This window comes from Carcharodon carcharias, unplaced genomic scaffold (assembly GCF_017639515.1).
Source record: "Carcharodon carcharias isolate sCarCar2 unplaced genomic scaffold, sCarCar2.pri U03, whole genome shotgun sequence".
NCBI lineage: Eukaryota > Metazoa > Chordata > Chondrichthyes > Lamniformes > Lamnidae > Carcharodon > Carcharodon carcharias.
In genome coordinates, this window is record NW_024470890.1 from 829,829 (window position 1) to 898,099 (window position 68,271).

Sequence of the window (68,271 nt, forward strand, 5' to 3'; positions counted from 1 at the left end):
GGGGGGGCCGGATGGCGGGTTTGGGGACAGTCTCGGGCCTGGGGGGGGTGGGGGGTGGCGGGGTGGCGGGTTTGTGCACATAGTCTCGGAGGGGGTCGGGTGGCGGGTTTGACGACATAGTCTCGGGGGGGTCGGGGGGGTTGGGGGGTGGGTTTGGGGACATAGTCTCGGGGGTTGGGGGGGTGGGGAGGCTGGTTTGGGGACATAGTCTCGGGGGTTGGGGGGGTGGGGAGGCTGGTTTGGGGACATAGTCTCGGGGGTTGGGGGGGTCGGGAGGCTGGTTTGGGGACATAGTGTCGGGCGTGGTGTGGGGGGCTCTGGTGGCAGGTTTGGGGACATAGTATCAGCGGGGTGGGGGGTGGGTTGTCGGGTGGCGGGTTTGGGGACATAGTCTCGGGGGTTGGGGGGGTCTGGAGGCGGGTTTGGGGACATAGTCTCGGGGGTTGGGGGGGTCGGGAGGCTGGTTTGGGGACATAGTGTCGGGGGTGGTGTGGGGGGGTCTGGTGGCAGGTTTGGGGACATAGTATCAGCGGGGTGGGGGGTGGGTTGTCGGGTGGCGGGTTTGGGGACATAGTCTCGGGGGGGTGGGGGGGGTGGAGGGGTCGGGTGGCGGGTTTGTGCACACAGTTTCGGGGGGTGGGGGCGGGTCAGGTGGTGGGTTTGGGGACATCGTCTCGGGGGGTTGGGGGGGTCGGGTGGCGGGTTTGGGGACATAGTCTCGGGGGGTTGGGGGGGTCGGGTGGCGGGTTTGGAGACATAGTCTCGGGGGTTGGGGGGGGTCAGGAGGCGGGTTTGTGCACATAGTCTCGGAGGGGGTCGGGTGGCGGGTTTGACGACATAGTCTCGGGTGGGTCGAGGGGGTTGGGGGGCGGGTTTGGGGACATAGTCTCGGGGGTTGGGGGGGGTCAGGAGGCGGGTTTGGGGACATAGTCTCGGGGGTTGGGGGGGTCGGGAGGCTGGTTTGGGGTCATAGTGTCGGGGGTGGTGTGGGGGGGTCTGGTGGCAGGTTTGGGGACATAGTATCAGCGGGGTGGGGGGTGGGTTGTCGGGTGGCGGGTTTGGGGACATAGTCTCGGGGGGGTGGGGGGTGTGGAGGGGTCGGGTGGCGGGTTTGTGCACACAGTTTCGGGGGGGTGGGGGCGGGTCGGGTGGTGGGTTTGGGGACATCGTCTCGGGGGGTTGGGGGGGGTCGGGTGGCGGGTTTGGGGACATAGTCTCGGGGGGGGGTGGGGGGGACGGGTCGGGTGACGGGATTGGGGACATAGTCTCGGGGGGGGCTGGGGGGTCGGGTGGCGGGTTTCGGGACATATTCTCGGGTGGGTGGTGGGGTCGGATGGCGGGTTTGGGGACATAGTCTCGGGGGGGGTGGGGGGGTGGGTCGGGTGACGGGTTTGGGGACATAGTCTCGGGGGGGGTGGGGGGGTCGGATGGCGGGTTTGGGGACATAGTCTCGGGGGGTGGGGGGGGTGGAGGGGTGGGATGGTGGGTTTGTGCACACAGTTTCAGGGGGGTGGGGGTGCGGGTCGGGTGGCGGGTGTGGGGACATAGTCTCGGGGTGGTGGGGGCGGGTGGGGTCAGGGGGCCGGTTTGGTGATATAGTCTCAGGGTGGTTGGGGGGGTCGGGGTGGCGGGTTTGGGGACATAGTCTCGGGGGGGAGGGGGGGACGGGTGGCGGGTTTGGGGACAGAGTCTCGGGGGGGTCGGGGGTCGGATGGCGGGTTTGGGGACATAGTCTCGGGTGTTGGTGGGGGTCGGGAGGCGGGTTTGGGGACATAGTCTCGGGGGTTGGGGGGGGTCGGGAGGCGGGTTTGGGGACATAGTCTCGGGGGTCGGGGGGGTCGGGAGGCGGGTTTGGGGACATAGTCTCGGGGGGTTGGGGGGGTCGGGTGGCGGGTTTGGGGACATAGTTTCGGGCATTGGTGTTTGGGGGGGTCCGGTGACGGGTTTGGGGACATAGTCTCGGGGGGGTGGGGGGGGGTCGGGTGGCAGGTTTGTGGACATAGTCTCGGGGAGGGGTCGGGTGGCGGGTTTGGGGACATTGTCTCGGGGGGGGTCGGGTGGCGGGTTTGGGGACATAGTCTCGGGGGGGGTCGGGTGGCGGGTTTAGGGACATAGTTTCAAGGGGTGAGGGGTGTCGGGGGGCCGGTTTGTGGACATAGTCTCGGGGAGGGGTCGGGTGGCGGGTTTGGGGACATTGTCTCGGGGGGGGGTCGGGTGGCAGGTTTGGGGACATAGTCTCGGGGGGGGTCTGGAGGTGGGTTTGGGGACATAGTCTCGGGGGTTGGGGGGGTTCGGGTGGCTGGTTTGGGGACATAGTCTCGGGGGGGGTTGGTTGGCGGGTTTGGGAACGTAGTCTCGGGGTGGGGTGTGTGGGGTCGGGTGGCGGGATTGGGGACATAGTCTCAGGAGGGTGGGGGGGTGGGTTCGGGTGGCGGTTTTGGGGACATAGTCTCAGGAGGGTGAGGGGGTGGGTTCGGGTGGCGGTTTTGGGGACATAGTCTCAGGAGGGAGGGGGGGTTGGGTGGCGGGTTTGGGGACATAGTCTCGGGGGGTGTGGGGGGGGTCAGGTGGCGCGTTTCGGGACATATTCTCGGGGGGGTGGGGGGGTCGGGTGGCGGGTTTCGGGACATAGTCTCGGGGGGTGTGGGGGGGGGTCGGGTGGCGGGTTTGGGGACATAGTCTCTAGGGGGTGGAGGGGGTGTCGGGTGGCGGGTTTCGGGACATAGTCTCGGGGGGGTGGGGGGGTCGGGTGGCGGGTTTGGGGATATAGTCTCGGTGGGGTGGGGGGTCGGGTTTGGGACATAGTCTCTGGGGGGTGGGGGGTCGGGTGACGGGTTTGGGGACATAGTCTCGGGGGGTGGGGGGGGGGGGTCGGGAGGCGGGTTTGGCGACATAGTCTCGGGGGGTTGGGGGGGGGTCGGGTGGCGGGTTTGGGGACATAGTCTCTGGGGGGTGGGGGGTCGGGTGGCAGGTTTGGGGACATAGTCTCTGGGGGGTGGGGGGGGTCGGGTGGCAGGTTTGGGGACATAGTCTCGGGGGGTGGGGGGGGTCGGGTGGCGGGTTTGGGGACATAATCTCGGGGGTTGGGGGGGTCGGGTGGCAGGTTTGGGGACATAGTCTCGGGGGGGGTGGGGGGGGTCGGGGTGGCGGGTTTGGGGACATAGTCTCGGGGGGTGGGGGGGGTCGGGTGGCGGGTTTGTGGACATGGTCTCGGGTTTTTGGGGGGTGTCGGGTGGCAGGTTTGGGGACATAGTCTCGGGGTTTCTGGGGGGGGTCGGGTGGCGGGTTTGTGGACATGGTCTCGGGGTTTCTGGGGGGGGTCGGGTGGCGGGTTTGGGGACCTAGTCTCGGAGGGGTGGGGGTGGGTGGGGTCGGGTGGCGGGTTTGGGGACATAGTCTCAGGGGGGATTGGGGGGGTTCGGGTGGCGGGGTTGGGGACATAGTCTCGGGGGCGTGGGGGGGATGGGTCGGGTGACGGGATTGGGGACATAGTCTCGGGGGGGGGTGGGGGGGACGGGTCGGGTGACGGGATTGGGGACATAGTCTCGGGGGGGGGTGGGGGGGACGGGTCGGGTGACGGGTTTGGGGACATAGTCTCGGGGGGGGGGTGGGGGGTCGGGTGGCGGGTTTCGGGACATATTCTCGGGTGGGTGGTGGGGTCGGATGGCGGGTTTGGGGACATAGTCTCGGGGGGGGTGGGGGGGGCGGGTCGGGTGACGGGTTTGGGGACATAGTCTCGGGGGGGTGGTGGGGTGTCGGGTGGCGGGTTTGGGGACATAGTCTCGGGGGTTGGAGGGGTGGGATGGTGGGTTTGTGCACACAGTTTCGGGGGGGTGAGGGGGGCGGGTCGGGTGGCGGGTGTGGGGACATAGTCTCGGGGTGGTGGGGGCGGGTGGGGTCAGGGGGCCGGTTTGGTGATATAGTCTCAGGGTGGTTGGGGGGGTCGGGTGGCGGGTTTGGGGACATAGTCTCGGGGGGTTGGGGGGGACGGGTGGCGGGTTTGGGGACAGAGTCTCGGGGGGGTCGGGGGTCGGATGCCGGGTTTGGGGACATAGTCTCGGGTGTTGGTGGGGGTCGGGAGGCGGGCTTGGGGACATAGTCTCGGGGGTTGGGGGGGTCGGGAGGCGGGTTTGGGGACATAGTCTCGGGGGTTGGGGGGGTCGGGAGGCGGGTTTGGGGACATAGTCTCGGGGGTTGGGGGGGTCGGGAGGCGGATTTGGGGACATAGTGTCGGGGGTGGTGTGGGGGGTCGGGGTGGCGGGTTTGGGGACATAGTCGCGGGGGTTGGGGGGGTCGGGTGACGGGTTTGGGGACATAGTTTCGGGCATTGGGGTTTGGGGGGGTCCGGTGACGGGTTTGGGGACATAGTCTCGGGGGGGGGGGGGGGGGGTCGGGTGGCAGGTTTGTGGACATAGTCTCGGGGGGGTCGGGTGGCGGGTTTGGGGACATTGTCTCGGGGGGGGGTCGGGTGGCGGGTTTGGGGACATAGTCTCGAGGGGGGTCGGGTGGCGGGTTTAGGGACATATTTTCAAGGGGTGAGGGGTGTCGGGGGGCCGGTTTGGGGACATAGTCTCGGGGAGGGTCGGGAGTCGGGTGGCGGGTTTGGTGACATAGTCTCGGGCGGGTCGGGTGGCGGGTTTGGGGACATAGTCTCGGGGGGGGGTCTGGAGGCGGGTTTGGGGACATAGTCTCGGGGGTTGGGGGGGTTCGGGTGGCTGGTTTGGGGACATAGTCTCGGGGGGGGTTGGTTGGCGGGTTTGGGGACATAGTCTCGGGGTGGGGTGTGTGGGGTCGGGTGGCGGGATTGGGGACATAGTCTCAGGAGGGTGGGGGGGGGTGGGTTCGGGTGGCGGTTTTGGGGACATAGTCTCAGGAGGGTGGGGGGGGTGGGTTCGGGTGGCGGTTTTGGGGACATAGTCTCAGGAGGGAGGGGGGGTTGGGTGGCGGGTTTGGGGACATAGTCTCGGGGGGTGTGGGGGGGGTCGGGTGGCGGGTTTCGGGACATATTCTCGGGGGGGTGGGGGGGTCGGGTGGCGGGTTTGGGACATAGTCTCTGGGGGGTGGGGGGGCTGGGTGGCGGGTTTGGGGACATAGTCTCAGGGGGTGCTCGGGTGGGTCGGGTGGCGGGCTTGGGGACATATTCTCGGGGGGGTGGGGGGTCGGGTGGCGGGTTTGGGGATATAGTCTCGGGGGGGTGGGGGGTCGGGTTTGGGACATAGTCTCTGGGGGGTGGGGGGTCGGGTGACGGGTTTGGGGACATAGTCTCGGGGGGTGGGGGGGGGTCGGGAGGCGGGTTTGGCGACATAGTCTCTGGGGGGTGGGGGGGTGGGGTGACGGGTTTGGGGACATAGTCTCGGGGGGTGGGGGGGCGGGGTGGCGGGTTTGGGGACATAGTCTCGGGGGGGGTGGCGGGGGGGGTGGGGTCGGGTGGCGGGTTTGGGGACATAGTCTTGGGGGCTGGGGGGGTGGGGGGGGTCGGCTGGCGGGTTTGTGCACATAGTCTCGGGGTGGTGGGGGTCGGGTCGTGGGTTTGGGGACATAGTCTCGGGGGGGTGGGGTGCGGGGGGTCAGGTGGCAGGTTTGGGGACATAGTCTCGGGGGGTGGGGGGGGTCGGGTGGCGGATTTCGGGAAATAGTCTTGGGGGGGTGGGGGGGCGGTCGGGTGGTGGGTTTGGGGACATAGTCTCGGGGGCTGGGGGTTTCGGGAGGTCGGGGTGGCGGGTTTCGGGACATAGTCTTGGGGGGGTAGGGGGGGTCGGGTGGCGGGTTTGGGGACTTAGACTCGGGGGTTGGGGGGGGTCGGGAGGCGTGTTTGGGGACATAGTCTCGGGGGGGTGGGAGGGGTCGGGTGGCGGGTTTGGGGACATAGTTGCGGGGGGGTGGGGGTGTTAGGGTGGTGGGTTTGGGGACGTAGTCTCGGGGGGGGTGGGGGGTGTCATGTGGCGGGTTTGGGGACATAGTCTCGGGGGGTGGGGGGGTGGGTTCTGGCGGCGGTTTTGGGGACATAGTCTCTGGCGGGTGGGGGGGGCGGGGTGACGGGTTTGGGGACATAGTCTCGGGGGGGGTGGGGGGGTCGGGTGACGGGTTTGGGGACATAGTCTCGGCGGGGTTCGGGGGGGTCGGGTGGCGGGTTTGGGGACATAGTCTCGGGGGTTGGGGGGGGTCGGGTGGCGGGTTTGGGGACATAGTCTCGGGGGTTGGGGTTGGGTCGGGTGGCGGTTTTGGGGACATAGTGTCGGGGGGGAGAGGGAGGGCGGGATAGGGAGGGAGGGAGCGAGAGAGAGATTTTGGGGAGGGAGGGGTTGGTAGGGAGAGGGTGAGAGAGAGGGAGAGAGGGAGGTGGTGGGAGCAAGAGAGGGAGGGATGGAGAGGGAAAGGGACGGAGTGGGAGAGGGAGGGATGGAGTGGGATAGGGAGGGAAGGAGAGGGAGGGAGAGGGCGAGGGAGGAAGAGGTAGAGGGAGAGGGACCGGGAGGGGGTGGGAGTGAGTGGGAGAGAGTGAGGGAGTGTGCGGTAGGGAGGGAGAGGGACAGGAAGGGAGAGGGAGAGGGAGTGTGAGGGAGGGTGAGGGAAAGGGAGGGAGAGGGAGGGACGGAGAGTGAGAGCTGGAGAGGGATAGGGAGGGGCAGGGAGGGAGAGGGAGCGAGGGAGAGGAAGAGTGAGTGAGAGAGGGAGGGAGGGGATAGTGAGGGAAGGGGAGGGTGGGAGATGGAGAGGGAGGGAGAGAGAGGGAGAGAGAGACGGAGCGAGGGGGAGAGGGAGGGAGATGAAAAGGGAGGGAGAGGAAGAGTGACAGAGTGGGAGAGGGAGGGAGTGGGAGAGGGAGGGAGAGGTAGAGGGAGGGAGAGGTAGAGGGAGGGGGAGAGGGAGAGGGAAGGAGGGAGGGAATGGGAAAGGGAGGGAGTGGAAGGGGTGAGTTTGAGAGAGAGGGGGAGGGAGAGGGTGTGAGGGGGAGTTATGGAGGGAGAGGGAGTGGGAGGAGGGAGGGTGAGATAGGGAGGGAGAGGGAGAGGAAGGAGAGTGAGCGGAAGGGAGAGAAAGGGAGAGGAAGGGCGGTAGACAGGGATAGAGGAAGAGGGAGGGAGAGGGATTGAGAGAGAGGGACGGAGGGAGAAAGAGGGAGAGTGGGGAAGGGAGAGGGAGGGAGGGATGGAGAGGGAAGAAGTGAGAGGGAGAGGGAGAGTGGGTGGGAATGAGGGAAAGAGGGAGGGAGAGGTAGAGGGAGGGGGAGGGAGGGAGAAGTAGAGGCAAGGAGGGAGAGGGAAAGGGAGAGGGAGGGAGGTAGAGGGACAAGGAGGGAGAGGTAGGGAGAGGGAGGGATGGGGAGGGATGGAGGGAGTGTGAGGGAGGGCAGGAAAGGTCGAGGGTGGGTGGGAGAGGGTGTGAGGGAGAGGGAGAGAGAGGGAGGTAGATTGACCGGGGAGGAGAGGGAGAGAGACGGAGAGGGAGGGAGGGAGTGGGAGGGAGGGAGAGTGAGAGGGAGGTAGACGGAGAGAGGGAGTGAGGGAGCGAGAGATAGGGGGATGGAGCAACAGGGAAAGGGAGGGAGGGAGAGGGAAAGGGAGGGAAAGGGAGGGAGGGAGAGGGAAAGGGAGGGAAAGGGAGGGAGGGAGAGGGAGAGAGAGGGAGCGAGAGAGAGGGAGTGGGAGGGAGGGGGAGGGATTGAGAGAGGGAGGGAGGGAGAGGGAGGGTGAGTGTGGAAGTGAGAAGGAGGGATGGAAAGGGAGGGAGAGGGAGGGCGAGGGAGAGGAACTGGGAGAGTGTGGGAGAGCGAGGGAGTGAGAGGGAGGGAAGGAGAGGGAGGGAGGGTGGGAGGGAGAGTGAGAGGGAGGGATGGAGTGAGGGAGCGAGAGAGAGAGGGAGGGGGAGAGAGGGGGAGGGAGGGACAGGGTAAGGGAGGGAGAGGGAAAGGGAGGGAGGGAGAGTGAGGGAGTGGGAGGGAGGGAGAGGGAAAGGGAGGGAAGGAGAGGGAGAGAGAGGGAGGGAGGAGGAGGGAGTGAGAGAGGGAGGGTGATGGAGAGGGAGGGAGTGAGTGGGAGAGGTAGTGAAGGAAGGAGAGGGAGAGGGTGGGAGGGAGAGGAAGTGAGAGGTAGAAGTACAGAGGGGGAGGGGGAGGGATGGAGGGTGGGAGAGGGAGCGAAGGAGAGGGAGTGAGAGGGAGGGAGAGTGAGAGGAAGGGAGGTAGAGGGAGAGAGGGAGTGAGGGAGTGAGAGAGAAAGGGAGGGGGAGATAGGGGGACGGAGGTACAGGGAAAGGGAGGGTGGGAGTGGGAAAGGGAGGGAAGGAGAGGGATAGGGAGGGAAAGAGAGGGAGAGAGAGGGAGTGTGAGGGAGGGGGAGTGAGTGAAAGAGGGAGGGAGGGAGAGGGAAAGGGAGGGAGGGAGAGGGAGGGAGATGGAGAGGAAGGGAGGGAGAGGGGGTGTGAGGGTGGGAGTGAGAAGAAGGGATGGAAAGAGAGGGAGAGGGAAGGTGGGAGAGGGAGAGGAACAGGGAGGGTGTGGGAGAGGGAGGGAGTGAGAGGGACTGAGAGGAGGAGGGAGGGAGAGGTAGAGGGAGGGTGAGGGAGGGAGCAAGAGTGACAGGGTGGGAGAGGGATGTAGAAGTAGAGGGAGGGAGGGAGAGGGAGAGGGTGGGAGTGACTGGGAGAGATGGGGAAGGAGAGGGAGGGAGAGGTAGAGGGAGGGAGAGGGTGGGAGTGGGAGGGAGGAAGAGGGAAAGGGAGGGAGGGAGTGGGAAAGGGAGGGAGGGAAAGGTACAGTGAGGGAGAGAGAGGTAGAGGGAGGGAGAGGGGGAGGGAGTGAGATAGAGAAACGGAGGGAGAGGTAGAGGGCGGGAAGGAGAGGGAGGGAGAGAGACAGGGAGGGAAGGAGAGGGAGGTAGAGTTAGAGGGAGGGAGAAGGAGGGAGGGAGTGGGAGAGGGAGGGAAGGAGATTGAGGGAGAGGGAGAGGGTGGGAGGGAGAGGTATAGGGAGGGAGAGGGGAACAAGGAGAGAGATGGAGGGTGAGGGAGAGGGAGGGAGGGAGAGCGATGCAGAGGTAGAGATGGGAGAAGAGGGGGTGGGAGTGAGAGGTAGAGGGAGGGAGAGAGTGGGATGGAGAGGGTGAGGGTGGGAGGGAGAGGGAGGGAGGGAAGGAGAGGGACGGAGGATGGAGGGGAGGGAGAAGGAGGGAGGAAGTGGGAGGGAGGGAGAGGGATGAGCGAAGGAAGCGGGAGAGGGACGGGGTGGGAGGGAGAGAGAGAGGGAGAGCTGGAGGGAGAGGGAGAGGGTGGGAGGCAGAGGGACGGAGAGGGGAACAGGGGAGACATGGAGGGTGAGGGAGAGGGAGGGAGAGGTAGAAGGAGGGACAGGGGGTGGGAGGGAGAGGTAGATGGAGGGGGGAGAGGGAGGGAGGGAGTGGGAGAGGGAGGGAGGGAGAGGGAGAGGGAGATGGAGAGTGAGGGAGGGAGAGGGAGGGAGGAAGCAGGAGAGGGAGAGGGAGAGAGAGAGCGTGAGGCAGAGGGAGGGGGAGGGAGAGAGAGAGGGGGAGTGAGGGATGGTGAGGGAGAGAGGGTTAGGGAGGGAGAGTGTTAGGGAGAGATTGAGGGAGAGAGAGTCAGAGGGAGGGAGGGTGAAGGGTGAGGGAGAGGCAGGGAGGGAGGGAGTGGCAGAGGGAGAAGGAGGGAGTGGGAGGGAGGGCGTGGGAGAGGGAGGGAGAGTTAGAGGTTTTGAGGAAGCGGGAGGGAGAGGGAGGGAGGGAGGAGGAGGGGGAGGGAGGGAGGGAGAGGGACAGGGACAGGGACAGGGGCAGGGAGGGAGGGAGAGGGAGAGGGAGAGGAAGGTTGAGGGAGACAGGCAGAGGGAGGGAGGGTGAAGGAGTGAGAGGGAGGGTGAATTAGAGGGAGAGGGAGGGAGAGGGAGGGAGGGAGAGGGAGGGAGAGGGATGGAGCAAGAGGGTTAGTGAGGGAGAGTGAGAGGGAGGGATAGAGATTGGGAGGGGGTGAGGGAGAGGGAGGGAGGGGGATGGAGTGTGGGAGAGAGTGAGGGAGGGAGAGTGATGGGGAGGGAGAGGGAGGGATGGAAAGGGAGGGAGGGAGTGGGAGAGGGAGGGAGGTACAGGGAGGGAGGGAAAAGGAGGGAGGGAGAAGGAGGGAGGGTGTGGGAGAGGGAATGAGGGAGAGGGTGGTAGGGAGAGGTACATGGAGGGAGTGGGAGAGGGAGGGAGGAATGGGGAGGTAGGGAGGGAGAGGAAGGGAGGGATAGGGAGGGTATGGGAGACGGTGGGAGGGAGAGGGAGTGTAAGAGTGGGAAAGAGGTTGGGAGGTAGAGAGGGAAGGAGAGGGAGGGTGAAAGAGAGGGACAGGGTGGGAGAGGTAGAGGGAGGAAGGGAGAGGGAGGGAGAGGGAGAGGTTGGGAGGGAGAGGGAGAGGTTGGGAGGGGGAGGGATGGTGAAGGAGTGAGAGGGAGGGTGAATTAGAGGGAGAGGGAGGGAGGGAGAGGGAGGGAGAGGGAGGAGAGGAAGTAGGAGATAGGGCAAGGGAGGGAGGGAGAGGTAGGCAGAGGAGAGGGAGGGAGGGTGCAGGAGAGGGAAGGGGGAGAGAGAGGGGGAGGGAGAGGGAAAGGGCGGGATGGAGGGAATGGGAGAGGGAGTGGAAGGGAGGGAGAGAAAGGGGAGGGGGAGGGGGAGAGAGGGAGGGAGGGCGAGGGAGGGAGGGAGATGGACGGAGCAAGAGGTTAGTGAGGGAGAGTGAGAGGGAGGGATAGAGATTGGGAGGGGGTGAGGGAGAGGGAGGGAGGGGGATGGAGTGTGGGAGAGAGTGAGGGAGGGAAAGGGATGGGGAGGGAGAGGGAGGGAGAGGGAAAGAGAGGGAGGGTGATAGTGAGGGAGAGGGAGAGGGAGAGGGAGTGAGAGGGTGGGAGAGTTAGAGGGAGGGAGGGAAAAGGAGGGAGAGATAGAGGGAGGGAGGGAGAAGGAGGGAGGGTGTAGGAGAGGGTGGGAGGGAGAGGGTGGGAGGGAGAGAGGGAGAGGTACATGGAGGGAGTGGGAGAGGGAGGGAGGAATGGGGAGGTAGAGGAAGGGAGGGATAGGGAGGGTATGGGAGAGGGTGGGAGGGAGAGGGAGTGGGAGAGTGGGAAAGAGGTTGGGAGGTAGAGAGGGAAGGAGAGGGAGGGTGAGGGAGAGGGACAGGGAGGGAGAGGTAGAGGGAGGAAGGGGGAGGGAGAGGTTGGGAGGGAGAGGGAGGGATATAGAGGGAGGGAGAGGTAGAGGGAGGGAGGGAGAGGTAGAGGGAGGGAGGGAGAGGGACAGAGAGGGAGAGGGAGGGAGGGGGAGGGAGTGAGAGGTAGAGGGTGGGAGGGAGAGTGCGAAGGAGGGGGGGAAGGGGTGAGGGAGAGGGTCACGGGGGAAGTGGGAGGGGAGAGAGGGAGGGAAGGAGTGGGAGAGGGAGGGATTGGGAGAGGGAGAGAGGGAGAGTGAGGGAGGGAGAGTGAGGGAGGGAGAGGGAGTGAGAGGGAGAGGGAGGGAGGGAGGGAGTGGGAGAGGGAGAGAATGTGAGAGGGAGATAGGGAGAGGGAGGGAGGGTGTGGGAGAGGGAAGGAGAGGGAGAGGTTTTGAGGAAGCAGGAGGAAGAGGGAGGGAGGGGGAGGCAGGGACAGGGGCAGGGAGGGAGGGTGAGGGAGAGGGAGGGTGGGTGAGGGAGAGGGAGCATGAGGGAGACAGGCGGAGGGAGGGAGGGTGAATTGGAGGGAGTGAGAGGGAGAGGGAGTGAGAGAGATATAGGGAGGGAGGGGGAGAGGGAAGAAAGGAGAGGAAGCAGGAGAGAGGGAGAGGGAGGGAGAGGGAAATGGAGGGAGGGAGAGGTAGAGGGAGGGACAGGGAGGGAGAGGGAGGGACAGGGAGGGAGGGAGAGGTAGAGGGAGGGAGGGAAAGGGAGAGGGAAGGAGAGGGAGAAGGTGGGAGGGAGAGGGAGGGAGTGAGAGGGAGTGGGGGAGTGGGAAAGAGGATGGGAGGTACAGTTGCAGGGAGAGTGAGGGTGAGGGAGTGGTAGGGAGGAAGAGGTAGAGGGAGGGAGGGAGAGGTAGAGGGAGCAAGGGAGAGGGAGAGAGAGGGAGAGGATGGGAGGGGGAGGGAGGGAGGGTGAGAGAGGGAGGGGAGGGGAACAGGGAGGGAGATGGAGGGTGAGGGAGAGGGAGGAATATAGAGGGAGGGAGGCAGAGGGACCGAGAGGAGGAGGGAGGGAGAGGTAGAGGGAGGGTGCAAGAGGGACAGGGAAGGAGAGGGATGTAGAAGTAGAGGGAGGGAGGGAAAGGGAGAGGGTGGGAGGGAGTGGGAGAGGTGGGGAAGGAGAGCGAGTGAGATGTAGAGGGAGGGAGAGGGTGGGAGAGGGAGGGAGAGGGAAAAGGAGGGAGGAAGAGGGAAAGGGAGGAGGGAGAGAGAGGTAGAGGGAGGGAGAGTGATGGAGGGTGAGGGAGTGGGAAGGAGGGAGAGGGAGGGAGAGGTAGAGCAAGGGAGGGAGGGGAGGGAGTGAGAGATAGAGGGAAGGAGGGAGAGGTAGAGGGAGGGAAGGAGAGGGAGGGAGGGAGAGGGACAGGGAGGGAGAGGGAGGAAGAGTTAGAGGGAGGGAGAGGGAGGGAGAGGGAGAAGGAAGGAGGGAGTGGGAGAGGGAGGGAAGGAGATTGAGGGAGAGGGAGAGGGTGGGAGGGAGAGGTATAGGGAGGGAGACAGGAACAAGGAGTGAGATGGAGGGTGAGGGAGAGGGAGGGAAGGAGGGAGGGAGAGGGATGCAGAGGTAGAGTTGGGAGAGAGAGGGGGTGGGAGTGAGAGGTAGAGGGAGGGAGAGAGTGGGAGGGAGAGGGTGAGGGTGGGAGGGAGAGTGAGGGAGGGAAGGAGAGGGAGGGAGGATGGAGGGGAGGGAGAAGGAGGGAGGTAGTGGAAGGGAGGGAGAGGGACGGGCGGAGGAAGCGGGAGAGGAAGGGAGGGGGTGGGAGGGAGGGAGAGGGAAAGGGAGGGAGGGAGAGGTGGAGGGAGAGGGAGAGGGTGGGAGGCAGAGGGACGGAGAGGGGAACAGGGGAGAGATGGAGGGTGAGGGAGAGGGAGGGAGAGGTAGAAGGAGGGAGAGGGACATGGAGGGAGAGGGAGGGAGAGGTAGAGCGAGGGAGGGACAGGGGTGGGAGGGAGAGGTAGATGGAGGGGGAGAGGGAGGGTGGGGGGGAGGGAGATGGAGAGTGAGGGAGAGAGGAAGAAGGAGAGGGAGAGGGAGGGAGAGAGCGTGAGGCAGAAGGAGGGGGAGGGAAAGAGAGAGGGGGAGTGAGGGAGTGGGAGAGGGAGGGAAGGTGCGGGAGGGTGAGGGTGGGAGGGAGAGGGACAGGGAGGGAGTCAGAGGGGGAGAGAGGGAGTGGGTGAGGGAGGGAAGGAGAGGCAGAGGGAGGGAGGGAGGGAGAGGGAGGGAGGGAGAGGGAGAGGGAGGGAGAGAGCGTGAGGCAGAGGGAGAGGGAGGGAGAGAGAGAGGGGGAGTGAGGGATGGTGAGGGAGAGAGGGTTAGGGAGGAAGAGTGATAGGGAGAGAGTGAGGGAGGGAGGGTGAAGGGGTGAGGGAGAGGGAGGGAGGGAGTGGGAGAGGGAGAAGGAGGGAGTGCATGGGTGAGGGAGGGAGAGTTAGAGGTTTTGAGGAAGCGGGAGGGAGAGGGAGGGAGGGAGAGGGACAGGGACAGGGGCAGGGAGGGAGGGAGAGGGAGAGGAAGGTTGAGGGAGACAGGCAGAGGGACGGAGGGTGAAGGAGCGAGAGGGAGGGTGAATTGGAGGGAGAGGGAGAGAGGGAGAGGTAGAGGGAAAAGTAGAGGGAGGGAGGGAAATGGAGAGGGAGGGAGAGAGAGGGACAGGGAATGATTGGCAGTGGGACGGAGTGAGTGGGGGGGAGGGAAGGAGAGGGAGAGTGATGGAGTGTGAGAGGGAGAGATGGAGAGGTAGGGAGGGTGGGGGAAGTAGGGAGGGAGAGGGAGAGTAAGGGAGACGGAGTGGAAGGGAGGGATAGGGAGAGGAAGGGAGGGCAATGGAGAGGGATGGAGTGGGAGAGGGAGGGTGAGGGAGGGAGAGGGAGGGTGGGTTAGGGAAAGAGAGGGAGAGGTAGGGAGGGAGAGGGAGGGAGAGGGAGGGAGGGCAAGGGAGGTTGGGGGATGGAGAGGTAGGGAGGGTGAGGGAGGAAGTGAGAGGTAGAGGGAGGGAGGGAGAAGTAGAGGCAGAGGGAGGGAGGGAGAGGGAGAGGGAGGGAGAGGGAAGAAGGGTGAGGGAGAGCGATAGGGAGGGAGGGAGAGAGAAACAGAAAGGGAGGGAGGGATTCAGAGAGGGAGTGCGAGGGGCAGGGAGGGAGAGAGAGGGAGGGAGGCAGATAGAGAGGGAGGGAGAGGGAGAGGGAGGGGGAGGCACAGAGAAAGGGAGAGAGAGGGAAAGGGAGGGAGGCAGATGGAGAGGGAGGGAGAGGGAGGGAGAGGGAGAGGGTGGGAGGCAAAGGGAGAGGGTGGGAGGGAGAGGGAGGGAGAGAGATGGAGGGAGAAGTAGCGGGAGGGAGTGAGGGGGGAGAGAGGGAGAGAAGGAGAGGGAGAGGGATAGAGGTAGCGAGAGGGAGGGAGAGGAAGGGAAAGAGAGGGAGGGAGGGAGTGGGAGAGGGATAGAAGGTGAGGGAGGTTAGGAGAGGGAGTGAGGAGAGGGTGTGAGGGGGAGGTGGAGGGAGAGAGGGAGGTTGAGGGTGAAGGAGGGAGAGGGAGACAGGCCGAGGGAGGGAGGGTGAGGGAGAGGGAGGGAGGGTGAGCAAAAGGAGGGAGAGGGAAGGAGGGAGGGAGGGAAGGAGAGAAAGTGGGAGAGAGGGAGAGAGGGAGAGGGAGGGGGATGAAGGGAGAGGGTGAGGGAGAGAGGGAGGGAGTGGGAGGGAGTGGGAGGGAGGGAGAGGGTGAGGGAGGGAGGGAGAGAGGGAGGGAGTGGGAGGGAGAGGAAGGGAGGGAGAGGGCAGAGGGAGGGAGAGAGGGAGGGAGTGGGAGGGAGGGAGGAAGCAGGAGAGGGAGAGGGAGGGAGAGAGAGTGGGGCAGAGGGAGAGGGAGGGGAGGGAGAGAGAGGGAGGGGGAGAGAGAGGGGGAGGGAGGAAGAGGGAGAGGGAAAGGGAGGGAGGGGCTTGGAGAGGTTGGGGGAGAGTGATAGAGACGGAGGAAGGGAGAGAGGGAGAGAGAGGGAGGGAGTGGGAGAGGGAGGGAAAGGGAGGGAGGCAAAGGGAGGGCAGGAAAGGGAAAGGGAGAGAGAGGGATGGAGGCAGTGGGAGAGGGAGGTAAGGAGAGCGAGGGAGAGGGAGAGGGTGGGAGGGAGAGGGAGGGATAGGTAGAGGGAGGGAGGGAGGGAGAGGGACAGGGAATGATTGAGAGTGGGAGGGAGTGAGTGGGATGGGGAGGGAAGGAGAGGGAGAGTGATGGAGTGGGAGAGGGAGAGATGGAGAGGGAGGGAGGGTGGGGGAAGTAGGGAGGGAGGGTGAGAGGGATGGATAGAGCGAGTGAGGGAGAGGGGGAGGGGGAAGGGGTGAGGGTTAAAGAGGGAGGGAGAGGGTGAGAGTGAGGGAGGGAGTGGGAGGATGGGAGAGAGGGAGGGGGAGGGATAGGGAGGGAGGGGAGGGAGAGGGAGAAAGGGAGGGAGGGGAGGGAGAGGGAGAAAGGGAGGGAGAGGGAGGGAGGGTGAGAAGGAAGGAGAGGAAGGGAGGGATTGTGAGACGGAGGGAGATGGAACTGGAGGGAGGGAGAGGGAGAGAGGGGGAGGGATGGTGAGGGAGAGTGTGGGGCATGGAGAGAGGGAGAGGGAGAGGGAAAGGGAGGGAAGGAGTGGAGGGACAGTGAAATGGTGGGGGGGAGGGAGAGGGGAACAGGGAGAGGGAGGGTGTGTGAGTTGGAGTGAGACGGAGGTTGAGGATGAGGGAGAGATGGAGACAGTCAGAGGGAGGGAGGGGGAGGATGAGGGAAGGAGGGTGAGGGAGAGGAAGGAGAGGAGGGAGAGGGACACAGGCAGAGGGAGGGAGGGTTTGGGAGAGGAGGGAGAGGAGGGAGAGGGACACAGGCAGAGGGAGGGAGGGTGTGGGAGAGGGAGAGAGGGTGAGCGAGAGGAGGGAGAGGGAGACAAGCAGAGGGGGGAGGGTGAGAGGGCAGGAAGGAGAGGAAGCGGGAGAGAGGGCAGGAGTGAGAAAGGGAGGGGAGGGACAGAGAGAGAGGGGAGGGAGGGAGCGGGAGGAAAAGAGGGATGGAGTGAGAGGGAGAGGGAGGGTGGGACAGAGAGAGGGAGAGGGAGGAAGGGAGAGAGGGAGGGAGGGAGGAAGCAGGAGAGGGAGAGGGAGGGAGAGAGTAAGGCAGAGGGAGAGAGAGGGGAGGGAGGGGGAGGGAGAGGGAGAGTGAGGGAGTGAAGGTGTGGGAGAGGGAGGGAAGGAGAGAGAGGGAGAGCGAGGGATAGAGAGAGCGAGGGAGGGAGGAAGAGATAGGGAGGGAGGGGGAGAGGGAGGGAAGGAGATGAAGAGGGAGAGAGAAAGAGAGAGTGAGGGAGAGGGAGGGAGAGAGGGAGGGAGCGAGAGGGAGAGGGAGAGAGGGAGAAAGGGAGAGGGGAGGAGAGAGAGGGAGGAAGCGGGAGATGGAGGGAGGTGAGAGGGAGAGGGAGGGAGGGGAGAGGGAGCGAGTGGGTGGGAGGGAGAGGGAGAGCGAGCAAGGGAGGGGAATGGAGGGGAGGGAGGAAGGAGGGAGTGGGAGGGAGGGAGGAAGTGGGAGAGGGAGGGGGAGGGAGGGAGAGAGAGAGGGTAAGGGAGGCAGGGAGAGGGAAAGGGAGGGAGGGAGAGGGTCGGAGGGAGAGAGAGGGTTAGGGAGGCAGAGCGATAGGGAGGGAGGGAGAAGGAGGGAGAGGAGAGCGAGGGATGGAGAGGGAGGGGGAGGGAGTGCGAGAGGGACAGGGAGGGAGTGAGAGGGAGAGGGATGGAGTGGAAGAGGGAGGGAGGCAGTGGGAGAGGGAGGGAAGGAGCGAGAAGGAGGGAGGGAGAGAGTGGGAGGGAGAGGGAGGGAGGGAGAGGGAGAGTTAGAGGGTGCGAAGGAGAGGCGGGGAGGGAAAAGGATAGAGAGGTAGAGGGATGGAGGGAGAGGGACATGGAAGGATAGGGAGGGAGAAGGAGTGGGAGAGGGAGAGAAGGAGGGAGAGGGAGAGGGAGGGAGGGAGGGGGTGGTAGGGAGAGAGAGGTAGAGGGAGGGAGTGGGAGAGAGGGAGAGGGAGGGAGTGGGTAAGGTAGAGAGGGAGAGGGATGGAGCAAGAGGGAGGGAGGGGGAGAGGTAGGAAGGGAGAGGGAGGGAGGTTGAGGGAAATGGAGGGAGAGGTAGGGAGAGAGAGGTAGAGGGAGTGAGGGAGAGGGACGGAGGGAGCGGGAGAGAGAGGGAGGGAGTGGAAGAGGGAGCGAGGGAGATGGAGGGAGGCAGTGGGAGAGGGAGGGACAGCGTGGGAGTGAGAGGGATGGAGAGGGAGAGGGTGGGAGGGAGAGGGAGGGAGTGTGAGGGAGAGGGAGGGAGAGGAAGGGAAGGGAAGGAGGGGGAGGGAGTGTGTGTGAGAGAGGGGGAGGGACAGTGAGGGAGAGAGAGGGAGGGAGGGAGAGAGTGGGAGGGAGAGGGAGAGAGAGAGGGAGGGAGTGAGAGGGGGAGGGAAGGGGAGAGAAAAAGAGAGGGAGAGGGTGGGAGGGAGGAAGTGGGAGAGGGAGGGAGGGAGGGGGGAGAGGTAGAGGGAGTGAGAGGAAGGGAAGGAGGGGGAGGGAGAGGGAGGGAGGGAGAGTGAGACAGTGAGAGGGAGGGAGTGTGAGGGAGGGAGGGAGAGACAGAGGAAGGGTGGGAGAGAGAGGGATGGAGAGGGAGAGTGTGGGAGGGAGAGAGGGAGGGGGAGGGAGGGAGAGGGAAAGGGAGGGAGGGAGAGGGGGAGGGAAGGAGGGTGATGGAAAGGGAGGTAAGGAGAGGGAAAGGGAGGGAGAGGGAGGGAGGGGGAGGGAGGGGGAGAGAGGGTTAGGTAGGGAGAGCCATTGGAAGGGAGGGAGAGGTAGAGGGATGGAGAGAGAGGGAAGGAGTGGGAAAGGGAGAGGGACAGGGAGGGAGAGGGTGGGAGGGAGGGAGAGGGAGTGAGAGGTAGAGGGAGGGAGGGAGAGGGAGGGAGAGGAAGGGAAGGAGGGGGAGGGAGAGGGAAGGAGGGAGAGGGAGACAGGGAGAGGGAGGGAGGGGGAGAGCAAGGGAGTGGGAGAGGGAGTGAGGGAGTGGGAGAGGGAGGGATGGAGTCTGAGAGGGAGAGGGAGACAGGGAGAGGGAGGGTGAGGAAGGGAGAGGAAGAGGAACAGGGAGGGAGGGAGGGTGAGATGGAGGGAGGGAGAGGAACAGTGAGGGAGGGAGAGATAGGGAGGGAGGGGGAGAGGGAGGCAAGTAGAGGAAGTGGGAGAGAGAGAGGGGAAGGGAGGGACGGATGGAGAGGGTGACAGGGAGGGAGAGGGAGAGAGTGTGAGGGCGGGAGAGGGAGGGAGGGAGTGGGACAGGGAGGGACAGGGAGACAGAGAGAGGGAGGGGTGAGGGAGGGAGACAGGACAGGAGGGAGGGTGAGACGAAGGGAGGGAGAAGGAGAGGGAGGGAGATGGACAGGGAGGGAGAGATAGGGAGGGAGAGGCTTAGGGAGTGAAGGGTAGGGAGGGAGTGAGAAAGAGAGGGAGGGCAGGGAGTGAGGGGGATGGAGGGATAGGAAGAGGGAGAGGTAGAGGGAGGGAGGGAGAGAGAGGGTGGGAGATGGAGGCAGGGAGAGAGTAAGGAAGAGGGAGAGGGAGAGAGAGAAGCAGAGGGAAAGGGAGGGAGGGAGGGGGTGGGAGGGAGAGGGAAAGGGAAGGACAGAGAGGGAGAGAGAGAGATGGAGAGCAAGGGAGGGCAAAGGAGGGAGAGAGGGAGGGAGTGAAAGGGAGGGAGGGAGAGATGCAGAGGGACAGGCAGAGGGTGGGAGGGAGAGGGAGGGAGGAGTAGAGGGAAGGAGGGAGAGAGAGATGGTGAGGGAGGGAGGAGTAGAGGGAGGGAGTGGGAGAGAGGGAGAGGGAAGGATGGAGGGGGAGGTAGGGAGGGAGCAGGAGAGTAAGGGAGAGGGAGAGGGAGGGAGAGGGAGGTAGGGAGGGAGATGGAGAGGGAGGGAGTGGGAAAGTGAGAGAGGGAGAGGGAGGGAGGGAGAGGCAGAGGGAGGAAGGGAGAGCGAGGGAGGTTGAAGGAAAAGGAGGGAGGGAGGGGGAGGGTGAGAGAGGCAGTGGATGGCAGTGGGAAAGGGAGAGAGGGAGAGGGATGGAGAGGGAGAGGGAGAGGGAGGAAGGGAGAGGGAAGGAGGGTGAGGGAGGTTGAAGGAAAAGGAGGGAGCGAGAGGGTGGGTGGGAGAGGGAGTGGATGGCAGTGGGAAAGGGAGAGAGGGAGAGGGATGGAGAGGGAGAGGGAGAGGGAGGAAGGGAGAGGGAAGGAGGGTGAGGGTAAAGGAGGGAGAGGGAGGAAGTGAGCGGGAGAGTGGTAGGGAGATTGGGAGGGATGGACAAGGAGGGTGTGGGAGAGAGAGGGAGGGAGTGGGAGAGGGAGGGAAGGAGCGGGAGGGAGAGGAAGGGAGGGAGAGAGAGGGAGAGGCAGAGGGTGGGAGGGAGAGGGAAGGTGTGGGAGAGGGAGGGTGTGGGAGAGGGAGGGAGGGAGCAAGGGAGAGGGGTCAGAGGGAGAGGGAGGGAGGGTGATGGAGGGAGGGTGAGGGAGGGAGAGAGACAGTGAGGGAGGGTGAGACGAAGGGAGGCAGAAGGAGAGGGAGGGAGGGAGATGGACAGGGAGGGAGAGGGTTAGGGAGAGAAGGGTAGGGAGGAAGTGAGAAAGAGAGGGAGGGGCAGGGTGGGAGTGAGATGGAGGGAGAGGAATAGTGAGGGAGAAAGGGAGGGAGAGAGGGAGGGAGAGGGAGGGTGGGAGATGGAGGGAGGGAGAGAGGAAGGAAGAGGGAGAGGGAGGGAGAGAGGTGGAGGCAAAGGGAGGGAGGGAGGGGGAGGGAGAGAGAGAGGGAGAGGAAGTGGGAGAGCGAGGGAGGGCGAAGGAGGGAGAGAGGGAGGGAAAGGGAGGAAGGTAGAGGGAGTGAGGGAATGAGGGAGAGGGGTCAGAGGGAGAGGGATGAAGGGGGAGGGAGGGAGAGAGAGGAAAGGAGAGAGAGGGAGGAAAGGAGAGAGGGAAAGTGAGGGAGGGAGTGTGAGTGGGAAAGGGAGACAGGGAGTGTGTGGGAGGGTGAGGGAGATGGACGGAGGGTGAGGGAGGGAGAGGGAGGGAGAGTGAGTGAGGGAGAGGAAGAGGGACAGGGACGGAGGGAGGGTGAGACGGAGGGAGGGGGAGGAAGGGAGGGACGGTGTGGTAGGGATGGAGAGGAACAGAGAGGGAGAGGGAAAGAGGAGATGGAAAAGGAGGGAGAGGGAGGGAGGGTGAAATGGAGGGAGGGAGACAGAGAGGGAGGGAGTCTGAGATGGAGGGATGGAGAGGGAGGCGGAGGGAGAGAGAGGGAGGGAGAGAGAGGGAGGGAGGGAGAGAGAGGGAGGGAGAAGTCGATGGACGGAGAGAGGGGGGAGAGAGGTAGTGAGAGAGGGAGGGAAGGAGAGGGAGCGGGAGAGGGAGAGAGAGAGAGGGAGGGAAAGTGAGATGGTATGAGGGAGAGGGAGGGGAGGGATGGAGTGGGAGGTGGAGTGAGAGGGAGAGAGGGATGTTGAGGGTGAGGGAGGGAGAGGGAGACAGGCAGAGGGAGGGAGGGTGTGGGAGAGGGAGGGAGGGTGTTGGAGAGGTAGGGAGGGTGAGCGAGAGGAGGGAGGGGAGACAGGCAGAGGGAGTGTGGGAAAGGGAGAGGGAAGTAGAGGGAGAGAGGGACGGAGTGGGAGAGGGAGAGGGAGAGGGCAAGGGTGGGAGGGGGAGGGAGGCAGGCAGCGGGAGAGAGATGTAGGGTGAGGGAGAGGGAGGGAGGGAGTGGGAGAGGGAGGGAAGGACAGGGAGTGGGAGGGAGAGGGAGGGAAGGAGAGGGAGGGAAAGGGAGAGGGTGTGAGTGGGCGGGAGGGAGGGGGAGAGGGAGGGAAGGAGAGGAAGGGAGGGAGATATAGGAAGGGAGAGAGAGTGGGAGGGAGAGAGGGAGGGAGTGGGACAGAGAGGGAGAGGGAGCGTGGGAGGGAGAGGTAGGGGAGGGAGAGGGAGGGAGGGAGATGGGGAGGGGGAGGGAGAGGGAGGGAGTGGGAGGGAGGGATGGAGGAAGCAGGAGAGGGAGAGGGGAGGAGAGAGAGTGAGGCAGAGGGAGAGTGCAGGGAGGGAGAGAGAGGGAGAGGGAGGAAGGGAGAGGGTGGGAGGGTGAGCGAGGGCGTGGGAAAGGGAGAGAGAGGGAGAGAGGGAGAGGGAGGGAGAGGGAGGAAGTGAGAGGGAGAGTGGGAGGGAGGGAGGGAGAGAGGGAGGGGGAGGCAGAGGGAGGGAGAGGGAGGGAGAGGTAGAGGGAGGGAGAGGTAGAGGCAGGGAGGGAGAGGGAATGAGGGAGAGGGAGACAGGGAGAGAGATGGAGGGTGAGACAGAGGGAGGGAGAGGGAGGGTGGGAGAGGGACAGGGCGGGAGTGTGGGAGATTGGGAGTGGGAGATGGAGGAGGAGGGAGTGGGAGGTAGAAGGAGGGAGGGAGGGAGTGTGAGGGAGGGAGAGGGAAATGGAGGGAGTGAGAGGGAAAAGGAGGGAGGGAGGGAGATGGAGAGTGAGGGGGAGGGAAAGAGAGAGGGAGGGGGAAGGAGAGAGGGAGGGAGAGATGCAGATCGAAAGGGAGGGAGCGGGAAAGGGATGGAGAGGGAGGGAGGGAGAGAGAGGGTTAGGGAGGCAGAGCGATAGGGAGGGAGAGGAACAGGGAGGGAGTGGTACGGAGAGGGAGGGAGTGGGAGAGAGAGGGAGTGAGATGGAGGTAGGCAGTTGGAGAGGGAGGGAAGGAGAGGGATGGAGAGGGAGGGAGGGAGAAAGTGGGAGGGATGGAGAGGGAGGGAGTGGGAGGGAGTGGGAGAGGGAGGAAGAGGAAGGGAAGGAGAGGGAGGGAGGGAGAGGGAGAGTGAGGGAGGGACGGAAGGAGAGAGGGAGAGGGAGGGAGAGGGACAGAGAGGGAGAGGGTGTGGGAGGGAGGGAGGGAGAGGGAAAGGGAGAGAGGGAGACAGGGAGAGGGAGAGAGGGTGTGGGAGAGGGAGGGAGCGTGAGGGAGGGGGAGGTAGAGGCAGGGAGGGAGAGGGAGTGAGGGAGAGGGAGACAGGGAGAGGGAGAGAGGGTGAGGGCAAGAGAGGGAGAGGGACAGGGAGGTAGGGTGAGACGGAGGGAGGGAGAGGGAGAGGGAGGGTGGGACAGGGAGGGAGGGAGAGATAGGGATGGCGGGGGAGAGGGAGGGAGGGAGAGGGAGGGAGAGGGAGGGAGAGAACGTGGGAGCGAGAGGGAGAGGGAGGGAGGGAGAGGGGGAAGGAGAGGCAGAGGGAGGGATGTTGGAAGCGGGAGAGGGAGGCAGGGAGAGAGGGAGAGGGAGGGAGGGAGAGGGAGGTAGAGGGAGTAGACGGAGGGTGAGAGGGAGTGACGGGGAGGGAGAGCTAGAGGGACAGGTAGCTAGGGTGAGACGGAGGGAGGGAGAGGGAGAGGGAGGGAGAGAGGGAGCAGGAGGGAGGGAGTGGGAAGGAGCGGCAGAGGGAGGGAGGTTGGAAGTGGGAGAGGGAGGGAGGGAGAGAGGGAGAAGGAGGGAGGGAGACGGAATAGACAGAGGGAGTAGACGGAGGGAGAGAGGGAGGGAGGGAGGCAGATGGAAAATGTGGGAGGGGTAGGGACAGGGAGGGAATGGGAGAGAGAGGGAGGGAGTGGGAGAGGGAGGGAGAGATGGAGGGAGGCAGTTGGATAGGGAGAGAAGGAGAGGGATTGAGAGGGAGGGAGAGGTAGAGGGAGGGTGGGAGAGGGAGGGAGAGGAAGGGAGGGAGAGTGAGAGGGAGTGAGGGAGGGAGGGAAGGAGAGAAAGCGAGGGAGGGAGGGAGATGGACAGAGAGGGAGAGGGTGTGGGAGGGAGGGAGCGGGAAAGGGGGAGAGGGAGACAGGGAGAGGGAGGGAGGGTATGAGGGCCTGAGGGAGGGAGGGATGGTGTGACGGCGGGAGGGAGGGTTTGAGGGTGTGTGAGAGAGAGTGGGTTAGAGGGCATGAGAGAAAGAGAGGGGGGTTCAGGGCGTGAATGAGAAAGAGAGAGTGTTTGAGGGTATGAGAGAGGGTTTGAGGGTGGGTGAAGGTGAGAGAGGGTTTGAGGGTGGGTGAGGGTGAAAGAGAGTTTGAGAGTGTGAGAGAGAGAGACAAATGAAGTCGGAAGGCGGGAGAGAGAGTAAGAGGGCTCGAAGGGTTGAGAGAGAGGGACTGAGAGCATGAGAGAGAGAGAGAGAGAGCGAGGGTTTAAGGCCGTAAGAGAGAGGCAGACGGTTTGAGGGTGTGGGCGAAAGAGAAAGGATTTGAGGGCGTGAGAGAGAGAGAAGTTTGAGGGCGAGAGCGATAGAGGTATTGAAAGCTTGAGAGAGACAGGGTTTGATGGTGTGAAAGAGAGAGATGGAGGGTTGGAGGGCGTGTGAGAGAGAGAGAGAGGGTTTGAGGGCATGAGAGAGAGAGGGTTTGAGGGTATGAGGGATAGTGAGAGGGTTTGAGGCCATGCGAGAAAGAGAGGCCTTTTGAGGGTGTGAGAGAGAGTGAGAGAGTTTTAGGGCATGAGAGAGACAGAGAGATTTTGAGGGTTTGCGAGAGAGAGACAGAGGGTTGGAGGGTGTGACAGAGAGAGAGACAGTTTGAATACATGAGAGAGGGACAGAGATGGGCGGAAGGCATGAGAGAGAGGGTTCAAAGGCGTGAGAGAGGGATTGAGGGCATGAGAGAGAGAGAGAGTTTAAGGCAGGAGAGAGGGAGATGGTTTGAAGGTGTGAGAGAAAGAGAGATGGTTTGAGGGCATGTGAGAGAGAGAGGGTTTGTGGGCAGTGGAGAGAGAGAGGGTTTGAGGACCTGAGAGAGAGACAGAGTTTGAGGGCATCAGAAAGGGTTTGAGGGTGTGAGAAAGAGAGGGAGGGTTAAAGGGCATGAGAAAGAGGGAGTGTTCAAGGGCGTGGGAGAGATAGAGGATTTGAGGTCTTGAGAGAGAGAGGGAGGGAGGAGAGAGAGGGAGAAAGAAGACAGAGAGGGAGAGAAAAGAGAGAGAGAAGAGAGAGAGCGAGAGGAGAGGGGCAGGAGTGAGAGAGAGATCGAGAGAGGCAGAGAAGAGAGAGAAGGGAGGGAGAGAGATGGCACATGTCTGAGAGAGAGTGGGTGAGGGCCAGTGTGAGAGAGAGGGAGAGAGAGAGTGTAACGCCATGAGAGAGAGAGAGGGAGAGGTGAGGGCTTGTGTGTGTTACAGAGAGAGAGGGTGAGGGTGTATGTAAGAGAGTGAGAGAGGGTTTGAGGATAGGAGAAAGAGAGGGTTCAAGGGCTTGAGGGAGTCAGAGAGGATTTGAGGGTGAGATGGAGAGAGAGGGTTTGAGGGCGTGAAAGAGAAAGAGAGGGTCTGAGAGCATGAGAGGGAGAGAGAGGTTTTGAGAGTGTGTTTGTGAGAGGGGGTGAGGGTGTGTGTGGAAGAGAGAGAGAGAGGGTTTCTGCATGTGTGGGAGAGAGTGTTTGAGCACTTGAGAGATAGAAGCACAGTAATGATAGACAGAGAGAGTTTGAGGATGTGAGAGAGAGAGAGGGAGGGTTTGAGGGCATGAGAGGAGAGGAGAGCGGTTGAGGGCATGAGAGTGAGAAGATTTGATTTCGAGAGAGAGAGAGAGAGAGAGCATTTCAGGGCCGGAGAAACAGAGAGGGAGGGTTTGAGTGTGTGAAAGAGAGATGGGGGTTGGAGGGCGTGAGAGTGTGAGGGCCTCAGAGAGAGAGGGTTTCTGGCCATGGGAGAGAGAGAGACAGAAGGTATGAAGGCTTTAGAGAGAGAGAAGGTTTGAGGGTGTGAGAGAGAGGAGAGGGTTGGAGGGCGTGAGAGAGAGGGAGGGTTTGAGGGCTTGAGAGGGAGGGAGAGAGGGTTTGAGAGCATGAGAGAGAGTGAGAGATAGATGGTTTGGGGGTGTGAGAAAGAGAGAGAGAGGGATGGAGGGCGAGAGAGAGAGTGGAGTTGTGGGCCTGAGAGTGAGAAGAAAGGCTTGATGGCATGAGAGAGAGAGAGAGAGAAAGTGTTTGAGGGCGAGAGAGAGAGGTTTTAAAGGCTTGAGAGAGAGAGAGAGAGAGAGAGAGAGGGTTTGAGGCCGTGAGAGAGAGGAAGACAGATTGAGGGCATGAGAGAAAGAGAGAGTTAGTTTGAGCCTGTTAAAGATAGAAAGAGGTTTTGAGGGCATGAGAGAGAGAGAGAGAGAGTGAAGTTTTGAGGATGTGCGAGAGAGAGGGACTGAGGGTTGGAGGGCGTGAGAGAGAGAGTAGTTTTAGTGGGTGTGAGGGAAAGATAGAGAGAATGAGGGTTTCAGGGGGTCAAAGAGAGAGAGAGAGTGTTGTGGGTGAGAGAAAGAAAGAGGGATTCAGGCCGTGAAAGCGAGAGAGGGGGGTTTGGGTATGAGAGAGAGAGAGAGGGGTTGAGGCCGTTAGATAGACAGAGATGGTGTGAGGGCCTGAGCGAGAGGTTTAAGGACATGAGAGAGAAAGAGAGACAGAGAGAGGATTTGAGGGCACAAGAGTGAGAGGGAGGTTAAGAGGCCATGAGAGAGAGAGAGGTTTTCAGGTTGTATGAGAGAGAGACAGAGGGTTGGACGGTGTGAGAGAGAGAGAAGATTTGAGGGCGTGAGAGAGAGATAGAGTGTTTGAAGGCTTGAGAGAGAGAGTTTCAGGGCGTGAAAGCGAGAGAGGGGGGGTAGGCGTGAGAGAGAGAGTTGGAGGACCTGAGATAGAGAGGGAGAGAAAGAAAGGGAGAGGTTTTGAGGGCGTGAGTAAAAGAGAGAAAGGATTTCAGGGCATGTAAGAGAGGGAGGGTTTGAGGGCGTGAGGGATGGAGGGTTTGAGGGTGTGAGGGATGGAGGGTTTGAGGGCGTGTGAGAGAGAGAGAGTGGGTTTGAGGGCATGAGAGTGAGATGGAGGGTAAGAGGGCATGAGAGAAAGAGAGGGTTTGAGAGAGAGAGGCACAGCGTTGGAGGGTTTGAGAGAAAGAGAGGGGGGTTGAGGGCGTGAATGAGAAAGAGAGATTGTTTGCGGGTATGAGAGAGGGTTTAAGGGTGGGTGAGGGTGAGAGAGGGTTTGAGGGTGGGTGAGGGTGAGAGAGGGTTTGAGGGTGGGTGAGGGTGAAAGAGGGTTTGTGAGTGTGAGAGAGAGAGACAAATGAAGTCGGAAGGCGGGAGAGAGAGAAAGAGGGCTCGAAGGGTTGAGAGAGAGGGACTGAGAGCATGAGAGAGAGAGAGAGAGAGAGAGCGAGGGTTTAAGGCCGTAAGAGAGAGCCAGACGGTTTGAGGGTGTGGGCGAAAGAGAGAGGGTTTGAGGGCGTAGGAGAGAGAGAGGGTTGGAGGGTTTGTGAAAGAGAGAGGGTTTGTGGGCGTGGGAGAAAGAGAGTGTTTCAGAGCATGAGAGAGAGGGAGAATGTTTGAGGGTGTCAGAGAGAGAGGATTTGAGGCCATCAGAGAGAGAGGGAGGATTTGTGGGCTTGAGTGAGAGGGGGAGGGTTTGAGGGCTTGAGGGCTTGAGAGAGAGGCACAGGATTGGAGGGCATGATAGACAGAGAGAGGTTTTGAGGGTGTGATGGACAGGGTTTGAGGACATGAGAGAGATAGAGGAAGGGTAATAGGGCATGAGAGGGAGAGAATTTCAGGGCCTGAGAAAAAGAGAGCGAGGATTTGAGGGTGTGAAAGGGAGAGATGGAGGGTTTGAGGACATGAGAGAAAGAGAGAGAGAGGGTTTGAAAGCGTGAGAGAGAGAGGGAGGGTAAGGGCATGAGAGAGAGAAGTTTTGAGGGCTGAAGAGGAGCACAGGATTCGAGGGCATGAAAGAGAGAAGATCTGAGGGTGTGAGAGAGAGATAGTGTGTTGGAGGGCATGAGAGGGAGAGATGGGGTTTGAGGGTGTGAGAGAGAAAGGGAGAGGGTTTGAGCGTCTGAGAGTGAGAGCAAAGGCTTGATGGCGTGAGAGAAAGAGGGAGAGAAAGTGTTTGAGGGATTGAGAGAGAAGTTTCAGGGTGAGAGAGAGAGATAGAGGTATTGAATGCTTGAGAGAGAGAGAGGGTTTGATGGTGTGAAAGAGAGAGATGGAGGGTTGGAGGGTGTGTGAGAGAGAGAGAGAGAGGGTTTGAGGGCATGAGAGAGAGAGGGTTTGAGGGCATGAGGGATAGTGAGAGGGTTTGAGGCTGTGCAAGAAAGAGAGGCCTTTTGAGGGCGTGAGAGAGTGAGAGAGTTTTAGGGCGAGAGAGAGACAGAGGGTTGGAGAGTGTGAGACAGAGAGAGAGAGAGTGTTGGAAGGCGTGAGAGAGAGGGGTGGTTTGAGGGTGAGAGAGCGAGAGCATTTCATGACCTGAGAGAGAGAGAGACAGAGAGTGACAGGGAGGGTTTGAGGGCATCAGAGAGGGTTTGAGGGCATGAGAGAGAGAGAGAGACAGTTTGAATACATGAGAGAGGGACAGAGATGGGCGGAAGGCATGAGAGAGAGAGAGAGGGTTCAAAGGCATGAGAGAGAGTTTAAGGCAGGAGAGAGGGAGATGGTTTGAAGGCGTGAGAGAAAGAGAGATGGTTTGAGGGCATGTGAGAGAGAGAGAGAGGGTTTGAGGATGTGAGAGAGAGAGAGAAAAAGGGGGAGAGACAGACAGAGTTTGAGGGCATCAGAAAGGGTTTGAGGGTGTGAGAGAGGGAGGGTTCAAGGGCATGAGAGAAAGAGAGAGTGTTCAAGGGCGTGGGAGAGATAGAGGGTTTGAGGTCTTGAAAGAGAGAAGTTTTGAGGGCTGGAGAGGGGCACAGGGTTCGAGGGCATAAGAGAGGGTTTGAAGGCTTGAGAAAGAGAGACAGAGGAGGTTTGAGGCCCTGAGAGACAGATTTAGAGGGCGAGAGAGAGATACGGTGGGTTTGAAGGCTTGAGATAGAGTGTTTCAGGATATGAGACAGAGATGAGGAGGGTTGGAGGACCTGAGAGAGAGAGAGAGAGAGAGAGGGTTTGTGGGTGTGAGAATGAGAGAAAGGATTTGAGGGTGTATGGGAGAGGGCATCAGGACGTGAAGGAGAGAGCGTGGGTTTGGGCATGAGAGAGAGATGGTTTGAGGGCGTGAGAGAGAGAAAGAGGGTTTGAGGGCATGTGAGGGAGAGAGGGTTTCAGGGTGTGAGAGAGGGAGTGGGTTGGAGGGCGTGAGAGTGAGGGTTTGAGGGCATCAGAGAGAGAGAGAGAGGATTTGAGGGAGTCAGAAAGAGTGGGTTTTATGGCGAGAGAGGGGAGGGTTTGAGGGCTTGAGAGAAGGAGAGAGAGTTTGAGGGAGTCAGAGAGAGAGGGTTTTATGGCGAGAGAGAGAGGGGGCGGGTTTGAGGGCTTGAGAGAGAGGGAGAGATGGAGAGAGAGAGGCACAGGATTGGAGGGCGTGATTGGCAGGGAGAGGTTTTGAGGGTGTGATAGAAAGGGTTTGAGGACGTGAGAAAGAGAGAGGGAGGGAGGGTTTGAGGGTGCGAGAGAGAGGTAGGGTTTGAGGTAGTGAGACAGAGGGTTAGAGGGCTTGTGAGAGAGAAAGAGAGGGTTTGAGGGCATGAGAGAGAGAGGGTTTGAGGACATTAGAGAGCGGGTTTGAGGGTGTGGGAGTGAGAGGGTATGAGTGTGTGAGAGAGATTTTGAGGGCATGAGAGGGGGAGATAGAGATTTGAGGGCTTGTGGGAGAGAGGGTTTGAGGGCTTGAGAGATAGAGTCACAGGGTTGGAGGGCGGGAGTGAGAGAGAGAGAGGGTTTGAGGGCATGAGAGTGAGAGTAAAGGCTTGATGGCGTAAGAGAAAGAGAAAGTGTTTGAGGGAATGAGAGAGAGAGAAGTTTGAGGGCGAGAGAGAGAGAGATAGAGGTATTGAAAGTTATGGAAAGATGAATTGTAACTCTTTTGAGTACAAACCTGTTTCCAACTTTCAGATGAAGTTACATGTTCCATAGTTTGCCATTGTGAGATTTGAACTCTTGATCTTGGGGTTACAAGCCCAGTACCATAACCACTTGGCAATTTAGGCCAAGCCCGAAAGTTGAATTGTAGTTGCAGCAAGTATTCACAGTGTGCTGCTGATGTCCATTGTTGCTAAAATTAAATATCCAGCATCATACCCTAGCTATTATACTTACGTTTTATACATCTGTTTGTACCAGGGCTCACAGTCCATCCAGAGCGTGCACAAATATTAGCTCTGAAAGCAAAATTTGTCTGCGTTAATTATGAAATTCTCCGTCAAACCACTATTCATTTTATTTGTTACACTTCGAAAAGTTGTTTGTTTCTTTTCCTTTGGCTGTGTTATCTATTGGATTATTCACATAGCCATTATCAGTTATACATCAAGGTACTCCCTGATGAGTTAGCAAGTTTGTCCAGTGAGCAGCAATCCCTCCCAGGCCCCAGGTGCAATTTCTGTGCTGTATGGGTTGGCTGATCTTCGTTGGGCTGGTAGTTGGGATAATGGAATTGGCCTCTGAGTCCTCAGAATAGGAGAATATCGGCCAACTTGCCATTCCTGCTTGATATCTAGCTATTCCCTCCAGAATGTGAGAACAAGATTGGGCTCTGCTGTGATGCCTCAAAGATAAACTAGGTGCTGCTTTCCATTGCCAATGTCCACATGTCATCGGGTGACTGAAAAGTTGAACCATAAGAATAATTCAAAAATGCTAAGTGTATAATCCTCAAAGCAGCTTGAAACGCCCTGGGCCTGTTTCACCCCCAGCGCTCTAGTGTTCAACATGCTGATTTACTCAGGCTGATGAACAAGTACTTGCTTCTCCTTTTGTAGGTATTCATAGGAACATAGGAACAGATGAAGGCCATTCAACCTGCTCTGCCATTCAATAAGTTCATGGCTGATCCAACACTTACCCACACTGTCCCCACAACCCTTTACCTTATTGTTAATCAGAAAACTATCAATCTGTACCTTAAATATACTCATTGAGTGAGCGTCCATGGCCCTCTGGGGTAGAGAATTCCAAAGACTCACAACCCTCTGAGTGAAGACATTTCTCCTCATCTTGGTCCAAAGTGGCTTCCCCCTTATTGTGAAATTGTGTCCCCTGGTTCTAGACTTCCCAACCAGGGGAAACATCTTACCTGCATCTACCCAGTCTATTCCTTTCAGTCTTTTGTAGGTTTCAATGAGATCACCCCTCATTCTTCAAAGCTCGAGAAACCCAGTTCCCCAAACCTTTCTTCACAGGACAGCCTCACCATCCCCGGAACAAGTCTTTAGTGAACCTTAGATGCATTTCCTCTATGGCAATAATATCCTTTCTGAGGGAAGGGGACCAAACCTGCACACAGGACTCCAGGTGCGGTCTAACCAAGCTTCTATACAACTGAAGCAATGTTGTGTGGTAATGGTGTGGTAAGATTTCTCATTTCTGCTCTGTAGAGAGCATGATGCAGAGAATACCTCATATGACCAGTCATGGATGTGAATATGCATTTACACCCTGTGGTAAAGTCTGTTATAATGATGCTCTGTATCTACCATACAATCAAAAAAAATGTTTTACAATCCCCCTTGATTGTGGCCAATTGTAGTTTTTAAAACAGGCTGGTAATCTATGATTATAACATTTTATTGACAACTACAAGCTAGTACACTGAGACAGACAACATCTATTCATATAGCATCTTTAACGTGGAACTTGTTTGAAGGTGGTTCATGGAGGCAGGAGGAAAATGGATACCTTGCCAAAGAAGGGACGATTAGATGGGGTGGTTAGAAACTGAATCAAAGATAAGATATAAAGAGATAGAAAGACGGAGAGACTTAGAGTGCAAATTCCAGTCTAGACTGTCGGTGACTGAATGGATAATGGGACAAAAAAGGCACAAAACATGGGGCCAAAACAGTAGATTTCATGAGGAGATAGGTTACAAAAATGGGGAAAGTTGAGGTAATGAAGGGATTTGAAGACTTGGATAAGAATTTGACTGCATTGGGAGATCAGCAAGATCACGAACAATGGGTGAGTGGAACTTGCTGCTGGATAGAATGCACACAGCAGGATTTTACAAGCTGAAGTTTATACAGGGTAGAGGATGAAAAGCTAACCAGGAGAGCATTGTAATGGTCAGGTTACAGGTGACAAAGGGTTTTGAAGGAAGCTTTTTGAGGCAGATGGACTGATATAGGGAGAGTCAGACAATGTTACAGATATAGAAATATGCAAACTGTGGAATAAAAGCTTTGAAGTTGGATGCTCAGCTCTGGATGGTTTGGTTCAATGAGGCCAAGATTAAAGGAAAGTGGGTGAGGAAATAAATTTCAGTTGGTCCAAAAGTTAACCTGTTTTTGGTAGATGAATCAGTGTGGCACAGGAGGAGGCCATTTGGCTCATCACGTCTGCACCGGCTCTCCAAATGACCCAGTGTCATTGCTCTGCCTTTTCCCCATACACCATGCAGTGCAGGAATGAGAGATTGCTGCATAGTCATCGATTCCTGTCAGGAAGATATAATAATTCTCATAATGTTATTGAACTTTGTGGTAAAGTAAAGATATCTGTGTCTGTGTGAGAGAGAGAGAGATTTAATTGGATTAAATGGTAAACATGGGGGAGGATTAGAACGTAAGGTGTGAAAGGACATTTGCATTTTTAAATAAACCGGACTAGATTGTTTACAAAGGAGGAGTGAAATACGTCACCGGGCCAGGTGAAGTTTAGAAACATTGTGTTTATTTTTTCCAAAAAGTTACTGGTAACACTTCGTGCTGAGAGATTTTTATTATCAGAAAGGTAAAGTCCAAAGACACAGTGAAACAGTGGGAATTTGCATTCAAAGGGGAAAATATGTATAAAAGGAATAAAGGCTGTGTGTCAGGGTAAGTATTTTTAAGACCTAACAAGTGTAAGGAGCCTCCAGAATCCATGCCTCAAGCTGCTGTTTTCAAAGAACTGAAGTTAAGAAATCTCAGTGTGAATTGGACTAGTTCAGGGGATTGTGTGTCACCTTGCCTGGCTCTTTGGAAACCTGTGCATCTTCCTGTTGCCTTAATGGAAGTGTAACTGGGAGTCAGATTAAGTAGGGGATTTAGAAGTTACTATCGTAGTAATTTGTGGACATAGATATGTGCTTAAAAATCATTTTTCTTTTTCATAAATGTTCAGTTTAGTTTTGTAAAAAGACTTGGTGGTTATATCACTGCTGAATTCAAGACACACATCCCGAAATTTATAAAAACTATCAAACAAGTTGTGGCTTTTGTGTCAAGTTTCCCTTTGAATCACAGAATCTTAATGGCACAGAAGGAGGCCATTCGGCCCATCATGTCTGCAGCGGCTCTCCAAATGAGCATGATGACTTAGTGCCATTGCCCTGCCTTTTCCCCATACCCTTGAACATTGTTTCTATTCACATAATCATCTAATGTCCTCAAATGCCTCAATTGAACCTGCTTGCACCACGCTTCAGGCAGAGCAGTCCAGAGGGAGAGAGAGAGGGCATTTGTCTGAGACAGAGTGGGTGGGAGCCTGTGTGAGAGAGAGGGAAAGAGAGAGTGTAAGGGCATGAGAGGGAGAGAGAGAGAGAGGTGAGGGCTTGTGTGTGTTACAGAGAGAGGGTGAGGGTGTATGTGAGAGAGTGAGAAAGGATTTGAGGACAGGAGAGAGAAGAGGGTTCAAGGGCTTGAGAGAGACAGAGAGAGGATTTGAGGGTGAGAGAGAGTGACAGAAACTTTGAGGGTGTGAATGAGAGGGAGGATTGAGGGCATTTGAGGGAGAGAGAGGGTTTAAGGGCATTAAAGAGAAAGAGAGGGTCTGAGAATGGGAGAGAGATGTTTTGAGAGCATTTGTGTGAGAGAGGTGTTGAGGGTGTGTGTGGAAGAGAGAGAGAGAGGGTGGGTGAGGGTGTGAGAGGTTTGAGGGCGTGAGAGAGAGAGGGGTGAGGGCCTAAGAGGGTTTGAGGGCATAAGAGTGAGAGAGAGAGGTTTGAGGGTGTAAGAGAGGGAGGTTTTGAGGGCAAGAGAGTGCAAATAGGTTTGAAGCCTTGAGGGAGAGAAAGGTTTTGAGGGTGTATGAGAGAGAGACAGGGTTTGAGGGCATGAGAGAGAGAGAAGGTTTGAGGATGAGAGAGAGAGAGAACGTTTGGTGGCATGAGAGAGACAGGGTTTGAGGGCATGAGAGCGAGGCACAGGGTTGGAGGATGTGTGAGAGAGGCTGTGAGGGCGTGAGAGAGAGGGAGGGTGTGAGAGAGAGTGCAAGAGAGAGAAGGGAGAGACAGAGAGAGTGAGAGAGGGCACATGTGTCAGAGAGGGTTTGAGGATAAGAGAGAGAGGGAGAGAGAAGAGGGAGGCAGAGAAGAGAGAGAGAGAGAGGCAGAGAAGAGAGAGAAGAGAGGGAGAGAGACAGGACATGTGTCTGAGAGTGAGTGGGTGAGCGCCTGTGTGAAAGAGAGCGAGAGACAGAGTGTAACGGCATGAGAGAGAGAGGGTACGTGTCTGAGAGAGAGAGGTTGAGCGCCTGTGTGAAAGAGAGCGAGAGACAGAGTGTAACGGCATGAGAGAGAGTGGGCACGTGTCTGAGAGAGAGAGGTTGAGCGCCTGTGTGAAAGAGAGCGAGAGACAGAGTGTAACGGCATGAGAGAGAGAGGGAGAGGGAGAGAGAGGCATTGAGGGTGTGTGAGAGAGAGAGAGAGAATGTGGAATGGCGAGTGTGAGAGAGAGAAGTGAGAGTTTGAGATGGGGTGAATGGGTTTATTTGAGATTGAGAGAGGGGGTGAGTGTGTGTGTGTGCGAGAGAGAAGGGGTGAGGGCATGTGTGAGAGAGAGTAAGAGTGGGTGAGGGTGTCAGAGAGAGAGAGTGTTTGAGGGCATGAGAGAGAGAGATCAGACTTTAGGGTATGAGGGAGAGGGAGGTGTTGCGGGTGGGAGACAGGGAGAGAGGTGTTGAGGGTGGGAGAGAGAGATGGTTTGAGGGCATGTGCGAGAGGGAGGGTTTGAGGGTGTGAGAGAGAGAGAGGGTTTGAGGGCGCGAGAGAGGGTTTGAGGGCATGAGAGAGAGAGGGTTTGAGGGTGTGAGAGAGAGAGGGTTTGAGGGCGTGAGAGAGAGAGAGAGGATTTGTGAGTATGAGAGTGTGAGAGAGAGATCGAGGGTGTAAAAGCGGCAGTGAGAGGTAGGGAGAAGAGAGAGGGAGGACAGAGACACAGGGAGATAAGTGATAGAGAGAAAGGGGAGAAAGAACGAGGGCTAGAGAGATGGTTTGAGGGCGTGAGAGAGAGGGAGGAAGGAGAGAGAGAGAGAGAAGGGGAGAGAGAGAGGGGCAGGATTGAGAGAGAGAAAAAGGGGAGAGAGAGGGGCATGTGTCAGAGAGAGAGAAGGGGAGAGAGAGAGGGCATGTGTCTGAAAGAGTGTGGGTGAGGGCCTGTGTGAGAGAGAGGGAGAGAGAAAGTGTAAGGGCATGAGAGGGAGAGAGAGAGGTGAAGGCTTGTCTGTGTTACAGAGAGAGCAGGTGAGGGTGTATGTCAGAGAGGGGGAGGGTTTGAGGGTGTCAGAGAGGGGGAGGGTGTGAAAGCATGAGAGAGAGGGAGACCGAGGTAGGGAGAAGAGAGAGTGAAAAGAGAGACAGAGAGAGGGAACTGAGAGAAAGAGAGAGAGCGAGGAGGCATGTGTGTGAGAGAGAGAGGGTTTGAGGGTGTGAGAGAGAGGATTAGAGGGTGTGAGAGGGAGAGAGTGGGGAGAGAGACAAGAGAGAGGGAAGAGAAAGAAGGAGAGAGAGAGGAGAAAGGGTGAGGGAGAGAGAGAGAGGGCATGTGTGAGAGATAGAGAGAAAAAGAGAAGATTTGAGGGCATGAGAGGGGGAGAGAGAGGGTTTGTGCATGTGAGGGAGAGAGTGTTTGAGAGCGTGAGAGACAGAGGGAGGTTTAGAGGGCACAAAAGAGGGAGGGTTAGAGGGCATGAGAGACAGAGAGAGGGATTGAGGATGTGAGAGAGAGTGTGGATTCGAGGACAGGAGAGAGAGGGGCACAGGGTTTGGCAGGAGAGAAAGAGAGAGTGAGAGGCTTTGGAAGGAGAGAGAGAGAGAGAGAGGGTTTGTGGGTGAGAAGAGAGAGAGAGAGAGGGTTTGCTGGTGAAAGAGAGAGAGAGAGAAGGTTTGTGGGTGTGAGAGAGAGAGAGGGTTTGTGGGTGTGTGAGAGAGAGAGGGTTTGTGGGTGTGAGAAAGAGAGAGAGAGAGAGGGTTTGTGGATGTGAGAGAGGGAGAGAGAGGGTTTGTGGATGTGAGAGAGAGAGGGTTTGTGAGTGTGTGAGAGAGAGAGGGTTTGTGGGTGTGAGAAAGAGAGAGAGAGAGAGGGTTTGTGGATGTGAGAGAGAGAGAGGGTTTGTGGATGTGAGAGAGAGAGACAGGGTTTGTGGGTGTGAGAGAGAGAGAGGGTTTGTGGATGTGAGAGAGAGAGAGACAGGGTTTGTGGGTGTGAGAGAGAGCGGGTTTGTGGATGTGAGAGAGAGAGAGGGTTTGTGGATGTGAGAGAGAGAGAGAGGGAGTTTGTGGGTGTGAGAAAGAGAGAGAGACAGAGGGTTTGTGGGTGTGTGAGAGAGAGAGAGGGTTTGTGGGTGTGAGAGAGAGAGGGTTTGTGGATGTGAGAGAGAGAGAGAGTTTGTGGGTGTGAGAGAGAGAGGGTTTGTGGGTGTGTGTGAGAGAGAGAGAGAGGGTTTGTGGGTGTGAGAGAGAGAGAGAGGGTTTGTGGATGTGAGAGAGAGAGAGAGGGTTTGTGGATGTGAGAGAGAGAGAGGGTTTATGGATGTGAGAGAGAGAGAGGGTTTGTGGATGTGAGAGAGAGAGAGGGTTTGTGGATGTGAGAGAGAGAGAGAGAGTTTGTGGGTGTGAGAAAGAGAGAGAGAGAGAGGGTTTGTGGGTGTGTGAGAGAGAGAGGGTTTGTGGGTGTGAGAGAGAGAGAGAGAGGGTTTGTGGGTGTGAGAGAGAGAGGGTTTGTGGATGTGAGAGAGAGGGTTTGTGGATGTGAGAGAGAGAGAGAGAGGGTTTGTGGGTGTGTGAGAGAGAGAGAGGGTTTGTGGGTGTGTGTGAGAGAGAGGGTTTTGTGGGTGTGTGTGAGAGAGAGGGTTTGTGGGTGTGTGAGAGAGAGAGAGGGTTTGTGGGTGTGAGAGAGAGAGAGGGTTTGTGGGTGTGAGAGAGAGAGAGGGTTTGTGGGTGAGAGAGAGAGAGAGGGTTTGTGGGTGAGAGAGAGAGAGAGGGTTTGTGGGTGAGAGAGAGAGAGAGGGTTTGTGGGTGTGAGAGAGAGAGGGTTTGTGGTTGAGAGAGAGAGAGGGTTTGTGGGTGTGAGAGAGAGAGAGGGTTTGTGGGTGTATGAGAAAGAGAGAGAGGGTTTGTGGGTGTGAGAGAGAGAGAGGTTTTGTGGGTGTGTGAGAGGGAGAGAGGGGTTGTGGGTGTGAGAGAGAGAGAGAGTGTTTGTGGGTGTGAGAGAGAGAGAGGGTTTGTGGTTGAGAGAGAGAGAGGGTTTGTGGGTGAGAGAGAGAGAGGGTTTGTGGGTATGTGAGAGAAAGAGAGGGTTTGTGGGTGTGTGAGAGAGAGAGAGGGGTTGTGAGAGAGAGAGAGAGAGAGAGAGAGGGGGGGTTTGTGGGTGTGTGAGAGAGAGAGGGTTTGTGGGTGTGTGTGAGAGAGAGAGGGTTTGTGGGTGTGTGAGAGAGAGAGGGTTTGTGGGTGTGAGAGAGAGAGAGAGAGGGTTTGTGGATGTGTGAGAGAGAGTGGGTTTGTGGGAGTGTGAGAGAGAGAGGGTTTGTGGGTGTGAGAGTGAGATAGTTTGTGGGTGTGAGAGAGAGAGAGAGGGTTTGTGGGTGAGAGAGAGAGAGGGGGTTGTGGGTGTGAGAGAGAGAGAGAGGGTTTGTGAGTGAGAGAGAGGGTTTGTGGGTGTGTGAGAGAGAAAGATAGAGGGTTTGTGGATGCGAGAGAGAGAGAGAGGGTTTCTGGGTGAGAGAGAGAGAGGGTTTGTGGATGTGAGAGAGAGAGAGGGTTTGTGGGTGTGTGAGAGAGAGGGTTTGTGGGTGTGTGAGAAAGAGAGAGACGGGTAGTTGGAGGGGGTGAGAGAGAGTGAAAGGGAGAGACAGGCAGTTGGAGGGTGAGAGAGAGAGACAGAGACAGAGAGTTGGAGGATGTGAGAGAGAGAGACAGAGTTGGAGGGTGTGTGAGAGAGAGAGAGGGAGTTGGAGGGTGTGTGAGAGAGAGGGAGATAGGGAGTTGGAGTGTGTGAGAGAGAGAGAGAGACAGTGAGTTGGAGGGTGAGAGAGAGAGGGAGTTGGAGGGTATGTTTGAGAGAGAGAGAAACATGGTGTTGGAGGGTGTGAGAGAGAGAGACAGACAGTGAGTTGGAGGGTGTGAGAGGGAGAGAGAGAGAGACACAGGGAGTTGGAGGGTGTGAGAGGGAGAGAGAGAGAGACGGAGGGTGTGAGCGAGAGAGAGGGAGAGACATCGAGTTGGAGGGTGTTAGAGAGAGAGGGGGAGAGAAAGTGAGTTGGAGGGTGTGAGAGAGAGAGAGGGAGTTGGAGGGTGTGAGAGAGAGAGAGAGGGAGTTGGAGGGTGAGAGAGAGAGGGAGAGAGACAGTGAGTTGGAGGGTGTGAGAGGGAGAGTGAGAGAGATATGCGTGGTTGGAGGGTGTGAGAGAGAGAGACAGGGAGTTGGAGGGTGTGTGACAGTGAGAGAAACAGACTGTTGGAGGGTGTGTGTGGGAGAGAGAGAGACAGGGAGTTGGAGGGTGAGAGTGAGAAAGAGAGAGAGACAGGGAGTTGGAAGGTGTGAGAGGGAGAGTGAGAGAGAGACGGGTAGTTGGAGGGTGTGAGAGAGAGACAGGGAGTTGGAGGGTGTGAGAGAGAGAGTGAGTTGGAGGGTGTGAGAGAGAGAGGGGGGAGTTTGAGGGTGTGTGTGAGAGAGAGAGACAGGGAGTTGGAGGGTGTGTGAGAGAGAGAGAGATAGACAGGGAGTTGGAGGGTGTGTGTGAGAGAGAGACAGGGTATTGGAGGGTGTGATAGGGAGAGAGAGACAGGGGATTGGAGGGTGTGAGAGGGAGAGAGAGAGAGAAACATGGAGTTAGAGGGTGTGTGAGAGAGAGAGACAGGGAGTTGGAGGGTGTGAGAGGAAGAGAGAGAGAGACAGGGAGTCGGAGTGTGTGAGAAAGAGAGAGGGAGAGACAGGGAGTTGGAGGGTGTGAGAGAGAGGGAGAGACAGTGAGTTGGAGGGTGTGAGTGAGAGAGAGGGAGACAGCGAGTTGGAGGCTGTGAGAGAGAGAGTGAGAGAGAGATAGGTAGTTGGAGGTGTGATATAGAGAGAGAGGGAGTTGGAGGGTGTGAGAGACAGGGCGTTGGAGGTTGTCTGAGAGAGAGAGAGAGACAGGGTGTTGGAGGGTTTGTGATAGAGATAGAAACAGAGTGTTGGAGGGTGTGTGTGGGACAGAGAGACAGGGTGTTGGAGGGTTTACAAGAGAGAGAGAGAGAGAGACAGGGAGTTGGAGGGTTTGTGATAGAGATAGAAACAGAGTGTTGGAGGGTGTGTGTGGGACAGAGAGACAGGGTGTTGGAGGGTTTACGAGAGAGAGAGAGAGAGAGAGACAGGGAGTTGGAGGGTTTGTGATAGAGATAGAAACAGAGTGTTGGAGGGTGTGTGTGGGACAGAGAGACAGGGTGTTGGAGGGTTTACGAGACAGAGAGAGAGAGAGAGAGACAGGGAGTTGGAGGGTGTGTGAGAGAGAGAGAGAGAGACAGTGAGTTGGAGGGTAAGAGAGAGAGAGAGAGAGAGACAGGAAGTTGGAAGGTGTGAGAGGGAGAGTGAGAGAGAGACGGGTAGTTGGAGGGTGTGAGAGAGAGACAGGGAGTTGGAGGGTGTGAGAGAGTGAGTTGGAGGGTGAGTGAGAGAGAGGGGGGAGTTTGAGGGTGTGTGAGAGAGAGAGAGACAGGGTATTGGAGGGTGTGATAGGGAGAGAGAGACAGGGGATTGGAGGGTGTGAGAGGGAGAGAGGGAGAGAAACAGGGTGTTAGAGGGTGTGAGAGAGAGAGAGAATCAGGGAGTTGGAGGGTGTGAGTGAGAGAGAGAGAGACAGCGAGTTGGAAGCTGTGAGAGGGAGAGTGAGAGAGAGATGGGTAGTTGGAGGGTGTGAGAGAGACAGGGAGTTGGAGGGTGAGAGAGAAAGAGACAGGGAGTTGGAATGTGTGAGAGAGAGAGGGAGAGAAAGGGAGTTGGAGGGTGAGAGAGAGAGAGAGAGAGAAAGGGGGTTCGAGGGTGTGAGAGAGAGAGAGAGAGTGAGACATGTAGTTGGAGGGAGTGAGAGAGAGACAGGGAGTTGGAGGGTGTGAGAGAGAGAGAGACAGGGGGTTGGAGGGTTTGAGAGAGTGAGAGAGGGAGTTGGAGGGTGTGTGCGAGAGAGAGAGAGACAGTGAGTTGGAGGGTGTGTGAGAGAGAGAGAGAGAGAAAGATGGAGTTGCAGGGTGTGTGAGAGAGACAGAGAGTTGGAGGGTGTGAGAGAGAGAGAGAGACAGGGCGTTGGAGGGTGTGAGAGGGAGACAGCGAACGAGACAGTGAGTTGGAGGGTATGTGTGAGAGAGAGACAGGGAGTTGGAGGGTATGTGTGAGAGAGAGAGGGAGACGGCTAGTTGGAGGGTGTGATAGGGAGACGGAGAGAGAGACAGAGAGTTGGAGGGTGTGTGAGAGAGAGAGAGAAAGGGGGTTCGAGAGTGTGTGAGAGAGAGAGAGAGTGAGACGTGTAGTTGGAGGGAGTGAGAGAGAGAGAGAGACAGGGAGTTGGAGGGTGTGTGAGAGAGAGAGAGAGACAGGGATTGGAGGGTATGAGAGAGCGGGAGAGGGAGTTGGAGGGTGTGTGAGAGAGAGAGATAGGGAGTTGGAGGGTGTGAGAGGAAGAAAGAGAGAGAGACAGGGAGTTGGAGGGTATGAGAGGGAGTGAGAGAGTGAGACAGTGAGATGGAGGGTATGTGTGAGAGAGAGACAGGGAGCTGGAGGGTATGTGTGTGAGAGAGAGGGAGACGGGTAGTTGGAGGGTGTGAGAGGGAGAGAGAGAGCGAGACAGTGAGTTGGAGGGTATGTGTGAGAGAGAGACAGGGAGCTGGAGGGTATGTGTGTGAGAGAGAGTGAGACGGGTAGTTGGAGGGTGTGAGAGGGAGAGGCAGGGAGTTGGAGGGTATGTGAGAGGGAGAGGGAAGGGGAGTTGGAGGCTGTGAGAGAGAGAGACAGAGGGTTGGAGGGTGTGAGAGAGAGAGAGAGACAGGGAGTTGGAGGGTGTGAGAGGGAGAGATAGAGAGAGACAGGGAGTTGGAGTGTGAGAGAGAGAGAGAGAGAGACAGGGAGTTGGAGGGTGTGAGAGAGAGAGAGAGAGAGAGAGGGAGTTGGAGGGTGTGAGAGACAGAGAGAGACAGGGAGTTGGAGGTTGTGTGAGAGAGAGAGAGACAGGGAGTGGGAGGGTTTGTGAGAGAGAGAGAAACAGAGTGTTGGAGGGTGTGTGTGGGAGAGAGAGACAGGGAGTTGGAGGGTGTCTGAGAGAGAGAGAGAGACAGGGAGTTGGAGGGTGTGAGAGAGAGAGAGGGAGAGACAGTGAGTTGGAGGGTGTGAGTGAGAGAGAGAGAGACAGCGAGTTGGAGGCTGTGTGAAGGAGAGTGAGAGAGAGATGGGTAGTTGGAGGGTGTGAGAGAGAGAGAGGGAGTTGGAGGCTGTGAGAGACAGGGTGTTGGAGGGTTTACGAGAGAGAGAGAGACAGGGAGTTGGAGAGTGTGAGAGACAGAGAGAGACAGGGAGTTGGAGGTTGTGAGAGAGAGAGAGAGATAGGGTGTTCGAGGGTTTCCGAGAGAGAGAGAGAGAGACAGGGAGTTGGAGGGTTTGTGATAGAGATAGAAAGAGAGGGTGTGTGTGGGACAGAGAGACAGGGAGTTGGAGGGTGTGAGAGAGAGAGAGAGACAGGGTTTTGGAGAGTGTGTGAGAGAGAGAGAAACATAGTATTGGAGGGTGGGAGAGAGAGACAGGGAGTTGGAGGGTGGGAGAGAGAGAGAGAGAGAGACAGGGAGTTGGAGGGTGTGATAGTGAGAGAGAGAGAAACAGGGAGCTGGAGGGTGAGAGAGAGAGAGACAGGGAGTTGGAGGGTGAGAGAAAGAGAGAGACAGGGAGTTGGAGGGTGAGAGAGAGAGAGAGACAGGGAGTTGGAGGGTGTGAGGGGGAGTGTGAGAGAGAGTCGAATAGTTGGAGGGTGTGAGAGAGAGAGAGACAGGGAGCTGGAGTGTGTGAGAGAGAGAGACAGGGAGTTGGAGGTTTACGAGAGAGAGAGAGAGAGAGACAGGGAGTTGGAGGGTTTGTGATAGAGATAGAAACAGAGTGTTGGAGGGTGTGTGTGGGACAGAGATACAGTGAGTTGGAGGGTGTGTGTGGGAGAGAGAGAGAGAGAGACAGGGAGTTGGAGTGTGTGAGAGAGAGAGAGAGAGAAACAGGGAGTTGGAGGGTGTGAGAGAGAGAGAGGGGGAGACAGTGAATTGGAGGGTGTGAGAGAGGGAGAGAGACAGTGAGTTGGAGGGTGTGAGAGAGAGAGAGACAGGGAGTTGGAGGATGTGAGAGAGAGAGAGACAGGACGTTCGAGGGTATGAGAGGGAGAGAGAGAGAGACAGGGAGTTGGAGGGTGTGAGAGGGATGGAGAGAGAGGGAGTGAGACAGGGAGATGGAGGGTGTGAGAGAGAGAGAGACAGGGAGTTGGAGGATGTGAGAGAGAGAGAGACAGGACGTTCGAGGGTATGAGAGGGAGAGAGAAAGAGACAGGGAGTTGGAATGTGTGACAGAGAGAGAGAGAAAGATGGAGTTGCAGGGTGTGTGAGAGAGACAGGGAGTTGGGAGGTGTGAGAGAGAGAGAGAGAGACAGGGGGTCGGTGGGTGCGAGAGGGAGAGAAAGAGTGAGACAGTGAGTTGGAGGGTATGTGTGAGAGAGAGAGGGAGACGGGTAGTTGGAGGGTGTGAGAGGGAGAGGGAGACAGAGAGTTGGAGGGTGATAGAGAGAGAGACAGGGAGTTGGAGGGTGTGAGAGGGAGAGTGAGATACGCGTAGTTGGAGGGTGTGAGAGACAGAGAGAGAGACAGGGTGTTGGAGGGTGTGAGAGAGAGAGAGGCAGCGGGTTGAATAGTGTGTGACAGTGAGAGAAACAGAGTGTTGGACGGTGTGTGTGGGAGAGAGAGACAGGGAGTTGGAGGGTGTCAGAGACAGAGAGAGAGACAGTAAGTTGGAGGGTGTGAGAGAGAGGGAGAGAGACAGGGAGTTGGAGTGTGTGAGAAAGAGAGAGGGACAGACAGTGAGTTGGAGGGTGAGAGAGAGAGACAGGGAGTTGGAAGGTGTGAGAGGGAGAGTGAGAGAGAGAGACAGGTAGCTGGAGGGTGTGAGAGAGAGACAGGGAGTTGGAAGGTGAGAGAGAGAGAGAGTGAGTTGGAGGGTGAGTGAGAGAGAGAGAGAGGGGGTAGTTTAAGGGTGTGTGAGAGAGAGAGAGACAGGGAGTTGGAGGGTGTGTGAGAGAGAGAGAGATAGACAGGGAGTTGGAGGGTGTGTGTGAGAGAGAGACAGGGGATTGGAGGGTGTGAGAGGGAGAGAGAGAATCAGGGAGATAGAGGGTGTGAGATAGAGAGAGAGACAGGGAGTTGGAGGGTGTCAGAGAGAGAGAGAGAGAGACAGGGAGTTGGAGTGTGTGAGAAAGAGAGAGGGAGAGACGGAGTTGGAGGGTGTGAGAGAGAGAGAGGGAGAGACAGTGAGTTGGAGGGTCTGTGTGAGAGAGAGAGAGACAGCGAGTTGGAGGCTGTGTGAGGGAGAGTGAGAGAGAGATGGGTAGTTGGAGGGTGTGAGATAGAGAGAGAGGGAGTTGGAGGGTGTGAGAGACAGGAAGTTGGAGGTTGTGTGAGAGAGAGAGAGACAGGGTGTTGGAGGGTTTACGAGAGAGAGAGAGAGAGAGAGAGAGGGAGTTGGAGGGTGTGAGAGACAGAGAGAGACAGGGAGTTGGAGGTTGTGAGAGAGAGAGAGAGACAGGGTGTTCGAGGGTTTACGAGAGAGAGAGAGAGACAGGGAGTTGGAGGGTTTCTGATAGAGATAGAAACAGAGTGTTGGAGGGTGTGTGCGGGACAGAGAGACAGGGAGTTGGAGGGTGTGAGAGAGAGAGAGAGACAGGGTTTTGGAGAGTGTGTGTGAGAGAGAGAAACAGATTATTGGAGGGTGTGTGTGGGAGAGAGAGACAGGGAGTTGGAGGGTGGGAGAGAGAGAGAGACAGGGAGTTGGAGGGTGTGAGAGTGAGAGAGAGAGAGAGAGGGAGTTGGAGGGTGTGAGAGTGAGAGAGAGAGAAACAGGGAGCTGGAGGGTGTGAGAGAGAGAGAGGGGGAGACAGTGAATTGGAGGGTGTGAGAGAGGGAGAGAGAGAGACAGGGAGTTGGAGGGTGTGAGAGGGAGAGTGAGAGAGAGGCGGGTCGTTGGAGGGTGTGAGAGAGAGAGAGACAGGGAGTTGGAGGGCGTGAGAGAGAGAGAGACAGGGGGTTGGAGCGTGTGAGAGAGAGGGAGAGAGACAGTGAGTTGGAGGGTGTGAGAGAGAGAGAGACAAAGAGTTGGAGGGTGTGAGAGAGAGAGAGCGAGACAGGGGGTTGGAGCATGTGAGAGAGAGGGAGAGAGACAGTGAGTTGGAGGGTGTGAGAGAGAAAGAAAAAGAGTTGGAGGGTGTGAGAGAGAGACACACAGGGAGTTGGAGGGTGTGAGAGAGAGAGAGACAGGGGGTTGGAGGGTGTGAGAGAGAGAGAGACAGGGGGTTGGAGGGTGTGAGAGAGGGAGAGAGACAGTGAGTTGGAGAGTGTGAGAGAGAGAGAGAGACGGAGTTGGAGGATGTGAGAGAGAGAGAGACAGGACTTTGGAGGGTATGAGAGGGAGAGAGAGAGAGAGAGAGAGACAAGGAGTTGGAGGGTGTGAGAGGGATGGAGAGAGAGAGAGTGAGACAGGGAGATGGAGGGTGAGAGAGAAAGAGACAGGGAGTTGGAATGTGTGAGAGAGAGAGAGAGGGATAGAAAGGGAGTTGGAGGGTGAGAGAGAGAGAGAAAGGGGGTTCGAGGGTGTGAGAGAGAGAGAGAGAGAAAGTGAGACATGTAGTTGGAGGGAGTGAGAGAGAGAGAGAAAGGGGGTTCGAGGGTGTGAGAGAGAGAGAGAGAGAGTGAGACATGTAGTTGGAGGGAGTGAGAGAGAGAGAGAGACAGGGAGTTGGAGGGTGTGTGAGAGAGAGAGAGAGAGACAGGGGGTTGGAGGGTTTGAGAGAGTGAGAGAGGGAGTTGGAGGGTGTGTGCGAGAGAGAGAGAGACAGTGAGTTGGAGGGTGTGTGAGAGAGAGAGAGATAGGAAGTTGGAGGGTGTGAGAGGAAGAAAAAGAGAGAGACAGGGAGTTGGAAGGTGTGTGAGAGAGAGAGAGAAAGATGGAGTTGCAGGGTGTGTGAGAGAGACAGAGAGTTGGAGGGTGTGAGAGAGAGAGAGAGACAGGGGGTTGGAGGGTGGGAGAGGGAGAGAGCGAGCGAGACAGTGCGTTGGAGGGTATGTGTGAGAGAGAGACAGGGAGTTGGAGGGTATGTGTGAGAGAGAGAGGGAGACGGGTAGTTGGAGGGTGTGAGAGGGAGACGGAGAGAGAGACAGAGAGTTGGAGGGTATGTGTGAGAGAGAGACGGGTAGTTGGAGGGTGTGAGAGAGAGAGGCAGGAAGTTGAAGGGTGTGTGAGTGAGTGAGAGAGTGAGACATGTAGTTGGAGGGAGTGAGAGAGAGAGAGAGAGACAGGGAGTTGGAGGGTATGTGAGAGAGAGAGAGACAGGGTTTGGAGGGTGTGAGAGAACGAGAGAGGGTGTTGGAGGGTGTGTGAGAGAGAGAGAGAGACAGTGAGTTGGAGGGTGGGTGAGAGAGAGATAGGGAATTGGAGGGTGTGAGAGGAAGAAAGAGAGAGAGACAGGGAGTTGGAGGGTGTGAGAGGGAGAGAGAGAGCGAGACAGTGAGTTGGAGGGTATGTGTGAGAGTGAGACAGGGAGTTAGAGGGTATGTGTGTGAGAGAGAGGGAGACGGGTAGTTGGAGGGTGTGAGAGGGAGACGAAGGGAGTTGGAGGGTATGTGAGAGAGAGAGGGACGGGGAGTTGGAGGGTGTGAGAGAGAGAGAGAGAGACAGAGGGTTGGAGGGTGTGAGAGAGAGAGAGAGAGAGGGAGTTGGAGGGTGTGAGAGGTAGAGAGAGAGAGAGACAGGGAGTTGGAGGGTGTGTGAGAGAGAGAGAGACAGGGGGTTGGAGAGTTTGAGAGAGTGAGAGAGGGAGTTGGAGGGTGTGTGCGAGAGAGAGAGAGAGAGTGAGCTGGAGGGTGTGTGAGAGAGAGAGATAGGGAGTTGGAGGGTGTGAGAGGAAAAAAGAGAGAGAGACAGGGAGTTGGAGGGTGTGAGAGAGAGAGAGAGAAAGATGGAGTTGCAGGGTGTGTGAGAGAGACAGAGAGTTGGAGGGTGTGAGAGGGAGAGAGCGAGCGAGACAGTGAGTTGGAGGGTATGTGTGAGAGAGAGACAGGGAGTTGGAGGGTATGTGTGAGAGAGAGAGGGAGACGGGTAGTTGGAGGGTGTGAGAGGGAGAGGCAGGGAGATGGAGGGTGAGAGAGAGAGAGAGAGAAAGGGGGTTCGAGAATGTGTGTGTGAGAGAGAGTGAGACGTGTAGTTGGAGGGAGTGAGAGAGAGAGACAGGGAGTTGGAGGGTGTGTGTGAGAGAGAGAGAGACAGTGAGTTGGAGGGTGTGAGAGAGAGAGAGAGGGAGTTGGAGGATGGGAGAGAGAGAGTGAGAGACAGTGAGTTGGAGGCTGTGTGGGAGAGAGAGAGATAGGGAGTTGGAGGGTGTGAGAGGAAGAAAGAGAGAGAGACAGGGAGTTGGAGGGTGTGAGAGGGAGAGAGAGACAGGTTGTTGGTGGGTTTGTGATAGAGAGAGAAACAGAGTGTTGGAGGGTGTGTGTGGGACAGAGAGACAGGGAGTTGGAGGGTGTGAGAGAGAGAGAGAGACAGGGAGTTGGAGAGTGTGTGAGAGAGAGAGACAGGGAGTTGGAGAGTGTGTGATAGAGAGAGAAACAGAGTGTTGGAGGGTGTTTGTGGGAGAGAGCGACAGGGAGTTGGAGGGTTTGTGTGAGAGAGAGACAGGGAGTTGGAGGGTATGTGTGTGAGAGAGAGGGAGACGGGTAGTTGGAGGCTGTGAGAGAGAGAGAGAGACAGAGGGTTGGAGGGTGTGAGAGAGAGAGAGACAGGGAGTTGGAGGGTGTGTGAGAGAGAGAGAGACAGGGGTTTGGAGGGTTTGAGAGAGTGAGAGAGGGAGTTGGAGGGTGTGTGCGAGAGAGAGAGAGAGAGAGTGAGCTGGAGGGTGTGTGAGAGAGAGAGATAGGGAGTTGGTGGGTGTGAGAGGAAAAAAGAGAGAGAGACAGGGAGTTGGAAGGTGTGAGAGAGAGAGAGAGAAAGATGGAGTTGCAGGGTGTGTGAGAGAGACAGAGAGTTGGAGGGTGTGAGAGGGAGAGAGCGAGCGAGACAGTGAGTTGGAAGGTATGTGTGAGAGAGAGACAGGGAGTTGGAGGGTATGTGTGAGAGAGAGAGGGAGACGGGTAGTTGGAGGGTGTGAGAGGGAGAGGCAGGGAGTTGGAGGGTGTGTGAGAGAGAGAGAGAAAGGGGGTTCGAGAGTGTGTGTGAGAGAGAGAGAGTGAGATGTGTAGTTGGAGGGAGTGAGAGAGAGAGACAGGGAGTTGGAGGGTGTGTGAGAGAGAGAGAGAGACAGGGATTGGAGGGTGTGAGAGAGTGAGAGAGGGAGTTGGAGGGTGTGTGAGAGAAAGAGAGAGACAGTGAGTTGGAGGGTGCGTGAGAGAGAGAGAGATAGGGAGTTGGAGGGTGTGAGAGGAAGAAAGAGAGAGAGACAGGGAGTTGGAGGGTGTGAGAGGGAGAGAGAGACAGGTTGTTGGTGGGTTTGTGATAGAGAGAGAAACAGAGTGTTGGAGGGTGTGTGTGGGACAGAGAGACAGGGAGTTGGAGGGTGTGAGAGAGAGAGAGAGACAGGGAGTTGGAGAGTGTGTGAGAGAGAGAGACAGGGAGTTGGAGAGTGTGTGAGAGAGAGAGAAACAGAGTGTTGGAGGGTGTTTGTGGGAGAGAGAGACAGGGAGTTGGAGGGTTTGTGTGAGAGAGACAGGGAGTTGGAGGGTATGTGTGTGAGAGAGAGGGAGACGGGTAGTTGGAGGGTGTGAGAGGGAGAGGCAGGGAGTTGGAGGGTATGTGAGAGAGAGAGACAGATGGTTGGAGGGTGTGAGAGAGAGAGAAACAGAGAGTTGGAGGGTGTGAGAGGGAGAGATAGAGAGAGACAGGGAGTTGGAGGGTGAGAGAGAGAGAGACAGGGAGTTGGAGGGTGTGAGAGAGAGAGATAGAGAGAGACAGGGAGTTGGAGGGTGAGAGAGAGAGAGAGACAGGGAGTTGGAGGGTGTGAGAGAGAGAGAGGGAGTTGGAGGGTGTGAGAGACAGAGAGAGACAGGGAGTTGGAGAGTGTGTGAGAGAGAGAGAAACAGAGTGTTGGAGGGTGTGTGTGGGAGAGAGAGACAGGGAGTTGGAGGGTGGGAGAGAGAGAGACAGGGAGTTGGAGGGTGTGAGAGTGAGAGAGAGAGAAACAGGGAGCTGGAGGGTGTGTGAGAGAGAGAGAGGGAGAGACAATGAATTGGAGGGTGTGAGAGAGAGAGAGACAGGGAGTTGGAGTGTGTGAGAGAGAGACAGACAGGGAGTTGGAGGGTGTGTGAGAGAGAGAGAAACAGAGTGTTGGAGGGTGTGTGTGGGTGAGGCAGACAGGGAGTTGGAGGGTGGGTGAGAGGGACAGGGGGTTGGAGCGTGCGAGAGAGAGGGAGAGACACGGAGTTGGAGGGTGATAGAGAGAGAGACAGGGAGTTGGAGGGTGTGAGAGGGAGAGGGAGAGAGAGTCAGGAAGTTGGAGTGTGTGAGAAAGAGAGTGCGAGAGACAGGGAGGTGGAGGGTATGAGAGAGAGTGAGAGAGAAAGACAAGGAATTGGAGTGTGTCAGAAAGGGAGAGGGAGAGACAGGGAGTTGGAGGGTGTGAGAGAGAGAGGGAGAGACAGTGAGTTGGAGGGTGTGAGAGAGAGAGAGTGGGTTTGAGGGCATGAGAGTGAGATGGAGGGTTAGAGGGCATGAGAGAAAGAGAGGGTTTGAGAGAGAGAGGCACAGCGTTGGAGGGTGTGAGGGAAAGAGAGGGGGGTTGAGGGCATGAATGAGAAAGAGAGATTGTTTGCGGATATGAGAGAGGGTTTAAGGGTGGGTGAGGGTGAGAGAGGGTTTGAGGGTGGGTGAGGGTGAGAGAGGGTTTGAGGGTGGCTGAGGGTGAGAGAGGGTTTGAGGGTGGGTGAGGGTGAAAGAGGGTTTGTGAGTGTGAGAGAGAGAGATAAATGAAGTCCAAAGGCGGGAGAGAGAGAAAGAGGGCTCGAAGGGTTGAGAGAGAGGGACTGAGAGCATGAGAGAGAGAGAGAGAGCGAGGGTTTAAGGCCGTAAGAGAGAGCCAGACGGTTTAAGGGTGTGGGCGAAAGAGAGAGGGTTTGAGGGCGTGAGAGAGAGAGAGGGTTGGAGGGTGTGAGAGAGAGAGAGAGAGTGCTGGAAGGCGTGACAGAGAGTTTGACGGCATGAGAGAGAGAGGGGGTTTGAGGGTGAGAGAGCGAGAGCATTTCAGGACCTGAGAGAGAGAGAGAGTGACAGAGAGGGTTTGAGGGCATCAGAGAGGGCTTAAGGGCATGAGAGAGAGAGACAGACAGTTTGAATACATGAGAGAGGGACAGAGATGGGCGGAAGGCATGAGAGAGAGAGAGAGGGTTCAAAGGCATGAGAGAGGGATTGAGGGCATGAGAGAGAGAGTTTGAGGCAGGAGATAGGGAGATGGTTTGAAGGCGTGAGAGAAAGAGAGATGGTTTGAGGGCATGTGAGAGAGAGAGATAGAGGGTTTGAGGACCTGAGAGAGAGAGAGAGAGAGAGAAAGGGGGAGAGACAGTCAGAGTTTGAGGGCATCAGAAAGGGTTTGAGGGTGTGAGAAAGAGAGGGAGGGTTCAAGGGCATGAGAGAAAGAGGGAGTGTTCAAGGGCGTGGGAGAGATAGAGGGTTTGAGGTCCTGAGAGAGGTTTTGAGGGCTGGAGAGGGGCACAGGATTCGAGGGCATGAGAGAGAGAAAGAAGGTTTGAGGTCATGAGAGAGGGTTTGAAGGCTTGAGAAAGAGAGAGAGAGGGTTTGACGCAATGAGAGAGAGAGGGAGACAGATTTAGAGCCTGAGAGAAAGAGAGAGTTTGAGGATGTGAGAGAGAGAGCTTTCATGGGCGTGAGAAAGAGAGACAGAGGAGGTTTGACGCCCTGAGAGACAGATTTAGAGGGTGAGAGGGAGATACAGTGGATTTGAAGACTTGAGATAGAGAGTTGCAGGGTATGAGACAGAGATGGAGAAGGTTGGAAGACCTGAGAGAGAGAGAGATGGTTTGAGGGTGTGAGAATGTGAGAAAGGATTTGAGGGCATATGGGAGAGGGCATCAGGGCGTGAAGGAGAGAGAGGGGGTTTGGGCATGAGAGAGAGATGGTTTGAGGGCGTGAGAGAGAGAAAGAGGGTTTGAGGGCATGTGAGGGAGAGAGGGTTTGTGGGCATGGCAGAGAGAGAGAGTTTCAGGGTGTGAGAGAGAGGGAGTGGGTTGGAGGGCGTGAGAGTGAGAGTGAGGGTTTGAGGGCATCAGAGAGAGAGAGAGGATTTGAGGGAGTCAGAGAGAGAGGGTTTTATGGCGAGAGAGAGGTGGAGGATTTGAGGGCTTGAGAGAGAGGGAGAGAGGGTTTGAGGGCTGGAGAGAGAGAGGCACAGGATTGGAGGGCGTGATTGGCAGAGAGAGGTTTTGAAGGTGTGATAGAGAGGGTTTGAGGACGTGAGAGAGAGGGAGGGAGGGTTTGAGGGTGAGAGAGAGGTAGTGTTTGAGGTAGTAAGACAGAGGGTTAGAGGGTGTGTGAGAGAGAGAGAGAGAGGGTTGAGGGCATTAGAGAGAGAGAGGATTGAGGGTGTGAGAGTGAGAGGGAATGAGTGTGTGAGAGAGATTTTGAAGACGTGAGAGAGATTTTAATGGCGTGAGAGGGGGAGAGAGGATTTGAAGGTTTGAGAGGGAGTGTGTTTGAGGGGGTGAGAGAGAGAGAGTCACAGGGTTGGAGAAACATATAAGAGGGAGAATTTGAGGGCATGAAAGAGGAAGATAGAGACTTGAGGGCTTGTGGGAGAGAGGGTTTGAGGTCTTGAGAGATAGGGTCACAGGGTTGGAGGGCAGGAGTGAGAGAGAGGTTTTGAGGGCATGAGAGTGAGAGTAAAGACTTGATGGCGTGAGAGAAAGAGAGAGAGAGAAAGTGTTTGAGGGAACGAGAGAGAGAGAAGTTTGAGGGCGAGAGAGAGAGATAGAGTTATTGAAAGTTATGGAAAGATGAACTGTAGTTGCAGCAAGTATTCACAGTGTGCTGCTGATGTCCATTGTTGCTAAAATTAAATATCCAGCATAACCAGCATCATACCCTAGCTATTATACTTACGTTTTATACATCTGTTTGTACCAGGGCTCACTGTCCATCCAGAGCGTGCACAAATATTAGCTCTGAAAGCAAAATTTGTTTGTGTTAATTATGAAATTCTCCGTCAAACCACTATTCATTTTATTTGTTATACTTAGAAAAGGTGTGTGTTTCTTTTCCTTTGGCTGTGTTATCTATTGGATTATTCACATAGCCATTACCAGTTATACATCAAGGTACTCCCTGATGAGTTAGCAAGTTTGTCCAGTGAGCAGCAATCCCTCCCAAGCCCCAGGTGCAATTTCTGTGCTGTATGGGTTGGCTGATTGTCGTTGGGCTGGTAGTTGGAATAATGGAATTGGCCTCTGAGTCCTCAGAATAGGAGAATATCGGCCAACTTGCCATTCCTGCTTGATATCTAGCTATTCCCTCCAGAATGTGAGAACAAGGTTGGCTCTGCTGTGATGCCTCAAAGATCAACTAGGTGCTGCTTTCCATTGCCAATGTTCACATGTCATCGGGTGGCTGAAAAGTTGAACCATAAGAATAATTCAAAAATGCTAAGTGTATAATCCTCAAAGCAGCTTGAGACGCCCTGGGCCTGTTTCACCCCCAGCGCTCTAGTGTTCAACATGCTGATTTACTCAGGCTGATGAACAAGTACTTGCTTCTCCTTTTGTAGGTATTCATAGGAACATAGGAACAGATGAAGGCCATTCAACCTGCTCTGCCATTCAATAAGCTCATAGCTGATCCAACACTTACCCACACTGTCCCCACAACCCTTTACCTTATTGTTAATCAGAAAACTATCAATCTGTACCTTAAATATACTCATTGAGTGAGCGTCCATGGCCCTCTGGGGTAGAGAATTCCAAAGACTCACAACCCTCTGAGTGAAGACATTTCTCCTCATCTTGGTCCAAAGTGGCTTCCCCCTTATTGTGAAATTGTGTCCCTTGGTTCTAGACTTCCCAACCAGGGGAAACATCTTACCTGCATCTACCCAGTCTATTCCTTTCAGTCTTTTGTAGGTTTCAATGAGATCACTCCTCATTCTTCAAAGCTCGAGAAACCCAGTTTCCCCAACCTTTCTTCATAGGACAGCCTCACCATCCCCGGAACAAGTCCTTAGTGAACCTTAGTTGCATTTCCTCTATGGCAATAATATCCTTTCTGAGGGAAGGGGACCAAACCTGCACACAGGACTCCAGGTGCGGTCTAACCAAGCTTCTATACAACTGAAGCAATGTTGTGTGGTAATGGTGTGGTAAGATTTCTCATTTCTGCTCTGTAGAGAGCATGATGCAGAGAATACCTCATATGACCAGTCATGGATGTGAATATGCATTTACACCCTGTGGTAAAGTCTGTTATAATGATGCTTTGTATCTACCATACAATCAAAAAAAATGTTTTACAATCCCCCTTGATTGTGGCCAATTGTAGTTTTTAAAACAGGCTGGTAATCTATGATTATAACATTTTATTGACAACTACAAGCTAGTACACTGAGACAGACAACATCTATTCATATAGCATCTTTAACGTGGAACTTGTTTGAAGGTGGTTCATGGAGGCAGGAGGAAAATGGATACCTTGCCAAAGAAGGGACGATTAGATGGGGTGGTTAGAAGCTGAATCAAAGATAAGATATAAGGAGATAGAAAGACGGAGAGACTTAGAGTGCAAATTCCACAGTCTAGACTGTCGGTGACTGAATGGATAATGGGACAAAAAAGGCACAAAACATGGGGCCAAAACAGTAGATTTCATGAGGAGATAGGTTACAAAAATGGGGAAAGTTGAGGTAATGAAGGGATTTGAAGACTTGGATAAGAATTTGACTGCATTGGGAGATCAGCAAGATCACGAACAATGGGTGAGTGGAACTTGCTGCTGGATAGAATGCACACAGCAGGATTTTACAAGCTGAAGTTTATACAGGGTAGAGGATGAAAAGCTAACCAGGAGAGCATTGTAATGGTCAGGTTACAGGTGACAAAGGGTTTTGAAGGAAGCTTTTTGAGGCAGATGGACTGATATAGGGAGAGTCAGACAATGTTACAGATATAGAAATATATGGAATAAAAGCTTAGCTCTGGATGGTTTGGTTCAATGAGGCCAAGATTAATGGAAAGTGGGTGAGGAAATAAATTTCAGTTGGTCCAAAAGTTAACCCGTTTTTGGTAGATGAATCGGTGTGGCACAGGAGGAGGCCATTTGGCTCATCATGTCTGCACCGGCTCTCCAAATGAGCCAGTGTCATTGCTCTGCCTTTTCCCCATACACCTGCACATTGAATATTTGAATACAAACATTGCATTTGCTTCTTTTGCAAATCACTTTCAATCTCTGCCTTCTGGTTCTGGATCCTTTTATGAGTGGGAAATGGTTCACCTTCCCCACTCTGTCCAGCCCCCTCATGATTTTGAACATCTCGATCAAATCTCCTCTTAGCCTTCTCCCCTGCAAGGGAAACGGGGCCAGTGTTTCGGATCTATCTTTAGAGCTGACGTTTCTCCTTCCTCATCCTAGTAAACCTCTTCTACACTCTCTCCAATGTGTTCACATCTTTCCTAGAATGTGGCACCCAGAACTCTGCCCAAGCTCCAGCTGTGGTCTAACCAGTGTCTTCTATCAATTCAGCAGAAGCTCCCAGCTCTTGCCCTCTATCCCCCTGTGAATAAGGCCCAGGATCCTATTTGCTTTATTCACTGCTCTCTCCAGCTGTGCCAGCAGCTTCAATGGTCTGTGCACATGGACACCCAGGTTTCTCTGCTCCTGCACCCTCTTCAATCCCCCCGTTATTGGGTCTGGCTGGCTGGCTGGCTGGCTGGATGGATGTCTTTCCAAGTCCAGGACAGCTCGGCCTGTTCGGAAGCCCCAGTTGCTCCAGGAACTGTTCAATTCCTCATTTCAATGGCGATGAGAAACCAGCCCAACAGCATTTTGCTAAAGGGGCTTCACCCACTGACCCAGACGCTTCCACTTTGCTGACACTTGCCTTCCTCAGACGCAATGTCAATAGTTGCGGCCCCGAGTTGGAGCAGCCGCTGGGGCCACACGAGGTTGTCCGGACGGGACTTTTCCAGCACGTTTGGCGCTCCCGCCATTACCTGAGACTCCGCAATCAAGCGCGCGCCCCGCCCACTGCTCACCAGCTGCGGGGGAAGCGCGCGCCCCGCCCCGCCCGCCCGCCGGCTCAGCCAATCACTGCAGCCGGACACGTGGCACTCAGCCGCCATTGTCCAATCAGCAGCGAGCAGCTCATCTCCTATTGGTCCTGATCTCCCGACGCATTAAAAAGCTGATCCGAGGCTTCCAATCCCTCAATTGCCTCAACTTTGGCCAATTCCCAGGCCAGGGAGACAAAGTCTCCAAGTCCTCCTGGGCTTGTGGAGCAGGGACTTTTCACAAAGAGACTTGACTTTCTGGGAAGGGCAAAGGGCCATTTCAGGAATGGCTCTTTTTTCACCCTCCCACTTCTCAGGATGCAGTTTGCTTTCAGCCATTGAAAACACAACCGTTCATGGTGCATCTCCAACCCTCATCCTCCTCAAGCAGCCCAAACTAAAGCTGCTCCCTGGGTACAAATATCCTGAAGCTCCTCACGGAACAAGAACATCACCAATGACGGGAAAGGGAAACACTCAAACATGATAGAAACGGAGCCTCTCCCAGATCTCCTGCTCAACCCTCTCAGGAGACAAATGTATTGGACATCCAAACAGAAAATGCTGCAAAAACTCAGCTGCTCTCTCTCTCTCTCTGTGGAGAGAGAAACAGAGTTAACGCTTCCAGTCTGTCTGACTTCTCCAGAGCTGCAGTTGCAATACTTTGTTGTCTTTGACTCTATTACTGATTCTGGTCATTATTCCTTTTCTTACACTTACTCCTGGATTCCCAGGATTCCCAAATGTGCTCTGAACTCGGAGGAATTTCTGTAGCAAAAACAAAAAGAGCTGGAAAAGCCCAGCAGGTCCGACAACATCTGCGGAGGGGAAACACTGTTAACGTTTCCAGTCCGTATGACTCTTCATCAGAATTTCTGTAGACCTGTGCTCCATTTTTCTGATGATCTAACCCAACATTTAATTCGTTTTTCAGCATTGTATCAACCTTAAAAGTGAACAAAAACTACTGATGATTTCAAACTACTTTCTACATGAGCAACTGTTAATTCCACCCATTATACATCCATGTAACAATGTTTCCCAAAGTATATCGGTCAGTCATTACTAACGCCTTGTTTACCAACAGACCTGCCTGGTTCATGTATTGTATTCCCAAGGCTGCGAAAGGATTCACTAGGTTCTGAATTTCCATAAGCAGGTGTGTCTTTCTGAAGTCACGTCAACCTTAAAGGGACCCTGCTCACAAACTGCTTAAAGCAGTGAAGTTCTGTCAAAGGGTCATGAGGACTCGAAACGTCAACTCTTTTCTTCTCCGCCGATGCTGCCAGACCTGCTGAGTTTTTCCAGGTAATTCTGTTTTTGTTTTTGTTTTGGATTTCCAGCATCCGCAGTTTCTTTGTTTTTATCAAGGTGATAGAATGGTTGCCTATTAAAAACACGCTTAATCTCAGAGGGTTAAATTATGAAACTGTGGCAAAATCTCAAGTTTAGCTGTGGTTAGTTCCCTTCAAATGTGAGTTAGATTTTATATTCAACATTTAAATATAATGTCGTCTACTTCTATTGGTTCTTCATTTTGTCCCTTTTTGAAAGCTGTTCCCTCTATCCTGACATTGTTCCCCTCACTATGTTACACACCAAGGCAATGAGCCAGCCAAAAGAATGGACAACAATTTACTGATTTATCAATCTAGTTTAACACTGCAGTGCAGGAATGAGAGAGTGCTGCATAGTCATCGATTCCTGTCAGGAAGATATAATAATTCTCATAATGTTATTGAACTTTGTGGTAAAGTAAAGATATCTGTGTCTGTGTGAGAGAGAGAGAGACTTAATTGGATTAAATGGTAAACATGGGGGAGGATTAGAATGTAAGGTGTGAAAGGACATTTGCATTTTTAAATAAACCGGACTAGATTGTTTACAAAGGAGGAGTGAAATGTGTCACCGGGCCAGGTGAAGTTTAGAAACATTGTGTTTATTTTTTCCAAAAAGTTACTGGTAACACTTAGTGCCATGAGAGATTTTTATTATCAGAAAGGTAAAGTCCAAAGACACAGTGAAACAGTGGGAATTTGCATTCAAAGGGGAAAATATGTATAAAAGGAATGAAGGCTGTGTGTCAGGGTAAGTATTTTTAAGACCTAACAAGCCTCCAGAATCCATGCCTCAAGCTGCTGTTTTCAAAGAACTGAAGTTAAGAAAGCTCAGTGTGAATTGGACTGGTTCAGGGGATTGTGTGTCACCTTGCCCGGCTCTTTGGAAACCTATACATCTTCCTGTTGCCTTAATGGAAGTGTAACTGGGAGTCAGATTAAGTAGGGGATTTAGAAGTTACTATCGTAGTAATTTGTGGACATAGATATGTGCTTAAAAATCATTTTTCTTTTTCATAAATGTTCAGTTTAGTTTTGTAAAAAGACTTGGTGGTCTTATCACTGCTGAATTCAAGACACGCATCCCGAAATTTATAAAAACTATCAAACAAGTTGTGGCTTTTGTGTCAAGTTTCCCTTTGAATCACAGACTCTTAACGGCACAGAAGGAGGCCATTCGGCCCATCATGTCTGCACCGGCTCTCCAAATGAGCATGATGACTTAGTGCCATTGCCCTGCCTTTTCCCCATACCCTTGAACATTGCTTCTATTCACATAATCATCTAATGTCCTCAAATGCCTCAATTGAACCTGCTTGCACCACGCTTCAGGCAGAGCAGTCCAGACCCCAACCACTCGCCATGTGAGAAAGGATTTTCTCACATCACACTTGCTTCTTTTGCAAATCACTTTAAATCTGTGCCCTCTCATTCTTGATCATTTTACGAGCAGGAACAGCTTCTCCCTATCTACTCTGTCCAGCCCCCTCATCATTTTGAACATCTCTATCAAATCTCCTCTCAACCTTCTCCTCACCAAGGAGAACAGTCCCACCCTCTTCAATCTATCCTCATAGCTGAAGTTTCTCATGCTTGGAAGGACTCTTGTAAACCTCTTCTGCACTCTCTCCAACATGTTCACATCCTTCCTATAATGTGGCACACAGAATTATACACAATGCTCCAATTGATGTCGAATGAGTGTCTTATATAAATTCAGCATAACCTGCTTGGTCTTGTACTCTTTGCCCCTATTAATGAAGCCCGGGATACTATATGCTTTATTAACTGCTCTCTCCACCTGTCCTGCCACCTTCATTAATCTATGCACATAGATACCCAAGTCTTGCTGCTCCTACAGCTCCTTCAAAATTTCACCCCTTATTTTATATTGTCTGTCCATGTTCTTCCTACCAAAGTGCATCACCTCACACTTCTAATTTGAACAACTCAGCATTTACTATCAGCTTTGCCAGAAAAATCCCACACCCTTCAATTAGATGTCGGATGAAGCTCCACTTATCTTCAAGTCATTTGGATGGATATGGAAGGTCTCATGGCACTATTTGAAGGAGAGTAGCAAGCTCTGAGGGGCTGCTTATCTCAGTTGGCTGGATGACAAGCAGGTGGGTCAGATTAACACCAACAGCATGGTTTCGATTCCCGTATGGGCTGAGGCAAACCTGGGACCTGTACCCTCACCCTAGCCCTGAGGAAGGCAATGGCAAACTACCACTGACAAAAACTGCAAAGAAAACAGCTCAGGATGAAGCCTCAGCAATGAACCAAGGAGCTGCCTTCAGCCAAAGCACACACCAGGCATGAAGGAAGCTCCAGCAGTTTCTGCACCTATACCTGCTCCTCAATCAGCATGAATAAAAACAAATTAATACATAACTCAACACATTACTGTTCATGCGATTGTGTGGATGACATGGCTGCTGTATTGCTGCTTAAAAGCAACAGTGCCACTGTATGTAAGTGTAGGGAGAGTCCCTTCCTGAATCCGACTTAGGTTCACAGCTGTGAGTGGAGAGAGAGAGAGGGCATTTGTCTGAGACAGAGTGGGTGGGGGCCTGTGTGAGAGAGAGGGAAAGAGAGAGTGTAAGGGCATGAGAGGGAGAGAGAGAGAGAGAGGTGAGGGCTTGTGTGTGTTACAGAGAGAGAGAGAGGGTGAGGGTGTATGTGAGAGAGTGAGAAAGGATTTGAGGACAGGAGAGAGAAGAGGGTTAAAGGGCTTGAGAGAGACAGAGAGAGGATTTGAGGGTGAGAGAGAATGAGAGAGATTTTGAGGGTGTGAATGAGAGGGAGGATTTGAGGGAGAGAGAGGGTTTAAGGGCATTAAAGAGAAAGAGAGGGTCTGAGAATGGGAGAGAGATGTTTTGAGAGCATTTGTGTGAGAGAGGTGTTGAGGGTGTGTGTGGAAGAGAGAGAGAGAGAGAGGGTGGGTGAGGGTGTGAGAGGTTTGAGGACGTGAGAGAGAGAGGGGGTAAGGGCTTAAGAGGGTTTGAGGGCATGAGAGTGAGAGTGAGAGAGAGGTTTGAGGGTGTAAGAGAGGGAGGTTTTGAGGGCAAGAGAGCACAAATGGGTTTGAAGCCTTGAGGGAGAGAAAGGTTTTGAGGGTGTATGAGAGAGAGACAGGGTTTGAGGGCATGAGAGAGAGAGAAGGTTTGAGGATGACACAGAGAGAGAACGTTTGAGGGCATGAGAGAGACAGGGTTTGAGGCCATGAGAGAAAGAGAGAGGGTTTGAGGGTGTGAAAGAGAGACGGGGTGTTGGAGGGCATGAGAGAGAGGGTTTGAGGGTGTGTGTCACAGAAATCGGAGTGAACACTCAGACCCAGGAGGTTCGTCTCGGAAGCCTTTTATTAAAATCGTGATATCACGGAGAGCCCAGCAGCTTACAATGGAGCAAGCTGACACTCTGCCTAACACTTCTTTACACACATAGATATAGCAAAAGGTTCATGACAGAAACTTGGGCAATTACAATAGTTTCAAATGGCTTCAAAGGATAGTGACCAGTGTTAATGATTTAACGATTAGACAGGACAATGTCAATGGTTTAGCAAGTAGACAGGACAATGTCGATGGTTCAGCAAATAGATGGTGTTAATGGTTACATACCCTGGGCAATGCACACACAATAGCTTTCTCCCTTAGGTTTTGCCACTGTATCTGACATCCAGAGCCCCTTAGTCTGGGAAGGTAGCACTGGCCCTTTGAGTTGCTAATTTATGTGCTGGCTGTGTGACTGTTTGGGGACTTCCTACAGTCATTTCATTAGACATGGATTTTAAGTTTATTTCTCTCATAAGTATAGATGTATTTTATTCTTCTACAATCCCTCCTTGTTAATCTTTTAGATTAATACCAATGAGGAATAGTATCTTCATCATCAAAAGCGGGCTCATAACCATAAGGAAAAGGCCGATCCCTGGCAGGGTAAACTTTTTCTCCCCATCAGTGGGTTTCACTGGGGCCAGTGCTTATAAATTGAGGGACAAAGGGAGCTCCTCCTAATCCAGTGGTGACTCCAGTCATAGCTCCATTAATACACTGGATACAGCAAATCCTCATAACATGTTGTCCCAGGTTAGTAATGTTCTCAGAAACATCAGGTACATAAGTGCAGCACTCTGAACCTATCATGGCACAAGTGCCACCTTTTTCAGCTAGGAGGAAATCAAGGGCCATTCTATTTTGCAGAGCTGTCAGGCATAGGGCTCACATTTCAGTAGTGGGAGCTGTAATCTGTTTCTGTGTCTCAATCAGAGTATCAGCCGTTGAATTAGCAACTTTTTCAATTGCAGCTGCCAGGTTGAACCTCTCTGGAATTACGAGCAGTTCCATAAGAGGGGATCTGAGGGCATGAGAGAGGGAGAGAGAAGGTTTGTGCGTGTGAGAGAGAGAGGGAGAAAGAGAGGGGTTGAGGGCGTGTGAGAGAGAGGGAGGATTTGAGGGTGAGAGAGAGAGAGGTAGGATTTGAGGGATTGAGAAAGAGATAGAGAGGGTTTGAGGGCCTGACAGAGGGAGGGAGATGGTTTGTGGGTGAGAGAGAGAGAGAAATGACAGAGAGAAGGTCGAGAGAGGCAGAGAAGAGAGCAAGAGAAGGGAGGGAGAGAGAGAGAGGGCATGTGTCTGAGAGACAGAGGGTGAGAGAGAGTGTAAGGGCATGAGAGGGAGAGAGAGAGGTGAGGGCTTGTGTGTGCTACAGAGAGAGAGCGGGTGACGGCGTATGTGAGAGTGTGAGAGAGGTTTTGAGGACAGGAGAGAGTGAAGATTCAAGTGCTTGAGAGAGACAGAGAGAGAATTTGAAGGCAAGAGAGAGTTTGAGGGCATGAGAGAGAGGAAGGTTTGAGGGCGTGAGAGGAAGGTTTGAGGGCGTGAGAGGGAGTGAGACGATTTGATGGTGTGAGGGAGGGTTTGATAGCTTGAGAGAGGGAGGGTGAGAGAGAGAGAGGTAGGGTTTGAGGGTGTGAGAAAGAGAAACAGAGGGTTTGAGGGCTTGAGAGAGGGAGGGAGAGTGTTTGTGGTGTTGAGAGAGTGTTTGAGAGTGTGAGAGAGGGAGGGAGATTGAAGGCATGAGAGAGAGGGTTTGATTTTGTGACAAAGAGAGACAGAGGGTTGGAGAGTGTGAGAGAGAGAGAGAGGGAGAGGGTTTGAGTTCCTGAGAGAGTGGGAGAGATTGAGGGTGTGAGAAAGAGGAAGAAGATTTGTGGGCATGTGAGAGAGGGTTTCAGGGCATGAAAGAGAGAGAGAGGCTGTTTGGGCATGAGAAAGAGAGAGATGGTTTGAGGCCGTGGGAGAGAGGGTATGAGGATGTGAGAGAATGAGGTTTTGATGGCATGAGAGAGAGAGAGAGAGACTTTGAGAGCGTGAGAGAGAGGTTTTGAGGGAGTGAAAGAGAGAGAGGTTTTCAGGGTGTGAGAGAGAGAGAGACAGTGTTGGTGGGTGTGAGAGTGAGAGATAGAGGTTGTGAGAGAGAGAGGTTTTCTGGGCGTGAGAGAGAGAGAGAGGTCTTGAGAGTGTGTGGGAGAGAGAGACAAAGGGTTGGAGGGCGTGGGAGAGAGGTTTTGTGGGCAAGCGAGAGAGAGGGTTTGAAGTCTTGAGAGAGAGGAAGAAGGTTGGAGGACCTGAGAGAGAGAGAGAGAGAGAGAGAGACAGACAGAATTAGGATTTGAGGGCATCAGAGAGAGAAAGGGTTTGAGGGTGTGAGAAAGGGAGAGAGCATTTGAAGGCGGGTGAGAGAGGGCTTCAGGGCATGAAAACGAGACAGGGGTCTTTAGGCCTGAGAGCGAGAGATAGGGTTTGAGGCCATGTGAGGGAGGGGGTTTTGAGGGCATGAGAAAGAGAGAGAGAGGGGGTTTGTGGGCAGGAGAGTGAGAGGGAGGGTAAGAGGGCACGAGAGAGAAGGGAATTGAGGGCGTGAGAGAGAGAGGATTTGATGGCAAGAAAGAGAGAGATTTTCAGGGTGTAGTGAGAGAGAGAGAGGGTTTGAGGGCATGTGAGAGAGAGTGTTTCAGTGTGTGAGAGAGGGGGACAAAGGTTTTGAGGGTGTCAGAGAGAGGATTCGTGGGTGTCAGAGAGAGAGGGTTTAATGGCGAGAGAGAGAGGGAAGGTCTGAGGGCTTGAGAGAGAGAGGCACAGGGTTTGAGGGCGTGATAGAGAGGGTTTGAGAATGTGAAAGTGAGAGGGAGGGTAAGAGGGAGAGAGAGAGAGGGTTTGAGACCGTGAGAGAAAGAAAGGTTTTGAGGGCTTGTGAGAGAGAAAGATATGGTATGAGGGCATGAGAGAGAGAGAGTTTGAGGGCATGAGAGGGAAAGAGAGAGGGTTTGATGGTGCAAGAGAGAAAGAAAGGTTTTGTTGGCATGAGAAGGAGAGAGAGAGAGAAAGTTTCAGGCCGTGAGGAGAGGGAGAGGATTGGAGGACCTGAGAGAGAGAGAGAGAGAGAGAGAGAGAGGGTTTGAGGGCATCAGAGAGAGAGAGAAAGTTTGAGGTTGTGAGAAAGAGAGAGAGGATTTGAGAATGTGAGAGAGAGAGACAGAGGGTTGGAGGATGTGAGAGAGAGAAGCAAAGTGTTGGAGGGCATGAGAGACAGAGAAAGGGTTTGAGTGCGTGAGAGAGAGATGGTTTGAGGGCATGAAAGAGAGAGACAGAGGTTTGGAAGGCTTGAGAGAGAAAGAGAGAGAGAGAAAGAGGGGTTTCGAGGGCATGAGAGAGTGGGGTTTGAGATTGTGAGAGAGAGGGAGATGGTTGGAGGAACTGAGAGAGAGAGAGAGTGGCAGAGAGGGTTTGAGGGCATCAGAGAGGGTTTGAGGGCATGAGAGGGAGAGGGTTTGAGGGCATGTGAGAGAGAGGGTTTGAGGGCGTGGGAGAGGGAGATAGAAAGTTTGAAGGCTTGAGAGAGAGAGACAGTTTCAGGGTGGGAGAGAGAGGGAGGGTTTGAGGGCTCGAGAGAGAGGGAGAGAGGGGTTGAGTGTTTGAAAGAAAGAGGCACAGCGTTGGAGGGCGTGATAGACAGAGAGGGTTTAGGGCATGCGAGAGGGAGGGTTTGAGGGCGTGAGAGAGTGAGGGAGGATTTGAGGGTGTGACAAATAGAGACAGAGGGTTGGAGGGCGTGAAAGAGAGAGAGATAGAGGGGTTGTGGGCCTGAGAGTGAGAACAAAGGCTTGATGGCATGAGAGAGAGAGAGAGAGTGTGTCTGAGGGCATGGGAGAGAGGGAGATGGTTGGATGAACTGAGAGAGAGAGAGAGAGACGGACAGACAGAGAGAGAGGGTTTGAGGTCATGAGAGGGAGAGAGAAGCTTTGAAAGCATGAGAGGGAGGGTAAGATGGCATGAGAGGGGGTGGATTTGAGGGCATGAGAGAGAGAGAGATGGTTTGAGGGCATGAGTGAGGGTTTGAGGACAAGAAAGAGAGGGTTTGAGAGCGAGAGAGGGAGAGAGGGTTTGGGGGCATGAGACGGAGAGAGAGGGAGGGTTTGAGGGTGTGAGAATGAGAGACAGAGGGTTGGAGGGCATGAGAAATAGAGATGTTTGAGGGCACGAGAGAGAGATTGAGGTTTTGAAGGGTTGAGGGAGAGAGAGGGTTTGAGAATGAGAGAGGGAGGGTTTGAGGGTGTGGCAGAGCGAGAGAGAGGGTTTGAGGATGAGAGAGAGAGAGAGGGTTTGAGGACGGGAGAGAGAGAGTTTCAGGGTGTGAGAGGGAGTGGGCTGGAGGACATGAGAGAGAGAGAGGGGGTTTGAGGGCGTCAGAGAAAGAGAGAGGATTTGAGGGAGTCAGAAGGTTTTATGGTGAAAGAGAGAGAAAGGGAGGATTTGAGGGCTTGGGAGAGAGAGAGGCACAGGGTTGGAGGGTGTGATTGACAGAGACAGGTTTTGAGGGTGTGATAGATAGGGTTTGAGGACATGTGAGAGAGAGAGGGTTTGAGAGCATAAGAGAGAGAGAGGTAGGGTTTGAGGTTGTGAGACAGAGGGCGTGAGAGAGAGGGTTTGAGGACGTGAGAGAGAGAGAGAGAGGGTTTGAGGGCGAGAGAGAGAGATGGTTTGAGGGTGTGGCAGAGAGGGTTTGTGGGTGTGAGAGAGAGAGAGCTTTAGGGTGAAATTGAGAGAGAGAGTGTTCAAGGACCTGAGAAAGACAGAGAGAGAGAGAGAGTGGGTTTGAGCACATGAGAGTGAGGGGGAGGGTAAGAAAGCATGAGAGAGAGAGAGGGTTTGAGAGTGTGAGAGAGAGAGAGGATTTGATGGCGAGAGAGAGAGCCTTTCAGGGCGTGAGAGAGAGAGAGCGAGTGGGATTGAAGGTGTGAGAGAGAAAGAGAGAGGGTTTGAGGGCATGTGTGAGAGAGGGAGAGAGTGGGGTTGAGAACATGCGAGAGAGAGGGGTTAAGGGCCTGTCTGTGAATGTGAGACACAGCGAGAGTGAGGGGGTGAGGACATGTGTGTCTGTGCTTGTATGTGTATGAGAAAGAGAGAGAGAGAGAGGGGGCGATGGCGAGAGAGAGATGGTTTGAGGGCAAGAGAGAGAGGGAGTCTTAGGGTGAAATTGAGAAGGAGAGTGTTCAAGGACCTGAGAGAGAGAGAGAGTGGGTTTTAGCACATGAGAGTGAGGGGGAGGGTAAGAGAGCATGCGAGAGAGGGTTTGATAGTGTGACAGAAAGAGGGTTTGATGGTGAGAGAGCGCGTTTCACGGTGTGAAAGAGAGAAAGAGAGAGGGATTGAGGGTGTGAAATAGAAAGAGAGAGGTTTTGAGGGTGAGAGAGAGAGAGAGAGGATTTGAGGGCATGTGAGAGAGAGAGAGAGAGAGAGTGGGGTTGAGAGCGTACGAGAGAGAGGGGTTAAGGGCCAGTGTGTGAATGTGAGGCACAGCGAGAGTGAGGGGGTGAGGACGTGTGTGTCTGTGCGTGTATGTGTATGAGAGAGAGAGAGAGAGGGGGTGAGGTCTTATGTGAGAGAGGGAGTGAGGACGTGAGAGAAAGTGAGAGAGATTGAGGGCATGAGAGAGAGGGAGAGGGTTTGAGGACCAGAGAGAGTGAGAGTGAGAGAGAGAGAGAGTTTCAGGTTGTGAGAGAGAGGGAGAAGCTGGAGGGTGAGAGAGTGTGAGTGACTTAGTAACAGTTGCTATACTATCGCCGGACAATGTTTTTTTACAGCGGGTAACATGGATCCAGTCTTCCTTCCCTTCAACCTTCCAAGCTGTCCGAGCTGTTAGCATCACGAGGTAGGGCCCTTTCCACCTAGGGGAAAGAGAGTCTTTATTTCGATTTTTTACATACACTTGCTCACCTGGCTGGAAGTTGTGTATAGGAGTATCTTCTGCAGTCACCTGAGCCTGCCTTACCCTCCCATGCAATTCAGCTTGTGTGTTGCATAGAGCTTGGGTGTAAGCCGAAGTCTGCTCATGGTTCCATACTAAGGTGAAGTTTTCGGCACATACAGGAGGCTGGGCTCTGGTACTCATAGGACGTCCCATAAGAGCTTCATGGGGGGTTATTCCAGTGGCTCTATTTTCCCTATTTCGCACAGCATAAAGCACGACTGGGAGTGCTTCTGGCCACGGGAGGTAAATATCCTGACAAACGTTATACAGGGGGCTTTTCAATTCTCCATTTACCCTTTCTACCATCCCTGAGGACTGTGGCTGGTCGGGAATATGCAGTTTCCATTGAAATCCCAGAACCTGCGCTAAGTCTTTTACTGTCTTTCTGGTAAAGTGAGGCCCTCGGTCACTATTTATTCCCAGAGGTTTTCCCTATCCAGGTGATATTTCTTTCCACAATATTTCCACGAGCGTTCGAGCAGCATCTTTCCGTGTAGGGGAAGCTTCTACCCATCGGGTGACCATGTCCACGATCACTAACATATTCTTATATCCCAAGGCCCAGGGCAAAGGCCCAAAGCCAGTGAGTAAAGTTTGGGAGGGTGTCCTGGGCGGGGGAGGTGATCAGACTCGGCTGCTGCTCCTTTGTTATTCTGCTGCCAAATCCAACAAGAGCCAGTGATTTGTCAGCGATGAGCATTGGTCTCGAGGCAGCGATGCCTCAGGAATGGGGACACTGAGGGGCTGACAGGACCTTGTCACTCAGCTCACAGTCTGGATGGAATCACTTGGAGACACAGCCAATCAGGAGACAGCGGCTCCGTGCCAGCCAATCAGGAGACAGCGGCTCCGTGCCAGCCAATCAGGGAAACAGCGGCTCCGTGCCAGCCAATCAGGAGACAGCGGCTCCGTGTCCAGCCAATCAGGAGACAGCGGCTCCGTGCCAGCCAATCAGGGGATAGCGCCTCCGTGCCAGCCAATCAGGAGACTGCGGCTCCGTGCCCAGCCAATCAGGAGACAGCTGCTCCGTGCCAGCCAATCAGGAGACAGCGGCTCCGTGCCAGCCAATCAGGAGACAGTGGCTCCGTGCTCAGGCAATCAGGGCATAGCGGCTCCGTGTCAGCCAATCAGGGCACAGAAGCCCTGTCCCGCGCTCTGACCGTTACCGCTCGTGCGCTGAGGCTGTGGCCGGGGATTGTGGCTGGAGCCCTGGAGCCGGGTAAGTGGGGGCGGATTGGGGGTGTGGGGGGGTCACCGGTCATGGGGCCGCGGCGAGGGCAGGATTTCAATGACCAGTCCCCACCCCTCCCAATGCCACCTCCCGCGGTTGGGAACCGAGTTTGTGTCCAGAGGTAACTCGGTGGTGGGGGAGACCCGCCTGAGGCCCATTTAACCCCTGAGGGGGGGCGGGGTTCCCGCTTTGGGGTCACAGACAGGGGGCGGGGTTCCCGCTTTGGGGTCACAGACAGGGGGCGGGGTTCCCGCTCTGGGTCACAGCCAGGGGGCGGGGTTCCCGCCCTGGGTCACAGCCAGGAGGTGGGGTTCCCGCCCTGGGTCACAGCCAGGGGGCGGGGTTCCCGCTCTGGGTCACAGCCAGGGGGCGGGGTTCCCGCCCTGGGTCACAGCCAGGAGGTGGGGTTCCCGCCCTGGGTCACAGCCAGGGGGCGGGGTTCCCGCCCTGGGTCACAGCCAGGGGGCGGGGTTCCCGCCCTGGGTCACGGCCAGGGGGCGGGGTTCCCGCTTTGGGGTCACAGCCAGGGGGCGGTGTTCACCCCTTGGGTCACAGCCAGGGGGCGGGGTTCCCTCCTTGGGTCACAGCCAGGGGGCGGGGTTCCCGCCCTGGGTCACAGCCAGGAGGTGGGGTTCCCGCCCTGGGTCACGGCCAGGGGGTGGGGTTCCCGCCCTGGGTCACGGCCAGGGGGCGGGGTTCCCGCTTTGGGGTCACAGCCAGGGGGCGGGGTTCACCCCTTGGGTCACAGCCAGGGGGCGGGTTTCCCCCCTTGGGTCACAGCCAGGGGGTGGGGTTCCTGCCTTAGGCTCCTCTGGTCTTCCCTGTAAACGGGGGCTGGGCGGAATCAGCCGTGGGGATTCCCACCCCATTCTCCGGCCATCCTGCTCGCTCCAGTGGGTTTCATTAAATTCCACCCAAAGTCACTGATCAATCCAATAGGCAATTCAGGAGGAAGTTCCATTCCCATGGAGCAGGGAGATATAGATGAGGCGACCGGCATAGAGATGTATTTCAGAGGAAGTTGGATAAACGCATGGGGGAGGAAGGAGGAGAAGAGAATGACCATTGGTTTTAGATGAAGAGGGGTAGGAGCAAGGGAAGTGGAGACAGTGGTCATGTCACTGGCCTAGTAAGCCCAAGGTCTAGGTCTGGGGGCACTGGGTTCAAATCCCACCGTGCCAGCCGGTGGATTTTAAATTCAGTTAATAAACCCGACATGACAACTATTGTCAATTTGTTATAAAGATCGACCTGGCTCACTAATGTCCTCCCTTTAGGGAAGAATATCCTTACCTGGTCTGACCTGCATGTGACCCTGGACCCACAGGAATGTGGTTGACTCTTAACTGACCTCTGAAATGACCGAGCAAGCTGCTCAGTTCAAGGATAATTAGGGATGGGCAACAAATGTTGGCCTTGCCAGTGACGCCCACATTCCATGAAAAAATCTAGATCCTTTTGTTTAGAGGACCTTTCAAATCATCTTTCTTTAAATTATTCCCTAACTCAGCTAGAGTTTAAACAACCGACAGATAATATGATTTTAATGGTCTTTTTTAAAGACAAATTTTGGCAATACAGCTGGTCAGCTGGTCTTCAAATGGGATCTTTTGCGTCGATTTGAGAGGATGGTTGGGTCTTTGGTTACAAATTGCATCCAAAATTTGTAGCAGCTAAAAGCAGTGAGGTGCTCCCTCAGCTCTGCACTGATGTGTCAACATCAATTTTTGGGCACAAGCCTCGGATGTGGAGCTTGAACGTGGACCTTCTGACTGAGGCAGACTGACTTACCCACTGTCCCAAGGGAACGTTTACCTCCTGCAGCCTTTTCTCCAGTTGCAGGCTTGGCTTCTAACAATGCTGGTTCCCTGATATTCCTAACAAGATTTAAGTATATTTCTGAAAATCTCCAAGTGCTTGCTGAATATTGGTACTAACCCTGAGCAGGAGTAGCTGCTTTTTTTCTCAGGGTTCACACCAACAGTGTCAGCTCTGGCCCAGTGAGCACAGTTCTTGACTTTGATTGGGAAGGTTGTGGCCAAGTCCTAATCCAAAGATTTGAACACAAAACCTAGACTGATGCTCCCAGTGCAGTACTGAGGGAGTGCTGCAGTCTTCAAGGTGCTGCTGTATTTGGATAAGGCATCAAATGGAGGCTCCTGTCTGCCATCTCAGGTGAAGATAAAAGATCCCATGGAGCTGTTTTGGATAAAAGCCTCAAACAAGATCACTAAAACAGAATTCCTGCTGGTAATTGCATTTCTGTTTGTAGGAGCTTGCTGAGTGTAAATTGGCTCGGATATTAACTTCATTGCAACAGTGACGACGCTCCACATGTACTTAATTCCTTTCAAGCACTTTGGGATGTCCTGAGGCCATAACCAGTATTAAATACATGCAAGTTCTTTGTTTCCTATAATACTAACAACAGAGGTGAGGGTGGCCTTGGCAACCAG